General features: G+C 46.6%; 2 protein-coding genes and 2 long non-coding RNA genes across 9 annotated transcripts; 2 read left to right on the forward strand and 2 right to left on the reverse strand.

The window, feature by feature from the left end:
* Positions 1-793: 793 nt before the first annotated feature.
* LOC143266851 (doublesex- and mab-3-related transcription factor C1-like) lies at positions 794-18,359 on the reverse strand. 5 transcript variants are annotated; one of them, XM_076562453.1, is made up of 9 exons: positions 18,179-18,359; positions 16,206-16,314; positions 7,473-7,737; positions 5,014-5,170; positions 4,653-4,711; positions 3,879-4,015; positions 2,704-2,770; positions 2,286-2,541; positions 794-1,364 (listed from the first exon to the last, which is right to left on the reverse strand). In XM_076562453.1, exons 4-9 carry the CDS (start codon positions 5,075-5,077, stop codon positions 1,348-1,350), a joined length of 600 nt encoding a protein of 199 aa, XP_076418568.1. In that variant the 5' UTR covers positions 5,078-5,170; positions 7,473-7,737; positions 16,206-16,314; positions 18,179-18,359; the 3' UTR covers positions 794-1,347. The 5 variants fall into 5 exon arrangements, with proteins under 5 accessions (XP_076418568.1, XP_076418566.1, XP_076418567.1 ...); XM_076562451.1 differs by having other exon boundaries at positions 7,473-7,741; XM_076562452.1 differs by having other exon boundaries at positions 7,473-7,741; positions 16,206-18,359.
* A 3,266-nt stretch (positions 18,360-21,625) lies between these two features.
* LOC102918567 (doublesex- and mab-3-related transcription factor C1-like) lies at positions 21,626-32,997 on the reverse strand. 2 transcript variants are annotated; one of them, XM_042268752.2, is made up of 7 exons: positions 32,110-32,997; positions 25,865-26,022; positions 25,389-25,447; positions 24,948-25,084; positions 23,598-23,658; positions 23,268-23,415; positions 21,626-22,322 (listed from the first exon to the last, which is right to left on the reverse strand). In XM_042268752.2, the coding sequence occupies exons 1-7, from the start codon at positions 32,334-32,336 to the stop codon at positions 22,213-22,215; spliced, it is 900 nt and encodes a 299-aa protein (XP_042124686.1). In that variant the 5' UTR covers positions 32,337-32,997; the 3' UTR covers positions 21,626-22,212. The 2 variants fall into 2 exon arrangements, with proteins under 2 accessions (XP_042124686.1, XP_015846741.2); XM_015991255.3 differs by having other exon boundaries at positions 24,948-25,087.
* Positions 32,384-33,139, forward strand: LOC143271002 (uncharacterized). Its single transcript, XR_013048244.1, has 3 exons — positions 32,384-32,503; positions 32,685-32,845; positions 32,993-33,139. It is a non-coding gene; the product is annotated as an uncharacterized LOC143271002 (long non-coding RNA).
* A 17,384-nt stretch (positions 33,140-50,523) lies between these two features.
* Positions 50,524-51,318, forward strand: LOC143271001 (uncharacterized). Its single transcript, XR_013048243.1, has 3 exons — positions 50,524-50,680; positions 50,862-51,022; positions 51,170-51,318. It is a non-coding gene; the product is annotated as an uncharacterized LOC143271001 (long non-coding RNA).
* The last annotated feature ends 20,118 nt before the right edge of the window (positions 51,319-71,436 follow it).

The following is a 71,436-nucleotide window of genomic DNA, read 5'->3' on the forward strand; positions in this document are numbered from 1 at the left end:
CTTCTTAAAATGCTGTTGCCAGAGATCTTCTCTCTATGCACAGACTTGCAATTTTCCTGGTTCACAGAGAAGTCTGCAAATTGGAGCCATTTCTGGTCATGATGGAAAAAGGCTCTTGCAGTCACGTCTGCACTGCATTACCGTATCATGCCTTAAATATGCTCAGTTGCATTGAGTGTAAAGATTTGAATACAAAACCACAGTGCTAAATTACTTCTAAATCGTGGTCAAAAGGTGTATTGTTTTCACTCCAAAGTTGAAATACTTTTGAGTTTGATGGTGTGGAGCAGGGAAATCTAAAACCATAATCAGCGTGTAAGCTGAAAGAACAATGATATATGCGGGTTAATTACTAAGATGGGATTCTTGACACCACACAATTAGAGTCCTAGAGGACTAGATCCTGGGAGCAAAGGGAGGATGCAGTTGGAACTTTTGCGACAAACCTGACATGTGGCACTAACAGCTTTGCCTAGAGGTTTTACTAGTAATCTACACATCATAAGGTGGAATGAAGTGCTCTCTGCCCATGTCCCAATTCCCTCTGCTCACACAGTAAAGTCTGATAGGCCATGGGACAAGAGAAAGTCCTCTTTGGAGGTTTTGCTACACAGGCTCAAGTTGGTAAGTACCTCTTGCAAAACCTTTTCCCTGATGCCTGATGATGTGGGTGCCTTAATAAAACAAATAACAAACTGTTGGCTAGCTTAGTGCCTGAGCAAAGAAGGCAGTATTCACCAACATCTGGCTTAATTTTTTTTTTAAAAAAAAAAAAGTCAGCCTAAACTTCTCATTGCTTTACAACAATGAAACTTTATTTGTGTATACACAGAGATTACTAGACCCAGGTGATGCATCCTGACATATCTTAAGACATGGCTAGGTACAGGATTATTCAAGTATGCAAACAATGACGAGACAGAAAATGCTGCCATAGTTGCGGGCTCAGAACCGTGTGAACGGTCCGTTAACAGTCTGTTGTTCAGTGCAGCTTTGAGGACACACAGAAAGGTCCATGTCGTACAACCAAAAACAAACAAGAAGACAAGAAAACCAAAGAAAGGGGGGGTATGCAAGGTCCAGAATATACAACCACAGTTAAGTCATTACCCTACCTCAAGATAAGGTTTTAACAGCCCACACAATGCCTAAAGCTTAAGAAAAGGAAATAAGCAGTTTGGATGGGAACTATGTTGCAAACTCAGAAACAGAATTTGACAGGCAGTCTAGTGCTTGGCAGGCCACCTTTTCAGCTCTCCTAGGGTGCTCTCAAGATGTCCAGTTGTCATTCGGTGAAGCAGAGTGTGTAGGCTTAGGGGAATTCCAGAGGCAGGTCAGCTGTGGTCTTCACTCCCCATCAGCACCTGCACAAAGAAACGCAAATGCAAGGTCTGATCACAAATACGTTACCACCTGGCTCTCCAGTTGTAACGCCATGGACCAAACGGTCTAAGGTTTTCACTGGGACCAATGAACAGACCTGTTCCTACCTGAATTCCTTCTGTCTGGTAGAGGGGCCACCATCAGTCCCAGACATAGTTTCCTTTTGGTCAAGCCCAAGATGTCTGAATAAGATCCTGGTTCTGACGCCTGCATCTTTCACCACCGGCCCCAGAGTTTCTGGCACCCAGACAGACCTCTGTGAGAAGCAAGCCCTCGGGCTTCATTCAGCATCCTGGGTTTCAGGATATCCACCCATAGTGGCTTCACACTCTTCATTGGCCATTTTTACTCAGAAGCCTTCCTTTCCAGCCTCCCTGGAAGCTATGAAGTTCTCTCAATTCACAAACCCCTTCCTTGACGGACTTGAGATTTGCTGGCAAAATTCAGCCTGGGGAGGCATCCACGTGCCATGTCCATATGGAAAATGTCCCAAGTCAGCATGAAGCTCGCCCTCCGTTCCAGACCCTTATCCCCTGTGCATAGCCTCCCAGGCCTTCTCAGGCTGCTGCGGACTGGGACACAACTATGGGCTGGGGGTCATTCCACCCGGTCCCATTGCTTCCACGTCATATGCCGCCTGCCCTCCGGAAGAACTTGCCACTGGAAGGCCCCACAGTTTTCTTGACTTCAGGGTGCTGGCCCTCTACTGTTGAGCAAAACACTTGCTAAACCAAGATGCACTGAGTAGAACCCGGGTGCCACTTCTCAATCAGACCGAAGAGTTCGAGGCTCTGGCCTCCAGGCTGATGAAACCACCCACTCTAGCTACCAGTAACTTAGCAGAAGCCCTCCAGTTTCCTCACCCTATCCACCCCACGTTCCTCCTTCAAGGAGCCAGCTACCTGAAGTGCTGCAAGGGTCCTGCCAGGCCTGAGGGGAGTTATGCAGAATCAGGAGAGCCTCGGCAGCATCTAGTACCTTCTGTCTATCCACTTCAGCAGAGAGGGCACCCTGGTTGGAGACATCCGAGAGCTGGGTGGTGCCTTCAGGAACCGGGTTGTAGACTTCAGGGCCCTGGTTGGAGACGTTATTGATCTGGTTGGCGATGACAGGAGCCTGGTTGGCATTTGCAGGGCCCTGGAAAGAGATGCTGGAGACCTGCACAGGAAGAGATATGAGAGAGTGAATTCTGACAAGACACCCAACCACAGTGGACTCTTCGGCCTCCATTCCTTTCTACCAAACCCCCATCTCTATGAGCTTCTCCTCCGATATCCACAAAGCCCATCCCGTCCAAAGACCTCGACCCCACTCATTTACCAGGACCTGTGCCTGCGGTACAGGAGGGGCAGTGTTGATGCAGGGCTGCAAGAGCACGTTAGAGAACCTGAGAGCAAGCAGAGGAGAAGCCGGAGGTGAAACAGTCTGGATGACAACTACCGCAGGTACACATGGACAGCCAGGGCCTCTGCAAGAGCGGCTGGGGGGGGGGATGTGAATGACTGTGGACATGAGGACAAATGGCAATAGTCCACTGGGCCTGGGATTAATCCTCCTCCCACCTGACCTGTTTTCCTTCCAACCTCCTTCCGTCGATCTTCCTCTAGACACTACTTTTTGTGAACTCTTTCCTTCCCAGGCACACTGAAGATGACCAAGGGCCATTCTGGTCTGCCCAGCACCAGGGAAGATGTGAGCATGCTCCTTTTCAGAGACTGGAAAGGACTGGCTCTTGCCTCCATTTGGCCCACTCCCCACCGGTCATGAAGGATAAGCCAAGCTCATCGAGGAGACACATTCTCTGCTGGCCTGGAACATTTACCCAGGCCTTGCAATTAAGCCTCCAGATTTCAGCAGAAACTTCTCTCGTGTCTGTTCACTTCAGTGTGCGTGAATAGTCTCAACATTTAGACTGCCCCTGCCTGCTGCATGCAGTGTGCTTGTCCTCTTTAATGCTCCTGTGTGAGATATTTTCCAGACATGCCCAGAGGGAGTGAACGGCCAGAAAGCTCTTTCCCAAGCATGTCATACAGGAAATTCCAAATCAGGGAGGACCCTGTCTGCAAGTTAGGCTGAAATAGAGCTGTGTCATTCCCTATACTTTGTGGTCCCTTCCTTCCCCCCTTCTTTCCTTCCTTCCTCCCTTCCTTCCTTCCTTCCTTCCTCCCTTCCTTCCTTCTTTCCTTCCTTTCCTTCCTTGCTCCCCTTCTTTCCTTTCTTCCCTCCTTCGGTCCTTCCCTGCTTCTGTCCTTCCTTGCTTCCTATCTTCTGTCCTTCCTTCCTTCCTTCCTTCCTTCCTTCCTTCCTTCCTTCCTTCCTTCCTTCCTCCCCTCCCTCCCTCCCTCCTTCCTTCTCCTTTCGCTCCTCTCCTTTCCTCCCCCTCTTGGTCTTCCTTCTTGCTGCTCCTACCCCCACCCACACCGCATAGCACCAGACAGGAGTGTTAACACAGCACCCTAAGCCAGAGCTGGCTCCATGGTCTTTCTTGTACTCACAAGTAGGGTACAGTAATGGGCTGGCAGTGGTCACATGAGAACGAAATCAGCATCTGAGGACTCAAAGTCACCGAAGTACCATTCACAGGTAAAACTGCTGTGGGCCAGTTTAGCAGCACAGGCACCTGGGAGTTTTCCTGCAAGGACAGACATCCATGTTGAAGATCAGGTCTGACCACCAAGACAGAAGGATGGGAGTGTTTTAAAATGGTCACAGCCATGGGGAATGGCAGAGCTCCAAGACCCTGGTCACAGCCATGGGGAATGGCCGAGCTCTCAAGACCCTGGTCACAGCCATGGAGAATGGCCGAGCTCTCAAGACCCTTCCTGGTCACAGCCATGGAGAATGGCAGAGCTCCAAGACCCTGGTCACAGCCATGGGGAATGGCCGAGCTCTCAAGACCCTGGTCACAGCCATGGGGAATGGCCGAGCTCTCAAGACCCTTCCTGGTCACAGCCATGGAGAATGGCCGAGCTCTCAAGACCCTCCCTGGTCACAGCCATGGAGAATGGCAGAGCTCCAAGACCCTGGTCACAGCCATGGGGAATGGCAGAGCTCTCAAGACTTTGGTGACCAACTGCACAGTCTCACCATTTGGGTTTTTCCTGTGGGTGAGGATACTGAGGCCAAAAGGGAAGTTATTTTCCCAAGGTCGCAAGGCAAGTGCCAAACAGGACTGGAGCTAGAACCTCAGAGTTTAGGACAGAGTTGAAATTGTCTGGACAATGACTGCTGGCGTGGAGCGTCTCCCTGTAGCAACTTATTCTTCTTACCTGCTGGGGAACTGTGTGACGCAAGACTCCAGGCTGGTAAATGATACCCTGTTGCCCATCTGTAAAAGACCACACAGAGCTTGGCTGATCCTCCCTTCCCACCTACCCTGAAAAAGCACCTACCCTCCACCTGAGGACTCTGGTCACCATGAATTTTTTCAATACCCCACCCACAATGCCTCTCCTTTCTGTAAGCGCATGATACTCGGCACTAATAGGCACCCTTAAACCTGGACCGGTTAAGGTCTGGGGAGGGTTTGCCCAAGGTCAAGTGGAAATTCTGTAGCATGGCTGGTGGCAGAAGCAGTTAGGATTACTGATGCCAACCGGAGACCCCCCAACTCCCTGGACAGAGACTCACTCATGCCTGGTGATCTGGCGGGGCACTGCTTAGCATCCATATGAGAGTTGGGGTCAGCATCCATAGTTCTTCTCAGGCCTCAAGTGAGATGCCTCTTTCCCTGGGTACACTGTCCTTCTTTACAGAACTCACAGTAGGCAAGGCTCCACCAGACTCCCTGAAATAGGACATTGAAAGAGTCCTGTTAGTCACACATACAGGAGGCCCGACCTCTCCCCTAGAGAGTGTAGATCCCTGAGAAGGTGTACTTATAGGTCTGGAAGAGGCAGGAACATGTTCACCCCTGACTTGTTCTGATTCCATGGGCATGGCACAGTCAGAGCAAATTATGGGTTCTCTGGGACCCAGTTTGACCCCCCGCCCCTTTTAGTGATCCCATACTCAATGTTAAGTTCGGGTCGCAAGTCCACTAGAAAACAGACTGTCTTTCACGTTCTGTGTTCTGTGGCTCTAGGGTTGGGGAGGCCAGCAAAATGGCCACTGGAATTCCCACCCCCAGTGTACTTCCTCTACCACCAGATAACTCTATCTCTGGTGCCTAGAATCTTCCTGTCCTCCATCCTGCCATCGCTGGAACCAATTTCCCCGCCCCTGTTCCTCCTCCTCCTTCTTTTTTTTTTTGACCATGGTTTTTGTTTTAACCTTGATCTCACCTGATTACCCAGAATCTCCCTCACACAAGTCCCTCTCTCACATCACCTTCTCCTCACAACCTGCTCTCCTAAGCCTCGCAGAAGCCTGATCGTGCCTTTCCCTGCTCACCATCACTCACACACACAGAGTTACACACACAGAATCACACACACAGAGACACACACAAGTTACTCACATACACACACACAGAGTTACACATACAGAATCACACACACACAGTTACACACACAACACAAACACAAGTCACTCACATACACACACACAGTTACATACACAGAATCACACACACACACACACACACACACACACACACACACACACACACACACCTTCTGCAATCACCACTCCCTGATCTGATACTTCATACTGTGTCCTTCCAAAGCCAACGGCTAATCCTGACTTATGGGTCAACCTTGAACTGTCTCCCGAAGTCCTAACTTTAACTTGACTTCTGACCACCCACATGGAAGTGAGTGAACTTGCCCATTAGCTCAAGGGTGCCATATATTCCCTTCTCCCTGGTTTATGGTTTATCCGAAAGCCCCACTTCAATCTTAATAATAATTGCTTTGATCTCCTTGGAAATCACTGACCACGTGCTCCTCATGAAATCGTGTTCTACCCAAGCCAACTTGGCTGACTCCTGCCTAAAATCCCACTACACAGGAGGCTGAGGCAGGAGAATGGTGAGTTTGATGACAACTCATAAGACCGGGACAGTTTGTCTCCAGTCATAACCACAGTCAAGACAACAACAACAAGAATAAATAAATAATTATAGATATTTAATATCTATAATTTTAATAAATATATTTATTAGTATATAATATTTACATTATTTTAACAACCCATAAATAATTAATTAAAGATTGTTGTCCTCTAGAATCTTGGACCTCTGACATTTATCTTCCTGTAGCCTCCTTTTCCCCCAGCATTTTTCTGCCACCAAAAAAATTTTTTTAAATTAAAAAAAAAAAAATTTATGACCCAGCGTGAAATGCTATGCCCCGTTCAAGCCAGGAGCTAGTTCCTCAGCAGGCTGTTTTTCTCAGGACAACATACTCTCTGCTGTGACGGAAACTCATGCCTTCCGCCATAGCCTCTGGCCAACCTTCTAGATGCTTCTCCACATTTCACCAATGGCACCTAAGCACAGCTTCCCCTCTTCCTCGGCAGTACCCTCCTTGTGTCTGTCTGTCTATCATCCTCCAGCTGTTCAAAGAGCACAGATTCTGCCCAGGAAACGCAGTCAGCCTTTCCTGTCTAACCTGAGCCAAAGGTCGCCTCGTTGAGGGTCCCGAAGCTGGGAAGCCTTGCAGCCAGTGCTCCACGAGTGGGCAGGCTAGGCGGGGACTAGCCTCGCCTCTCTGGCCTCGCCTCTCTGGCCTCGCCTCTCTGGCCTCGCCTCTCTGGTAGACTTACATGAGGAGGCAGAAAGCTGAAGGAACTGGGTTCCCAGAGACACCAGAGAACGGGGAGAACAGGACAAGGAATGTGCAAATCTTATTTTTGATGCCAGCCTGTGGTTACCTCAGTGTCCAGCGGATCAGAAGCGAGGAGCTGAGTTCTGAGGCAAGATGCAGGTCCTTCCTCTGCCAACTCAGTTTCCTGCCAATGAGCTGCCCGCGCTTCTTTTTCCCTCCTCAGCACCTGTTGTTTCTGGACCAATGAGCTTTCAGAGTTCCTCCCCTCACACTGGCTTTGTCGCCACCTTATGGCTGCTCTGTGTTCTACACAGTTCTCCTCAGCACCCATGCATGTCTCTGGGGAGAGAAATGAGACTTCTGCTCTCTAGTGGTGTTTACCTGCGTTGCCTCCTTTTCGTGGGAAAAGTGACGTGCTGGCGTTTTCAGCATATCTGCTTGCAAAGCTCCTGTTCACATCTCCAAAGTTCAGCACGTGGGGGCTTAAGGCAGGCGTCGGGCGTCGGGCGTCGGGCGTCGGGCGTCGGGCGTCTCACATGTCTTTACTCCCAGCTCCGGAGAGGCAGAGGTAGGCCGATCTCTGAGTTCAACGCCAACATGGCCTACAGAGCGAATTCCAGGATAGCCAGTGCTGCACAGAGAAACCCTGTCTTGAAAAAACCAAACAAATAAAAATAAATGTCAGCCTGTGGGGGTCAGAACGATATCTCAGTCTGTACGTAGTAACCACGAGGACCCGCGTTTGAACCCCAGAACACATATAAAATGCTGATTGTGGAGGAAGGATCTTGCCATCCCAACACTGGGGAGGCAGAGACAAGAGGAGCCCTGGGGCTTGCTTGCCTGTCGAAGCAAATCGGTGAGATCCACTTTCAGTGAAACACAGTGTCTCAAGAAAGAAGGTGAAGAGGGATTGAGCGAGACAACCAAGTCCACCTCTGGCCTCAACAAGCCCACATACACAGGGGAGTGTGCAGCCACACACATGTAACCCACATTCCAACCATGTTTTGGTTGATTTCAGGCAAATATGAATAATTTGTACACAGCCCCTATATAGAACCTGAAGCTTCATTACTTTAGAGCAGTGATCCTGGAATATTGCCCAACTTCATGATGCTTGTAGCTTCTTGGGTTTCTATTTTTTCTTTCTCTTTTGCTCTGTTTTAAAATGTATTTAAAGATTTACCGATTTATTCTGTGTGTATGACTTTCGTGCATGCATGTCTGTGCACCACAAGAGTGCAGTGATCTCAGAAGCTGGAAGAGCTTGTTGGACCCTCTGGGACCCAATTTTGGGGCAAATGTTTGTGAGCTTTCACGTGGGTGCTGGGAATCCAACCCAGATCTTCCACGACAGCCCACCCACCTCTCCAGCCCCTAAAAATTCTTTTGAAAAATGGTCTCGCTGTGTAGCTCAGGATGGTCTTCAACTTGCTGTGTAGCCCAGGCTGTCCTCTAACTCGCCCCAGCCGTCTGTGGGCTGGGATTATGGACACGAGCCCCATGGCGAGCTCACAATGGTTCTTGAACACACCGTGTTCAGCACCATATTTGCAGTCTCAGACTAGAGCACCACGTGTGGGAAGCAGAGTTTGGTCTTGGACCACATTTCTGTTCTTCCTGCTGATGGTGGTGGCATTTGGGGCCGGGGACAACCTTCGAGAACCAGTGCAGGCAGAGAGGACAGCAATTACCCTTCTTCCACTGACACCGTTAATAACTCCCTGCAAATCTCCTTTCGTGTATGTCCTCTGATCTCCGTATTTCCCTGGTGATTTTCAAGCAAATCTCGTGCAACTCCACTATTGGGGGAACAATCCGTTTCCCCCACCTTTTTTAGCCCGAGAAGACACAGCTGAAGTCAAACAGAGCGAACCCTCTTTTATCTAAACCATGTACTCACATTGGCTCTTTTCACCGGCTTCTTGTAGGGATTGAAGCTTCGCCTTGCCACTTAAGCGATTCAAACCCTTCCCCTTAAATTATTTTGGCATGCATCTTCTGAGAACTGTGTTGTCTCCCCAGACGAGCACAGTAACAGTATCTCACCAAGAAAAATCGTTAAATGCAATTATTAGCCAGGTTGCCAGACAGTCCATATTTAAATTCTCCTACCTGCCCCACTACATTTAAAAATTTACCAGCTGGGCGGTGGTGGCGCAGGCCTTTAATCCCAGCCCTTGGGAGGCAGAGCCAGGCGGATCTTTATGAGTTCGAGGCCAGCCTGGTCTACAGAGCAAAGCTACACAGAGTAACCCTGTCTCAAAAAACAAAAAAGCAAGCAAGCAAACAAACAAACAAACAAAACAAAAACAAAAAAATTACCCTACTCCTTTTTGTTTTGTTTTAAAAGTGATTTTCATTTGATGTTGCAAAAGACTATGCTGTTTATGGAAGGTAATAACAGTTCTTTGATTACTCTTTTATAATGCTATACTTAGGAATTACTTTTGTTGCAGAAAATCAGTTAGGATTTTTGCATGTCCTCCAATCATGTTAGAAAGGAATTTCAGAGCATGAAGGTTCAGTGAACCAAGTACAAAAGGCCAGGGCTACATATGAACCATCTTTCTTTGGATTTCATTAAAATTTAGCTTCTGAAAATTCTGTCCTCATATCACACAAGTAAATATTTTTTCAGTACACTAAATTACTGGGTGAGAGAAGACAATTGCATGTAATGATAAATAACAGATACCTTGAAAACAAGGAATGAGAGTATGTATGTGTTGGCCTAATGGTAAAGGTCTATAATCCCACGTACTCAGGAGCCTGAGGCAGGCAAATTCAAGGCCTATGTGGGATACATTGAGTTCTTGGTTTGTATGGTTGACTTAGTAGTATGTATTACAGTGAAATGAAAATTGGTGTGGATCTTGCTCTGTGGTAGAGTACTTGTGTTGCATGAGCTACATCCAATTTTACCCACCAGTACTGAAAGAGATAAAAACAGTACACAGAAAAACACATCTAATACAGTTTCAACACAATTGGGGTATGACATGGGCTACAAATCAGTACTAAAGCATGCTGGATATTTGATCTTAGGTAGTAGAGGTAGGCCTTAACTGTACAGTACTCCAATAGACATGATGGAGATGCATGAGAAAAATATAACACATGCAGTTTCTGTGGTGTGGAAGCAAATTTGAGACTATCAACTTCTTTTCTACAAAACCATGATAGAACATGGTCTCTGAAGCATGGGCAATATTAGTAGGAATGCTTCTATTATGTTAAGGTGGTAGGTTTGGTTCAAATCCCGCCAAAGCCATACATATCTGCCTGGTGGGAATTATACTCACTTTGGCATATTCTTTCATCTGTATATGGTTTAGGGTAGGCTAAAGTCATTTTATTAGCATATAGGCAATCCCTAAGAGCAATGTCAATAGAAACTTGTTCAATATTAGGAATTGATAAATACAGCCTCCCATAATCTAATGCTTTGCATATCAATTGCATGGTTAGTGCCTTCGTAGCTTCTAAAAAACAATGACACTGATATGCCAGATGCATCAGAACAACAGATGAAAGCGAACTCGCAGATTGTGTGTTCATGTGGAGGGGGCATGCATGAGCGCACTTGTTATGTGTGTTCAAGTGCCTGTGGTGGCTAAAAGAAGCTATTGGTCCTTCTGGAGCTAGAGTCAGAAGAAGTTATGACCCTCCTGATGTGAGTGTAGTAACCACACTTGCATCCTTGGGAAGAGCAGTAAGCACTTTTATATGCTAAGCCATCTCTCCAGCCCATGATCTTACTTCTTATACAAGACACCGTGAAATGTATCTTCTATGAGTGCTTTATTATCACTTTCCACCTCAATATGCAGTGGATGGCATCTCAGACCATCATCCTGCACAAACTACATACAACATTTTCCTATTTGGGCTCCCTGTTCTATAGACACTCAAATATACAAAACCTGCAATTCTCTGTCCATCAGTCACTAGAAATTCCTGAACATCATTTTCTGGCCAGTTGATTTAACATGAGCTGTGTCTGAGATTGAAATACATAATCTCTTAGGTCTTCTAATGATATGTCCATCCCAGGAACAGGTGAGACCAACTGTTGGTGCATATACATTTTCTGTAGTGTTTTGTAGTATTTTATAAGTATTTTTCATTGACTTATTGTATTCTCATTATTTGTAATTTTTTTTTTACAAAAGCTACTCATGTTTTTCGTGCTAGTATGGACTTGAAAGGCTTGAGTATCTCATATCTCTATTTTCAGTTGTAAAAGCCCTTGAGGTCCAAGCATCCATTATTCCTGCAGTTTTGCCGCTGATGTTCTTGACTTCAACATGGGCACCTTGACTTTCTCTTTTCCATACAAAGGAGTATATGCTAAAGTACAAGGCATAGCAGCTGCTCTTGATGTGATAGTTAATTGTAATCATCAACCCGATTACATTAAGAAATGCCTAGGACATTAATAGGCACACCCACTGATGTGTCTGTGAGGATATTCCAGAAATGTTTCACTAAGGATGGACAATCCAACCTGAACATGGGTGGTCCCACCACATGAGCTGGGGTGACAGACTTTGAAAAAATGGAAGGGAGAGAGAAAGTCAGCTGAATGGTATTCTCTTTTCTCCAAGTTTTTCCCACTGCCAGGCATTAGGAGTGTACCCCTTCAAATTCTGAACCAAAAATAAACTGTTACTCCCTTCAATTATGTCTGTCAGGTATTCCATCACAACTAAAAATAAAGTATACACCAGAAAATGCCCCCTTTCTCCATAAGACTCCTGTGTCTCCACATTTGAGACTGTACACTGAGAGACCATGACTACTCAGCTCCCTTGCACAGCCACTGGGATGCCTTGATCATCTCTCCTCAGACCTCCTGAAATCTCGTTTCAACTCAGGCTCACACTGAGGGAGGAGGAGGATGCCACACATGGACTATTCAGTTATTCAGGAAAGACACACAAACACTTCCTTTAACTTACACCTTTGGTTAAGGGGCATATGCCAGATCAATAGGAGGCAAGGAGCTGGTGAGGGTGGGTTCTGTCCTCAGACATTGGTATTCTTCTGTCCAAGGGTTAGGATTTCTCTCACCTCCACAGCTGCTTCTGTACCTTCCTCTCAGTTCCTGGAGGTTAACTATTCTGAGACCTAACACTGCACTGTGTACAAGTGCCAACATGTGAACATCATCCAAAACACAGGAGTACACAGCTTTTTCCAGAGGAACAGCTCACAGATACCCTAGTTAATGAAAGAGCAGAGTATGATGTACCTCACACCTCTAGCACTGCCAAGGTGTACCATCTAATAATATTTTTGAAAGATTGTTTTAGGGATCAGCAAAATAATGAAGTAGCATATATCACATTCAATTTTGAGTTTAAAAAATGATGTTGAGTTAAAGATATTGCTTGATAATGAAAAAGTGAGGGAAATTACCATGGGCAGAACTTTCCTACAAGAAATACCAAAAGGAAATCTCTCAAAAGGCAATAGAGGGGCTGGAGATGTCTCAGAAGTTAGATGCACTGACTGCTCTTCCAGAGGACCCGGGTTCAATTCCCAGCATCCACGTGACATCTAACAACCATGTCAAACTCCAATTCCAGGGGATCTGACAGCTTCTTTTGCCTTCTGTGGACATACATGCAGGGGAAGCACCCACACATATAAAATAAAACAAGACAACAGATAGTAATTCAAATCTCCATGAAACAATTAGAGCACGATTAAAAGGAACCATACTGCCATTGACAAAAGGCTATGGGAATACAGGAATGTACTATGGTTTCTCTCTCTCTCTCTCTCTCTCTCTCTCTCTCTCTCTCTCTCTCTCTCTCTCTCTCTCTCTCTGTGTGTGTGTGTGTGTGTGTGTGTGTGTGTGTGTGTGTGTTATGATGCTTGTTTGTATATGTGTGTGGTGGTCTATATTGTCAACCTGACAAGATCTATAATCACCCATGAGATAAGCTTCTGAGGGATTTTCTTGATTAGGATATTTTCAGTGGGGAAATCCACCTTGAATGTGGGCATCACCTTCTACTAGATGCCCAGATATGAGGAAGTCCAGATATAAAGAAGGGGAAAGCTTTGGCTTTTTGTCTGCTTGCCTTTGTGTTCCTGGCAAGTTCATTCTGCTCCATCCGAGAGTCCCTTTAGTTACTAGTTACTGGCGCTGACATCGCTGCTGCCACCACTAATGTCACCCTCCTTCACTGACAACAGAACTCAGTTTCTTCTGCTTTACAAAGTAGACTGATAACCATTAGAGCTCCAGGGGTCCTCCAAGCTTTCAGCATCACATACTGGTGAGGTGCTGTATTAGTCAGGGTTCTCTAGAGTCACAGGACTTATGGAATGAATATATATATACACACACACACACACACACACACACACACACACACACACACACACATATATATATATATATATATATATATATATATATGAATTAATTGGAATGACTGACAGGCTGCAGTCCAACAGTGGCTAGTTGTAAATGGAAAGTCCAAGAATCTAGGAACTGCTCAGCCCCATGAGGCTGGCTGTCTCAGCTGGTGTGCCGGGATCCCAGAGAAGGAATGGATGTACTGACGGAGGTAAAGACAAGCAGAGAAAGAACACACTCTTCCTTCTTCCATTGTCCTTATATAGGCTTCCAGCAGAAGGTGTGGCCCAGATTAAAGGTGTGCCTTCTCACCTCAAGATCTGGATTAAAGATGTGTGTCTTCCAGCCTCGAGCTCTGGATCCCAGTTGTGCCCTCCATTTCTGGGTTATAGTTCATTCTAGTTATAGTTAAGTAGACAACCAAGAATAGCCATCACAGGTTCCTAGCCTCATGAACTGAACAGACAACTGTTCTCCGCCTCTCTAGTATAAAGACAGCCGTTGTCAGACTATCCCAGATGGAATTGCGTAAACCAATCCAATAAACCTCTTTTTAATACATACTTATTCAACTAGTTTTGTTCCTCTGGAGCAGTGGTTCTCAACCTGTGGGTCTCAACCCCCTTGGGCTCACATATCAGATATCCTGCATATCAGACATTTACATTACTATTCATAACAGTAACAAGACTACAGTTATGAAGTAGCAATAAAATAATTTTATGGTTGGGGTCACCACACCATGCGGAACTGTATTAAAGGGTCGCAGCATCAGGAAGGTTGAGAACCACTGTTCTATTCTAGGCTTTTATGTATAATATTGAAATTTAATTTCTATTAACCTGAGCTAAATTCTTTTAAGTTAAACTATTAATTGCCCCTGTGAGACAAACATTAATATAGTAATTCAAAAGAATAATGGAGAAATGTTACAGTTTGGATGTTTTAAATGTCTGCCAAGATCTCATGTATCGAATGAAGGCTTGGTCCTCAGGGCAGCTGAATTGAGAGCTAGAACCTTTGAGAGGTGAGTGACTTGTGAGGTCTCTGGATTTTTATGTTTATTATTACTGTGATTATTATGTTTATTGTGATGATGATGATGATGATGATGATGATGATTGTTCATACATGTGTGATGGCCAGTGTTATTAACTTGACAGAATCTAGAATCACCTAAGAAATGGCCTCTGGTCATGCTTGTGAGGGATTATCTTGATTACGTTAATAGAGACGGGAAGTCCTGCCAACTGTAGGCAGCACCTTTCCCTGTCCAGCACCCTGGACTGTATAAAGGGAAAAAAAGGTGTAACAGGACCCCAGACCTTAGTAGGCCCTGAGACCTAAGCACAACTGAATCCATAATGGAGGTACCATTCAGGCTGTAAAACTCAGCATGTGAACAGCATCACCTGCCAAAACTAAAACAAAGACCTAATCCACCAAAGTCCATAACTCTGGGAAAGTCTCTAAATGTACCAACCTTGCTTTTTGGCTTCTGTAGTTCTGCTTCTGGCTAACTTCTTCTTGTTAACTGAAGTATGTCAACCCAGAACATGGTTTTTGTGCATAAAAACTTACCCTGAGAAAGGCTCAGTGCTACACTGGAATCCCACCCACCAAATATAGTAGCTGGACAGCTAATAAAGACTTTCTATTGGCTTAAACGCGGTCTGAGCAGTCTTCTCTGGTGAATATCCCACAACAAAGGAAATAAGCAACAACCACCTCTTTATGCTTCCTAATTATGGATGTGGTGTGGCCAACTGTCTCAAGCTCCTGTTGCTTTGACTTCCCTGCCGTGATGGGCTGTATGTTGAGCTCTGGGCTGATATAAATCTTTTTCTTCCTTGAAGTTCTTTTGGTCAGGTTATTGTATCACAGCAACAGGGAAACAAACTAAGGCAATACTTCAATTGTCTATCGGGAGGTAGTAGAAAGGGTTAAGGACTAGTTGAAGGAAGTGGCCTTTTAAAGGGTACCCTTGGCAGATATGTTTGTCTTTGTAGCCACTCCTTTCTACTGACCATAAATGAGCCAGTTTGCTTCACTGTGTGCTCTTCACCATGATGTTCAAGTGTAGGCTACAAAATCTATTTTGAAAATTACTATAGACCAGTACCAAGGGCACAGAGCAGACCCCCGAGATCTCTGGGCACCTCTACCAGCAGTAATTGCCCACCTTAACAAAATGTCTGAAGCTCCAGCTGCTACAGCCAGCCTCAGCCATCATGATCTCAAATATGAGTAGCAAGACTGCGAAAGAAGAAATGCCCAGGCTCCTCCGTCCCTCTTTGCTGCTTCTATAGTCTTTGTACCATGGTCAGTGGTACAGGAAGAGGTGCCCAGATGGTATCCCATAGGCAACACAGAAGATGATCAGAGCAGGCACTGGCTAGATTGATCAGAGATTAAGAACACCTGCTGCTCTTGGAGTGGACCCAGTTTAATTCCCAGCACCAACATAGTAGCTCCCAACCATCTGTGACTCCAATTCCAGGGGTTCCGACTCCCTCTTCTGGTCTTTGCAGGAACCAGACATGCATGTGGTGCATGCGCGTGCGCACTCATGCGCGTGTATACACACACACACACACACACACACACACACACACACACCACACGCATGCATGCATGCACGCATGCACGCAAGCATGCACGGGCGTGCTCGCAGGCAAATAGTCATACATATAAAATAAAAAGAAATCTGAAAAGAAAAGAAGATCACAACAAACCTGGCATGGGAATGCATGCCTGTGATCCCAGCTGTTCTGAAGGTTCAAGTCAGGAAGATGGCAATTTTTAGACCCATGTAGGCCATATCAGGATTTGGTGAGATCCTTTCTTTAAAAAAAAAATCATATCACAGCAGAAAAAAACTTTAAGGAACAATAAAATAGTTAAACCCCAAAGCTATTATTATTGTGTTTTTTATAATCTGAATGAATGTAAAGGAACAGTTTTCCTTGTGGCCTTCCCATAAGTGTTTAGTTCTTTTTTACTCTTCCCCATCTCCTTGCCTCTCTCTCCACTTGTACATTAGTCCCAGTACTCCCTTCCCACTTTCATATCATGTGTGTTCTCATCTTTATCCACTTCCTTCATGCTTCAATCCCCCCTCTCATGGGTCCTTTATAGTTTCCTGATCTCTAACTACACTTAATCCAAAATATACATACATAAATTTAAAAAGTCAGGATCCACATATGAGAGTTACATAAGATACTGTATCTCTGTGCTGGATTTCCTCACCGAGTATAATATTTTCCAACTCTATCCACTTTCCCGTGCATTTTATTTTTCTTTATGGCTGAATAAAATCCAATTGTGTATGTACCATATTTTCATTCTCGATTAATCTGCTGATGGCGGTCTACACTGGTTCTATTTCCTCACTATTGTGTAAGAGAAGAGCAGTGAGCATAGATGTTCAAGTGTCTCAGTGATAGTGGGGACACACCCAGAAGTGATACAGTTGGGGTATACGAACTTTCACTTTTAGCTTTTTGAGAAACCCCCACACTGATTGCCATGGTGACAGCGGCAGTTTTCTACTCCCTCTAACAGCAAGGATCCCCTTCACCCACAGTCTCATCAGAATTTGTTGTTATTTTTTTCTTCATGATAACCATCCTCACTGAGATGAAATGGAAATTCAAAGTAGTTTTAATTTGTATTTCTCTGATGGCTGTGGATGTTGAACACTTTGAAGATATTTATTGGCCCCATGTTTCTTTTGAGAACTGTCTGTTCAGCTCATTGGCCCATGATATTGATGGTCAACGTTGAAAGTTAGATGTGTTGAAGAAGAGGAATGACCAATTTGTACACCACAAGCCCTAACCTAGGGCTGTGGAGATGGCTCAGAGGATGGAGAGCTTGCTGTACAAGCATGCAGACCTGAGTTCAGATTCCAAGTACAGGTGTAAAATCCAAAAACCATGGCATCTGTCTGTAACCCCAGGGCTGGTGGTGGAGACAGGTGAAGACTGGGAGCTTACTGGTCAACTAACTTGGCCTAGATGGCAAGCTTCAGGTTTAGTGCGAGTTTGTCTCAAAAAAAAGTGGAGGAGCTGGAGAGATGGCTCAGCAGTTAAGAGCACTGTCTGGTCTTGCAGAGGCCCCAGGTTATGTTTCTAGAACCCACACAGTAGCTCACAACTATCCAAAACATCAGTTCCAGAGATCCTACCTCCTCTTCTGACTTCCATGGGCACCAGGCACACATGTGGTGCATATATACATGCAGGCAAAACATTCATACACATAAAATACTTTTTTGTTTTTTTCCAAGACAGGGTTTTTTTATGTAGTCCTGGCCATCCTGGAACTCACTCTGTAGGCCAGGCTGGCCTCGAACTCACAGAGATCCACATGCCTCTACCTCCCAGTGCTGGGAATAAAGGTGTGTGCCACCACCACTCAGCAAAAATATCTTTTAAGATAGAGAATGACAGGACAAAACACTCAGTGTTGCTCTCTGACCTACACACACACACACACACACACACACACACACACACACTCATGCAAACATACACAGGTAAGAACACCCACACAGATGCATACAACACATAAAAAGGCAAGTATATTCACACATATGTATGTAACACACACACACACACACACACACACACACACACACACACACATGCAAACCAAAGCAGCACCTTCTTGGTGTAGAGTTGGAAAGACTATGAAGTCTTACATCACTGAAAGAACAGGATTTGGAAACAGCAGGTGTTTCAGCCTTTTGTGGAATTTCGTTTTAAGGCCTTCGTATGAATGAGACATCAAGCATCTCAGATGTTCTCTGCATCGTAGAGATACTCCACACAATCACCTGCAGAATTACTGAAATAGTGAGTGAAGAAAATAACAAGAGAACAGGCCCAACAATGTTATCCCCACCAAAGACAAAGGCTCACACTTACTGTGTGTGCTGACCCAATGAGTATCAACCATGGGATTCCAGCCCTCTGATGCAGTGGAAGGTGCCGACAAACAGGGTTCAAGACAACGAGGGAGACCAGGGAGACAGGATATACATCGGGCTTACAAACCATGGCTGCACAATCACATAGAGCCTGGAGATGGTAGTCATGGGGAGGAACAGGAAGCTGAGGAAATTCTGGGTTACCATCTCCACTTTTGTGTAGCTAGACATGAGTATGAAATTTCAGTGACAGGAAATGAACTACAGAACAGAGTTGAAGACCTGATGGGCATTTTTTTAAACCAATTTAGCAGGTATTTCAAACTATGTTCATCATCTATTCATCGTGAGCTTTTTATGCTTTTGGCGTAGAGGTATATCTTTTGTGTAATGAAAAATGCAGCTGTTATTAAGTCTAGTTTTTCTCAACATATCTTTACGGTTTCAAGATTGTTTTAGACCTGGGCAAGTTAAAATGTTTTAAATTGCATTTTTTTTAACTTGCAGTGAGAATTTATGTTATAGAGTTTTCCAAAGTGTCAACTGCAGAGAAGTTCTTGAGTGAGTAGTAGCAGAAGAAAACAGAACTCACTTGTAAACGTTATTAAAGTTGTGGCTGGCTTTTTCAATCCTCCCAGAGCAGCTGTTCAGCTGCCACTTCTCGCAGGTTTAAGGCAGCAGCCCTGCCCACAGTCACCTTAATGTCTCATCAGAGAGTAAGTTTTTAAGATCCCCTGAGATGCCCGGGAATGCTCCAGTGCTTGGGCCATGCCCCTCCCTGCTCCCCGCTGTACAGTAGAGACAGGCCATCACCCTTGGAAGGCGTGGGACCATTCCTTTGTTTGGTTGGCCTCAAAAGGGTGCCAGAAGCCCTGCCAGACATTCAGCTTCCTGGTACCGATTCTGGATGAAGAAGTCCAATTCAAACTTTTTCTGTTGCCTGTTTTCTTACATCCTATGGCTTGGGAACTGAACAGAAGCCCATTCTTGATCTGCTGCAGCACCCTCTGCATCTCGGCAAGGGCCCTCCCTCTGGTTACTCATTGATCTCCTATCATTGTCATTCTCCACTCGGGGATGTGCAAGTGTCTCAGGGACTTCATGTCTGTGATGCCATTTGTGTTTTTGTGAACTGTGCACTGTTGTGTGCAATATAGTTTTAATCCACATATTTTGCTGCCACCTATCTCAGTCTGCCTTATGCACCTCACTTTCACTGGGTAAACACTTACAAATCTTCATCTGTTTAGAAACCATGTGAAATTGATTTTGTCAGTTGGAGAGCAGGCAGGGATTGCTAGCAGATTTACCAAAACTACAAAATACATTAATATCACTGTGACACAAAAACAGTAGCATCTTGCCTCACAAAGATAGTATGGATGTTTGGTGAGTTACTGTGCCCATTATCCATCAACCCTGAAGTAGTTCTAAGCCAGTCTAAAATAAAGATGTTTATTTCTATTGTAACTAAGCACACAGCAACATTCGACTCTGTACCCTAACGTGTATTTCAACATAAATGACTTTGACTGTACATTCTGCTTAACATTTCCAAGAATCCTTTTGTTATTAAAATACTACCTTCCCAAAGGCTTTAATCTGTTCTTCACCTTTATAGCAATACAACATTAATTGGATCTACTTTGAATAGTCTTCTTGGACAAAGATGAAAAGCAGTGGGCTGCTGGGACTGGCTCTTCCTGGACTAGAACAGTTAATTGCTAAATTTTCAGGAGCTTGAGAGCCATTCCTAAATACAGGCAATTACTATTATACAAAATTTATAAGCTCACCACATCCATTATACTGTAAATGAAGAAATATGTGTAGTCAAATTCATCAGTCTCTAACTATTTTTCACTATCTCACTATTGTTCATGTTCAAATGGTAACTTAAAGTACTAGTTTAAAAAAAATCTCCAACTTGGGAGTTCATTGAGATTTTGGTACTGTGAATTCAGTAAATGAGACAACACAGAGAATTCCCCTTAAATCTCCCTTCCCCCTAGAAAGCCTGTACTTGGCCTGTATAACAGCATAGATTTTTTTTATCTTAACACTTCTTGTTCAAATTGACCCACTCTAGAGATGCTCTGAAATGATGGATATGTTCAGACATAACCAATGATGTCATATAACATACAAGAGTCAAAATATAGCAGAGGGGAGGTTTTTAAACTGTGAACTGTGACAGTACATGACAAAGAGAGACATACCTGAAAGCTTAACATTGAACATTTACACAGATATTCAAAGAGAACTAAAATATGCCATATAGAGAATCTTTAATTATAGAACACTGGAAGGGGAGAGTGTCATCAGGTCTGAAAACCTGATACAAAGACAATAGGCCTCAGAAAAATGATAGGGCCCAAGGAATTTAGTCTCTTTCCTTCCTCAAATATCTATTGTATTATTTCTGTTCTCTTCCCTCTTCTTGTGCCACATCCTTCAACCAAAATCTATTTCTCCCTTTACCCAACTCAACGGTAGAACCAAGGTGAGGCTTGGACCAAATAGTACTGCAGAAACATGGGGACATATTCATCTGTCACTGGAGGATAATGAACTTTGGGATCATGGGAAGAAAGAGGGTATGAGATGGACTTCAGCCCAGCTTAATTCCTCAAATCATTGTTGATTTCACGTGTTTATTTCTCGGCCTTTAGATGGAGAATATAAGAATCTTGACTTTTCAGAGCCTCAGAAGACAAAGGAATTGTGATGATTGGATATCATCATCATCAAACTTGTCGTTAAAAACAGAAGCAGGAAGCCAGACATGGTGAAGCATACTTATAATCTTAGCACTTGAGAGGCTGAGGCAGGAAGATCACAAGATCTTTGGAGGCCAACCTGAGGTACACAGTGAATTCAAGGCCAGCCTGCACGACATAGTAAGACCCTGATTTTTTAAACGAGGCACAGAAGAAAGGAAGTAAAAGTATAATAAAAAGTCTAGATCAAGCTGTCTGCCTGGCGAGGCCTGCAGTTCATGTGTTTGGACCATCAATCAAAGACTCAGAATATGCAGGCTTGAAAAATGCTCCTATCAATTACTCAATAAGGGCACTTTTGAGAAAGCCTTCCGAAGTCTGCTACACCAAGGTTTGGAATTTTCACTCAATCATTAATTTAAAAAAAATAAATGATTCATTAACTTGGGGCTTGGTGAAGGTAAACAATCCTCCTTGATATTTTAAAAAACAACTCATATTTTTCAGTGCCTACAACACATGTTTATTATTTGTTCACACACACACATGCCTTGATGCGGAGTGAAAAGTCTTCATGATTCCACATGGATGATTACATACAGGAGTGTGCCAGTGTATCTACAATCACAGAACAAATGAAAATACTGGCATACAAACCCACTCAGAATCCCATTGATTGATCACATTAGATCACACAATACTGTTTTTCTAAGAAGCATATAAAATAAAGCAATTATTCCAAAGGGATAATGAATAGAGGAGCAACATTGACCCTCAGTCAAGTATATGCCCTACATCATAAAAAGGATCTGAAAGCTTATAAAACTCCTGAACACTTAAAATAATACTAATAAAAAAAAGCCAGGCACGGTGCTAAATGCCTGTAATCCCAGCACTTGGGATGCGGAGGCAGAAAAATCAGGAGTTCAAAGTCATCGTCAGCTATATACTCAGTCCAAGTTCGGGCTGGCTACATGAGAACTTATTTCAAAAATAAAAAAAAAATTTAAAAAACGTTAGTCATTTTAGACATGAAACAGGATACCAAACAGGCAGTGTTCTAGTCAGGCCTCCCACTATGGGCTCTCAGGTCAGGAAGGACATGCACTCCAGATGTCCAGTAAGTGCGACAGAGCTGGCCGGCCGCGGTGGCAGGTAGGGACTAGGAGGCTGCAGTCCTCTGTCTCCAGCAGGACCTAAAGAGCAAAAGCCAGAGCCAGATTACATCCATGTCACCACCCAGCAAGCCCCTCAGACTTGGGTGTCCCACCCAATCGGAGATTTGTCACTGAAACCAGGAACAGACACACCCCCTTATTTGCCGCTCCAGTTTCTCAGCCACAGCCCCCAATCCTTTCAGTCACTCTAGGGGCTACACATCCCTGTGTCAGGGATGTGCTACATCTCCTTACACCCCTCCCCCAAGTTTGCTGGCCCAGCCTGCATCGCCCACTGTGCCAGACCTCTGTGAGAAGCAAGTCTCCAGCTTCATTCACCCCAAGTTGTTTCCCACTAACACACTTCATCAAGGTCTTTGTTTTGTTTTCTTATCAGGGCTCAGCCTTCCCTTCCAGACCCGCCCCCCACCCAACTATGTAATTCTCCTCTGAGTTCACGACTGGATGGAGCAGCGAGAGTGACTGGAAACATTCAGACTGGGGAGCAGCCAGGCTTCCCATCCACAAGGGAGGCTGACACTCTGAAGTTGTCAGCACGATCTCAGTTCCATTCCGGACCCTTATCCCCTGTCCAGAACCTCCTGGTAGTCCTCAGCCTACAGTGGCCTGGAGACATTGTCCTGGGCTGGGAGTCATATACTTGATTCTAGTCCTCCCACTTGATAAGATCCTGAACTCCAAGAAGACCTGGCCACCTCGGGGAAGCCTCAATCTACAGGGGTCTTTTGTCGTTGCTGTGCTGGTGGTGGCACTTTGTTTTGACTTCAGCTCCTGGCCATTTGCTGTTGAGCAGAAACCCTTGAAGAGTCACTGAGAAGCCCCTGAGGACCACCTAGCACATCAGACTGAGGAACTGAAGTGTCTGACCCAAAATCCAGCTTCCCAGGTACAACCAGTTTACCACAACCCTTCCAATTTCCCAACTCCCCCAACCCCATGTCCCATCTTAAAGAAGGCAGCTACCTGGCATGCTGGCACGCTGTTGCAGAGAGGCAGAATCAGGAGGAACCTGAGAAGAGTTTTTCAGGGCCAGCAGAGCCTCAGCAGCCTCCAGCTTCCTCTGCCACTCTAAGGCAGCAGCAACAGTGTCCTGCTTGGTGGCATCAGGGACCTGCAAAGGAAATGGCATTCGATAATGGCAGCCGGGAAACCACACCTCCTCCCGCCAGCACGGTGCCCCTTTAAAGTGCCCAGTTCCCTTGAGCACCCACCCCCACCCCAAGACCTTTTGCTCTTCCCATCCACTAAGCTCATTCCCTCCCGGGGACCTGGACCCCACTACTTTGCCAGGACCTGTGGCTGCAGTAGAAGAGGGCCAGGGGTGGCACGGGGTTGCAGGATCACACTTGAGAATCTGGAAACAAGGAGAGGAGAGGCCAGGGGATTAAACCCTCTGGTGGAAACCTACTACCAGAACACTTGGAGGACCAGGGGTTTGCAAACCAGGCTCGGGGGATCTGAATGACTCGAAAATGTTAGTCCTTTTCACCTAGGCACCTTCTTGGCCTGTTTCCTTTGAAAACGTCTATATTTTTCTTGAGACACTAATTTATACCAGATCTTTTTTCCCAGGGCTACAATGAAGATGACGAAGAATCCAAAGTGACTATCCTCTAATCTGCAAAGCAGCTGGCAAGATGTGAGTCCCTCCTTTGTCAGGGACTGGCTCTTGCTTCCATTTTGCTCAGTCCCCACTGGTTATGAAGTGAGGGGTCAGTCTCTGTTCAGATGGTATCACTAAAAGACAGGCAACGGGACCCACCAACACCTCCTGTGGCTGTTTGAGCAGGCCTGAGTCTCTGGAACACCAGATGACTCATAATGGAGTCCCAGCTAACTGGACACCTTCTAATTTGGCGTCAAAACCTAGGGCATTACCTGCTTCCTGTCCTTTGTCTGCAGATACACTGCCTGGACATACTGCCCCGCCCCCAGACCCTCACATAACACAGGCTGCGTGCCATTCGGACTGATTGGACAGTAACTCGATCTGACCTTAGCTGATTGTGTAATGTATGCATATATACCAGTGAACATTCACATTAAACCAGATCTGCCCCTCCATGCTGGTCTCCGGGAGTCTGCTTCCTGGGAAACTCATTGTGACTCTGTCTCCCTTCCCCCACCCCCACTGAGCCGCCAGTGAGAGGGAGAAAAACCCCACAGTGAAGGGACAAGCCAGGTTCTTCCCTAGGAAGTTTTCTCTGCTGCCTTTAGCATCCTTCCAGGCCTCTATGGCCCTCCCCATCATGACCCCAAATTCCACCAGAACCTTCTCTCACGTCCATCTATTGTAATATGGAGGAACAGCCCAGGCATATTGAAGGCTTACTATGGGGTACGTCTTCTTCTAGCTCTCTTGTCAATCTTGTAAGTGTAGACTGTTTTCCCAGAGTGGCTACTGGAAAACATATTCTTAGAAAGATGAAATCACTTATCCAAACCCTCAAGTTAGGAACTCTCAAGCCCGAGTGTCCTCTCTCCTCCACTCCTCCTTCTGAGGTACTGCCTTCCTTCTTCTTCCTCTCCTCCTCCTTTCTTCCTCTTTCTCCTTTCCTATTTGTCTACCTCCCGTGGCACTAACCAGCGTTGAACATGGAATAATAGGAGAGACAGCTGACTCTAGGTCCTTACTCAACTCACCTTTGGGGCCTGGCAGAGGGACCGCGAGGCTCCCGGGAAAAAGAAATCACTGGTTGCTGCTCCAAGGTCACTGGAGTATAGGACAGAACTGAATGTTCTCGAGGCTGGCTACGCATCAGAGTTCCTTGAAATTTTCCCTGCTGGAGTAGAGATGACAGTAGGAATTTGGACGCCAGCCAACCATGACAAGAGGAGAGATGAGCATGTTGTAGGATGAGCACAGCAACTTAGGACATCAGACCTTGGAGACCCTGAAGATCATCGAGGCTTACCTTTAATGCTCAGTACATACAAAAATTCAGGAAGATGCAGTGGATCTTAAGGTCACATGGTAAGTCATGGTAGATTTGGGGGTGGAACATATGTCATCAGGGCACAGTACAGGGGGTCTGGGAAGCAGCTTCTGGAAGCACCTCCCATAAAGCAACAGAGTCTCCTTACCTCCTGCAGTCGTTTGTGGGGCCTGGCCTCACTCCTGTGCACAGTGAACTCCTTGCCATCTGTAAAACACCAGGCTCAGCTTAGATAAGTCTCACTGGCACCGTCATTCCAAATATCCCGGCCCCATCTGGAGGCTTTATCGTCCTATGTACCTTTCCCAGCTCTGGGGTAAGCTTTCTTTTTCTAGTAAATCGCCACGGGGAGGGGGGATGATGCAGGAGGATTATGGGTATGAGAACACTTTGGGCTAACTACCACGACAGTGTCTCAAAACAACAAACTTACCACTCAACAACAAAAGTCTACCTAAATAAATTATAAGCAACGACCTTGGCCATTTCTCCAAAGCATTCAATTCCTAACATTGGTGTGATGAGTGATTACCAACAGTCACACTGCAATTTCAAGACAGGGATGCTGACAGAATTACTCATGCTCCCTCAACTATGGTTCCTTAGCCAGCCAAAGATACTCACTGCGGTTTTCTGCTTCAACAGCCACCTGCTTGCCATTCTTGTAGAATTTGGGGGCAGCAGACATATTCCTTATCAGTCCTCGATCCAGGTGCCTCTTCAGCCTTGTGCCCTGCTCCTTCTTTGAGGCACTCACAGCAGACAAGGGCCCATGATGTTCCCTAAAGTGAAGGATTGAAGGTCCGAGGGTAGCAATGCGTTAAAGGCCTGCTCCTTACCTTCCCAGACTCGATCCTCCCCAGAACGCAGTGCAACTGGGACATTTGCCAGCCTGGGGGAGGCAGAAAGGCTTTTAATCCCCGGGTTGGGTAGGGATGCAATGGCTGGAGAAGTTCTCAGAGTGGCCTATAGGGCTTCTGGAGGCAGATTCTTTCCCGGGGAGCTCCAGTCTCATGCCCGCTGTTCCATGTGCAGCGGGAAGAGCAGCAGGGTACAGCAGGTACCTGTGTTCTGTGTTCCACTGCTTTAGGGTCAGGAGTGGAGGTCAGAAGAGCACCTGGATCCCCCATCTCCAGGTTACTTCCCCTGAACCTATAAAACTACATCTTCAGTGACTGGGACTTTTCCCTCCTTTTTGCTCACTGCTGGAATAAGTTTTCACTCCCTCATTTCCCTGTGTTTTTCTCAAGTTTTACCTAGCCCTTCTTAAACCACCTCCTTCCCAGAAGTCCCACATGTACGAAGCTCTTCACAGTCCCATAGAAGTTCAACCTAATAATGGGTTTTTCTGCTTACCTTCACTCCCCACAATCCATTTTCAGGCACAGATAGCCAGCCCTGCATCTTCAAAAATCACTACTGTTGCATCATTAATTGTCTTCCTCATGGCCTTCATTCATTCACTGCCAGGATGGAATTTTATGCCCCATGCTCTCAGCCAGTAGTCTCATGAATTCCCTATTTCCCTTAAGTTTCCATTAAGGTTGTTCTCTCATTTAACCTTAATCTTGATTATCACCTTGATTCCCTCTTTATATTGACTACAATCTTGCTTCTCATAAAAAATCATGCTATTCTTCTGAATCAGAGGTGATATAAAGCCTTTGATCCCAGTACTCAAGAGGCTGAGGTAGGAGGATCAGAAGTTTGAGACCAAACTGGGTTAACTAGGAAGACAATATCTCAAAACAAACAAAAAAAAAAAGTACAACTCAACAGTACAAAAACCTACATGAAATTTAAGCAAAGGACAGAAACAGACATTTCTTTGAAGCATACAAATAGCAAAGTGAAAAGATTCTCAGAGGCAATAATCAGTGAAGAAATGAAAATCAAAGCCACACGGAGGGACCGATTTATTCCACTAGGGTAGCTGCTCTCTAAAAAATGTTAATAAGCCTTGAAGAAGATAAGGTTAATCAAAATGTAAAGTATGGATATCAAAATAAATTCTACAGACATTAACAGGAACTTAATGGAAATCAGGGAGACCTGTAGTCCCAGAAAATAAAAAGGCCGAGTCCTGAAGTTGTCTTGAGCACGGGAGCTAGAGGGCAGCCTAGGCAGGCAAGACAGCAAGAACTCATGGCTTACACACCCAGAGAGAACGGAAGCAGTAAGCAGAAATTAGTATACCCAGTATAGAAAACTGTAGGGAGAATCACCCGAAAAGTACAAATTTTAAAACTGCCCTATGATCCACGTCACTAGCCTGTCAGCAGGCTGCCCTTGGGGACGCCCTGCTTGACTCACTCAGATTCAGACAGAAAATAGAGGCACTGTCCGCATCCCACACTGGAAGTCATACAAAGCAGTTCAGGGTACACAAGGCCCAGTAAGATGCCAAGTGATTACAGACTGAGCTATACTTGAAGGCAAGAGGTCAAGGGCAGAATATCCATGACCCAAGAAAAAGCAGCAGTGCTCAGAGATTGTCAACAAAGGTATCAAAATCTGGATAGGTTTTAAATAACAGTCTTTTGGTTAACTGTATAATTAAATGATAATTGTTTCTAAAGACCACTTTAAAGTAAAGGGGGTCATTAATTTTTTTAAAGGGGCAGGACAGATGGCCTAGCAGTTAAGAGCACTTGCTGCTATTTCAGAGATCACAGGTTCAATTACAGCACCCACATGGTGTCTCATAACCTTCAGTTAACTCCTGTTCTAGGTGATCCAACATCCTCTTCTGGCCTCCATGAGCACCACATGCACATGGTACACAAAACACATCTTTTCTTTCTTTCTTTTTTTCTTTTCTTTTTCCGAGACAGGGTTTCTCTGTGTAGCTTTGCGCCTTTCCTGGAACTCACTCGGTAGCCCAGGCTGGCCTTGAACTCACAGAGATCTGCCTGCCTCTGCCTCCTGGGTGCTGGGATCAAAGGTGTGAGCCACCACTGCCCGCTTTTCTTTTCTTTTTTTCTTTTGGTTTTTCAAGACAGGGCTTCTCTGTGTAGTCCTGGCTGTTCTGGAACTCACTTTGTAGACCAGGCTGGCCTCGAACTCACAGAGATCCACCTGCCTCTGCCTCCTGAGTGCTGGGATTAAAGGTGTGCACCACCACTGCCTGGCCAAAATACATCTTTTAAATGTTTTAAGTTTTTAAAAACTGAGTTCAGAACTGAAAATATCCTCATAAAGCAAAAATCTCTCCCCTAAATGATTTCACTAGGGAATAATATCTGATAATTCAAGAAAAATTTGAGCAATATGTCAAGAATGTTTTCAGAAAATAAAGCAGAGCATACTTCTCCATTCATTTTATGACGTTAACATTACGTTTATGGTAAAGGGGGCAGGATAGCTCAGTGGGGAAAGGCCTCAAGTTCCAAGTTCATTCCCCAGATCTCAAAGAGGAAGGGAAGGACTGACTCCTGAAAGCTGTTCTTTGACCTCCACATGCATGCCCCGGCACATGCACACCCTTGTATGTATACACACACGCACAAATGCACGCACGCACGCACGCACGCACGCACATGTGCACGCTTACACACACTGTAGTAGTGGTGGTAGTAGTAGTAGTAATAATAATTTTAATATACTTTCAATTTTTAAATTTGGGCCCAGGAGATGGCTCATCAAGGAAAAATGCTTGCTAGTCAAGCCTGACAACCAGAGCTTGATCCTCTGGGCCCAAAGAAAGGCCTGCAAAGGAAATCCCAGATCACCTGTAGTGAGACGGGAAGCTGGCCTGTAATCTTCCTCTCTGCTTGCTAGCTCTAACCGTACTAGAAGGCAAGATGCAGGTTGCTGAGAGGAAAATGTGAATCCTGGGAACTGCAATAATGACCACCATGGCAAGAGAGGTCGCTGACTACAAGAGTGAAAAAATTTATGGGGGAGAAACTGCTGTCTAGTTGGATTTAAGGCCTGCAAATCTGGCCAAGAACTCATGGTTGGGGAACTCAAAGAAAGTCTCAGAGGTAAATCTACCATGATTATTTTACTAAATTGACAGTAGCACTTGCTCTCTAAATTTGCGCATTTCTACCCATAGATTAGTGCAGCTCCCAGACATCATCAGTGGAGTGTCTGTCACTGAGCAGTGAATGGTGGCTGCTAACTAAGAATCCCGTAACCAGCCACGGTGAAGAGAACAAGTGATTATGGAGTGCTAGGCCACAAATGGGACATCCATGTCACCCACCCACCCAAGGCTATCCTGGAGGAGGGGGAGAAAACATTGTAAGACCCCGCGCTGGTGATGGACAGGGATGAAACAATGTCATCAAGGCATGACAGGCCGCTGCACTCCTGAACTCACAGTAGCTGTGGCTGCCTGTTCAAGACCTGCACAAAAGAAAGTCAGCATTCTGCTATGAAGTGGGAAGGGGTTCAGGAGCCCCCAACCTGTAACTGACGACTTAGGGGCAGTTGATGGCTTCTGGGAAGGGGAGAGTCAGAATCTCTTTTAAGGGTGTGGCTACTGAAGGTTGAGCACACTCAAGTAGATGACCCTATACCCAGAAGTATGTGGAGAGCACGAATTGGAGTCAATGGGTTACTAATTTTTTTTTTTTTAAAGATAGCACTGGAGAGATGGCTCAGCAGTTAAGAATGCGCACTGCTTTTGCAGAGGACTCAAGTTCAGATTCCAGCATTCACAACGGGAAGTTGTTCATAACCCAGAACTCCAGCTGCAGGGGATCCAGCATCTTCTTTTGGCCTTCTTGAACACCAGCAGACACGGGCATAGAGCCCCACATACATATATATTAACAGTAAATCTAACAAAATAAAAGATAGAAAGTTAAGGAGGTAGGAGTGATTTTGGAAGGAGCTAACGGGAGGAGTCTGGGGTAAATGTGATCAAAATGCATTGCATGAAATTCTCAAAGAATTAATATAAATTATTAAAAATAGAAAACAGCACAGGAAGTATTACAGACAAGTATTTCTCATGAACTTGGATGCAAACCTCTCTGATGAAATTCTAGCAGTTTCAATCAGTGTATAAAAAATATTCATTCACAAGCACAGTTTACTCTAGTAATGCAAAACTATTTTAATATTAAATTTTCTTAGATTTATTTATTTATGTTCATGTGTGTGTATACTCTACCTGCCTGTGTGTATTGCACCATATGTTTGGTGCCTGCAGAGGTCAGAAGAGGACATCGGATTCCCTGGAACTGGAGTTACAGGTGGTTATAAACCACTATGTGGGTTCTGGGAATTGAACCTAGATTCTCTGCTAGAGCAGCAGGTTCTCATAACCAGGGAGCCGCCACCACCTTTACCCTCTGTTGTTCCCTGTCCATCCAGCCCCCTTCCTGCACATAAAAGGACCTTGTCTTTCACATCATGTACACACTTACACACATTTCCAGCTGAAGGTAGATTCTCCACATGCACAGAATACCCGACAAGCTAGATTCTTCTCCACATGCGTAGAATACCCGACAAGCTAGATTCTTCTCCACATGCACAGAATACCCGACACTTGTCTCTGTTTTCCTCCGTTACTTTCCCCTCCCCCCAAATGATCTCACTTGTACCCTCAAGTTCGGTCTAGGATGTATGTGTGACAGAAAGCACCTGATAATGGAGAGACAGAAATTTCCCGTGAGTATTTTAGAAATGTGGCAGAATGTGTCTCCAGATTCTCACCATATGCACACAGCATTACACTTGAGACCATAACTGCTTCAGTCAGGCAAAAAATGTAAACAAAGGCATGAAGAAGGGAAATGAGGAAGGGGGAATCTGGGGGGGGGAAATCTGAGAGGAGGTAGGGAAGGGAAAGAATATGATAGGTACATTGTATAAAATTTTCAAAGAATAATTTTTAATATTTTACATAGGAAATACTCCATATTCCAGAAAAAAGTCATCACCTAGTTTTCAGAAATGATTTGGGGAAAGTTAGAAGATAAGTTAGTGGGCAAAAAGCCACTCTATGCCAATAAACTAGAAACGAATATACAAATGGAGAAGTGTTTTAAATGACATCTTCGATAACATTGAAATAAAGGAAATATCTGTTAAGAATACTGGCACAATCACTGAAAGGTTTGTTTAGAGGAAACAATTAAAATCCTGCAAAGAGAAATTAAAATAAAAAAGTACACTGTGCTCACTGATCAAAACATTCAAAAGGTCAGGATTTCCACTCTGTAATCATCAATAAAAGGAAAAGTTATTGCTCAAAGTTCTCTAGCAATGCATACGACACAACATGGCTAACGACATTTGGATGAGGACAAGATGGAGGACTGAACTCTGGAAATTCGCCATCATCCCACAACATGGTGGTAAGCAGCAAGGCACGGAGTCACCTTAGGACAGGGCAGACACTGAAATCAAGGGAAGGCCACGAACAGCCCAACAGGGCTCTACGATAATTACATCAGGAAATGGCACAGAGAAAGAAGTGGATGCCCTTAAGGAAAAAAAGCAAACAAAGGTCAATGGCTCCAACAACTTGCAAGACATAACTCGTAACAATCACGATTCTAAGTGTAAAGTGCTAAATGGAAAAACCCATGTCTGGAGCCCTGACGACTGTCCTGCACACTGTAGAAGCTGTCCAGGCCGCCGAATACTTTCCATCGGTCACCAGAAGCACGCAGGAGCAGACATGCGGGTGACCTGTGCAGAGCAAGCCCTCACAGAGAAACACTAGGTCCAGGCCTTCTGGCCTCAGGGCGCCATGCCCAGCCCTTGTTCTCGGCTTTTATGAACCATCTGGACCGTGCACCTTGTGAGGGCCATGAGAAACATCTCAGTCCTAACTCAGTGCGGCTACCACAGACAGGCCTCGTGGGCTCTTTTGTCCGTGGAAACCCCACGGAAGGAGAACTCACCGTATAACCGAAGGCCTCTGCATTTTCAGTTCAGCCAGCACAACTTGCTTTCGGGCTGCTGAGCTGGCCAGAGTGAAGATAAAAAGCAAAGGAAGAAACAAAGAGAGTTCTGAGGGGCGGGAGTTGGGACGCAGGCCACACACCAGAAATGTATCCACTGGTTGAGCACCAGGTACTGAACTGAAGCAGGGCGGAACCAAGGAAGAAGCAATAGGGCTTAGGGCCATGGAGGGGCGGGGCTTAGGCCAACGCAGGGGGCAGGCCTCCACCTCTGCACCCAGCCTAGGGGGGAGCTCAGGTATGTGCAAAGAAGTCCTGGAGGGGGTGTCACTGGTGCATTACACACTCTCTTGGAAGCATGGTCTTCATGCCCTTCTTCCCACCTCCTGGGCAGGTGAGTTTCACTTCCATGTGGTCGGGAACATCCTCCGGGGGGCTGGGTGTGGTCAGGGCAGGTCTCCCCATTTCTCCATCCTCAGCACCTCAACCAGCAGTGCACATCACAGTAGCCCAATGGGGTGATAGACAGCACCCATGAGGGGCCGCAAAGATGAGGCCTCAACTCTCTTTTTCAGACTCTGAGAAGCCAACAATACTCCCCGGAAGGGGTGGCCTTTGCTCACACCATGGGGAACGTATTCTGTGACCCAAGAGGAGCCAGGGAGGCTGCTCCTCCCAGAAGGACCTGGAAGGGTGGGTTCCAGAGAGCCCTGGCTCGCGTGTCCAAGTTCTTCAGGTGAGGGCTCTGAGTCTGCCCCTGCCCCTCTCATCCCTCACAGCAGGCCAGGATGCCCCCTTCCTCTCCCCCAGAGAGCACCCCAGACCTTCCCTCAGTTCCCACAGGGCTCCTGAGCGTCCACTTGTCTCTCTCTTTCCTTCTTAGGAGAGGACACCGCTCATTCCATGGCTGAATCCACAGGAGTCTAAGACACGGGGCCACCACAGAGAGCAAGACCTTCTTCTGTCCAGGCCCCTCCTCTCCCAAGAATCTTGTTAATGAGGTTGAAATAAAGGCCGGTGTGCTTTACAATGTTTTGGCTTCCTGGTATTTTCTTCATACTCCATATTGGCATCAATTTAAGACTTACTGGGGATGATGTTTTGGTGACTGGGGCGGGGGATGGGGATATCTTGGAGGGGAGAGCAAGTATCTGAGTACTTCAAGTCCTTCATGTTCCCCCTTGAGGCAATGACGCCTGCTCCGTAGGGGGTCTTTGTTGCCATTCGGTTTCCAGTCAACAGTTTTTTTTCCTCACAGCTGGCAGCTCTGACCCCCACACTTCACACAGCCAGGAGGAGAGACTTGCTGGCCTCTCTCCCTGTAGTCCAGCAGCCCCCATAGCTGGGAGATCTTGAGCAGAGTTTCTGAAGAGGTGGGGGGGCACACAAAGAATCTGTGGAGCCTCTAAAGGGGCTTTAGACTTCGTGCTCACAAACAGTACGCAAGAATCCACAGCTCCTCCACACAAGAGAGCCACCAAGAGAAAACCTTGTTGCCACTACAAGGTTACTCTCCCTGTGAGGAGGGTTTCTTGGCTTCCGAGGGGGACTGTGAAAGGCATGGGAACAATTTTCCAGGGCCAGGCTGCAAGGGAGATGAAGCACAGCTCATCTCTTACCCTCAGGTGGAGGAGTCGCTGGGCAGTTTACCGAACTGTGAAATGCATATTGGCCGCAGGAGAGCATAAGCAAGATACAGAAAACCACAAACACCCCTCCCCTTTTAAATGACACACGCTCCTTCTGTGTGCTTCAGACTAATGGAGTGAAAAAATGCTTGGCCAGGGCCAGCGGTGAGAAACCATTGTCCTTCCTTGCTGAGAGAGGAAAGGTCTTCTCAGAGAGGCAGGCAGTGTACAGGCAGACAGCAGCATTTCAAGGCCCAAGGCCCTTTCCTCTATTTCTGAAGGAGAGCCAGGGTGGGAGCCACAGAGAGAATGGTTGGAATTTGTATTGCTTATGTTTTCGTTTCTTTCAAAAAATGACCCACAAAAGACTCTCTTTTGGCTCAGAGATTAAACGGGTCCAATCCATGCTGGAGGGGAAGGTGGAGGTGTTCATAGTGGCCGCAGCAGGCAGCTGAGACTCCACAGTGGGGAAACCAGAACTCATGCAGCAGGGACACCGGCCTTGGTATTTTCATTGTTATTCAACCCTGGAACCCAGTCCATGTAACGACACCTGTCCACACTCAAGGCCAGCCCTTCTCTCCTGGGGTAATTGTTTCTGGAAACTTCCTCCTAGACGCCCTGGAGATATGTCTCCCAGTGGATTCCAAATCCAGTCAGATGGACAGTGAAGATTAACCGTCTCCAAGTAGCTAATCCCAGTGTGATCAATGACTTCGACACGATCTTTCTGTGGCATGTCTGAGGGCCTGAGCATCATCCCTCCCCACCAGGCCTCTGTCTACTGACTTGGTCCCTGTGCTATTAACACCACGGACCTAGAGCAAGCTGGGGAGACAGGGCCTGTTTCATCCCACAGCTTAGGGTCCTATAATTGTTGAAGACAGACAGGAACTCAAGGCAGGAAGTGACGCAGAGGCAGAAAGAAATGTTGCTTACTGCCTAGCTCTCATGGCCTTCTCAGCCTACTGTCTTCTAGAACACAGGGCCACCTGCCCAGGGACGGCACCACCCCAGTGGGCTGGGTCCTCCGCCATCAATCTATCATCAACAAAACATGCACACCACTCTGATGGAAGGATTTCCTCCACTGAGGTTTCCTCTTCCCAGATGACCCTAGCTTGTGTCAAGTTGACAAAAAAGTAACTAACACAGGCCCGAGCTCAGCTGGGAAGGTGAGTTCCATGTCATCACTTCCCTGTTCCTAGTCCAACCTCACATGCAGGGCTTAGAAGTTTCAACTCCCAGGAGAAAGGCAGTCTGCCCAGTGGTTATGCCTTCTTAGTTTGTAAACTCCTGCGTGTGCCTGTGTGTGTGTGTGTGTGTGTGTGTGTGTGTGTGTGTGTGTGTGTGATTAAACAATGAATGTCTGTTGAAATATCTGGTGAAATTTGGTTCCACTCAGTAGCTGCACTAGAAATCCAGAAGCAGAGGTGGAGAACGGCCACTGGACTGAGTCATGAGGACCCTTCACATCAGCTCCTCTTTCCAGAAGACCCATTCTGACCAACACCTTCCAAGATGACGGTAACCATAGCCATAGAACTACCAGCCCACTGCCCACAAGGTGCTCACTGGTATTTTCAGGACTACATTTTGTTTTCCAAAGGATGTACTCTGCTGCTGATCTCAACTCTTGCTACAATCACCTATCACAGTCCTTCTAGGCCAGCAATTCTCAACCTGTGGGTCATGATTCCTTTGTGGTTGCATTTCAGATATCCTACATGTCACATATTTACGATTCATAACAGTAGTAAAATTAGAGTTATGAAGTGGCAACAGAATAATTTTATGTTGGGGTCACCACAACACAAGGAACTGTATTAAAAGTTTGCAGCATGAGGAAGGTTGCGAACCACTGTTGTATTCTAGGCTTTGGTGGCCCTGTCTCCTGCCTCCCAGTCTACAGAGCCACAGCGTCATGGCTCCACAGAAGACACTTTCCTCTGCCCCTCCCACTCCCACTCACAAGTGACTCCCTGTACTCTCACCAATAACACTGCTGTTCTCCTGGCCTGGGATCCAGAACATGGCCAGTGCAAGTGTGGGCTCTTCTTAGGACCCAGCACTTGAGGAGTTTGTCCAGGGGTTCCCACAGCTCTGTGGATATGTTCCCCCTAGCTTTCTAAAGGAAAACTCAAAATAAAATTGCATGCATTGAGTATGTGACACAGTGTGATGTGACTGCCTACTATCATCAACCTAAATAGCACATCAGTAACCCCGCAGAGTCACATTATTCTTCTGTGGTAAAAGCATTTAAGATCTTCCACCATGCACATTTCCAGTACGCCGTGAAGTCTTAAACACATATGTGCAGAACATATGTGTTTGATAGAGATTTAAATTTATAATTTTGTATCATATAGGAACCAAAATAGACAGTGTTGATGTGGGTAAATAAGTTCTATACAGCTAACACAACCTTATGATCTATTTCACACATCACATACAGCACACAGACAACGTATAACTAAACATGCTAACAAAGCAGGATCACCAAGGAATACATTATAGTCTTATAATAAAAAATAAGCTTGTGCCCTTAGGCTGTCATTTATATGGGCACCTTCCCACTTGCCATCCCTTCCCACCCCCACTTTGCTGGCATCCACTTCTAATGCATTCTTTCTCTTGTGAAAGCAGGTAACACATTCTTTTGTTTTGCTGTTCCCATGTTGTAAACAACAGTCAACTCTTAGACCTGCCAAGATTTCTGTCTGTCTGTGGCAAAATGATGTTTCATTTTCTATGTACATATGTCTATGCGCATAGAGAGGAGTGTTTTTTACAGATGCTGTGGATTGAACGTCAGTCTTTACACTTGCTAAGTAAGTGCTCTCTCAGTTGGCTCTATTCCCAGACCATTTTCAAGCTGAAAGAAATGTAACTGTATCTCACTAATTTGCACACCATTTGTGTTTCAGCTCTTTCTGTAGCCCAGGGAAGTCATCAACTTGTTATCCTTCTGGCTCAGCCTCCCAAGTGCCTGTAATTGTAGGGTTTGCCCTCGGATGCAGCTCTATTCCAGATCTATTTATGCACGAGCAGACATTTAGATTATATTCCTGGATCAGGTACTGTAGGTGATGCTTCAGTCAACGTGGCAATACAGACACTGCTTGGAGTGACTGGTCTGAGGTCTGTCCGCTATACTGCCAGTGCAGGTACAGTTAAGAGGCACGGTGGTTCTGATTTTGATGTTTGGAAACACAAGCAGTGTTTTCCATCGCTGCTGTTTGGACTCACACTTTAACAATTTTGGACAAGGGGTAACGTTGCTCCTTGTTGACACTCACTCCCGTAGTAAGCCCAATACAAAAAGGTGAGATGACCTCTCCCTGTGAATTTGATTCACATTCTCCAGACGATTATTATTGCCAAGCACCTTTATATATATATATATATATATATATATATATATATATATATATATATATATATATATATATATATATCTGGGGGCCATTTGGACATCTCCTTTCTAACAATGCCTACACAGGTCGTTAGTCCATTTGCAAACAGGGATATCCGTGGGTGTCCTTTGCTATTGAGTTCTGTACCTTTTCTATATTTTTGGATATTTATTGCTCCTCCACGCCTACATGAAGCCCTGATAAAAATGCGCAGCATCTAGAGGGAGAGACACAGCGCTGAGGAGGATTCTGTGCTGGCTAAATGGTTGCCTGGGGGACAGCACAACCTTTTCACCTCAGCTGAAATCACACAATTCTCCAGCCATCAACACTTGCTGCTGCAGTGAAAACACTGTTTAGAGAAACAGGCCTGGAGAGGCAGCTCCTAATGACCAGTCACAGTCAGTGGTGGATCTGGCCCTGGCCCCCATCTCTCTCTAGGCTCACACAATATTCTCCGTCCATCACATCCATCCTCAGGCCACTTCTGTGATGCTTTCTCTCGTGTGGTTTGGTGGGAGTCGGACACTTAGGAGGATGTGAGGACAGTAGATCTGGGTTTTTCTAACAGTGAGTTTGGTGGTCATGTTTGGGAAGATTTGGTGGGTTGGGCTTCCCTTGGTTGTCATGAGGGTTGGGAATGTTTTTGAGATATGTTCTCACTATATCAGCAAGGTGGCTGTGGCGGTGTGAATGAGTACAGGCTCGTATGTTTGAAGTTTCAAAGCTCACACCATTCCTGGGGGGTGGAGAAGGCGGCTCTGGCTCTCTCTCCATCCTGGTTGTTGTCTCAATATGTAAGCTTGAAGCACCATGCTCCAGCAACATGCCTGCCTGCCTGCTGCCTGCTGCCTGCTGCCTGCCGCCTGCCGCCTGCCGCCTGCTGCCTGCTGCCTGCTGCCTGTCTGCTGTCTGCTGTCTGCTGTCTGCTGCCTGCTGCCTGCCTGCCTGCCTGCCTGCTGACTGCCTGCTGTCTGCTGCCTGCCTGCCTGCTGCCTGCTGCCTGTCTGCTGTCTGCTGTCTGCTGCCTGCTGCCTGCTGCCTGCTGACTGTCTGCCTGCTGCCTGCTGCCTGCCTGCCTGCTGCCTGCTGCCTGCCTGCTGCCTGCTGCCTGCTGCCTGCCTGCTGCCTGCTGCCTGCTGCCTGCCTGCTGCCTGCTGCCTGCTGCCTGCCTGCTGCCTGCTGCCTGCCTGCTGCCTGCTGCCTGCCTGCTGCCTGCTGCCTGCCTGCTGCCTGCCTGCTGCCTGCTGCCTGCTGCCTGCCTGCTGCCTGCTGCCTGCCTGCTGCCTGCTGCCTGCCTGCTGCCTGCTGCCTGCTGCCTGCTGCCTGCCTGCCTGCTGCACGCTGCCTGCTGAGGACCATGTCTACCAGCCTGCTACCATGATCCCTGCTATGATGACAAGGACTCAACCTATGAAACTGAAAACAAACACCCAACAAAATGCTTCTTTCTTTCATAAGTTGCCTCTGTCATGATGTCTTCTCAAAACAATAGAGAAGGACCTAAGACAGTGATGTGAACCTCAGCATGTATCCCATGCTGACCTCAAACTTACAATACCCCAGACTCAGTCTCCTGTATTGGGGTGGCAGGCATGAGCCAACACTCCCAGTTTATGTGAATCAGTTACACTGTGTGCTTTCTTCCATCTTCGCCTGAGAGGAAGCAGCTGTGGAGCAGAGCTGCTAATGGGGACAGTCTGCCACGGGCCAGTCCCTTGCCACTTGGGGCCGGCAAACACTAATCAAGATACCTGGCTAGATTCTGAGGGGAAATCCCTGCAGCCTCGATGAGGCTTTATTTCCAGTAGAACATCCAGGTAAATCTTACCAGGCTCTTTGGCTGTTGTGAGCATAAAAGAAACTGCCAGTATGTCACTCAATTGAAAATCATCCAAAGAATCAGAAGAAATAGCAAACAGAAGCGTGAGGCTGAGAGCAACACAATCTTTAGTGAAACCACACAGAAGAAACACATTGGAGCACGCTGAGAACCCCGGGGGCAAAGTGAAGAAATGAACCAACAAATGAACAAAAAGGAACAAGCCACAGTGGAAGAGTTAACCAAGAGTTGGAGCATGCCAGAAATAGAAATGAAAAGGCCGTTTCACAAAGGAGTAGGAGTACCAAGCCACAGGTCGGGATGGAAACAACATAAATATCAGATGCCTGTGTCCTGTTAGAAACTATGCTACAAACAGAAATAATTCCACCTGGAACATACACTGCAGCCGGGTGGCCGGCCCTGAGCACTAGTTCTCATGTTCTTGGAAACAGCATCCAGCAGGGATTGCGCTACTTTAAAACCTTTACCTATGGTGAGTCTCCAAATTCTTTCTCCTCCTACTGCAGATCAGAATTGGCTGTGTTGGTATATGCTTGTATCCTCAGCAATAGGGAGGCTGAGGCAGAAGGATTATGAGTTCAAGACCAGCCTGGGTAAGATAGGGTGACACTCTCCACCAGACCTACAACAAAACAAACAGCTGCTTCTGACATCAATGTTCTGGGTTTCAGGTGTCATGACCGCATGGCCAATTATCGTGTTCTAACCAGCTTTTCTCCAGCTCTGCTACATGCTAGGCTCAGGCATCTTCAAGGTAAGGACCACGGAGAGTTCCTCAGGCATGCTGCCCTTTTTCAAGATTCACAGCTGGGTGTGGCTCTTCTGCCAGATGTGGTTAGTGAAGATTTTCTCCCATTCTGCATGATGTCTCTTCAGTGGATTAGAGGCTCTCTTTGCAGTTGGCCTCATTGGCTAACAAGCACAGGTCTTTTCAGGAACTCCTTGTCTGTGATGATGATATCTGCCTCTAGCATAGGCAGAGTTTCAGGTCTTACACCAAGACTAGTCATTCGCTTGCCATGGATTTCTCCACAGAGTGAGAGGTGGAGATTGAGCTTCAATCTTCTGCAATTGGAGTGCAGCATTCTAAGTGAATGTCAGACAAACAAATCTTGCATGTCAGACATAGACAAATCTTACATGTTTTCTCTCATTGGAGGATCCTACGTTGAATATAGATCATAAAATCATGGATATGTAAATGACATCCAAGTAGAAGCAAAACGGTCTAGAAAGAACTGAGGGGCTTGTCATAGTAGGAGGAGAACAGAAGGGAGAGGAGGGGGCCGTGGGGGGCTGCTCATATACTTGCATGACAGAGTCTGCATGAACTTCAGTTCTATGTACAGCACATACACACCGGTTATAAAACCAAATGCACAATAGCATGTTGAGTACATCAAAGAGAAAAAGATTTTCAGCTCAAGGCTACAGGGTCTCTGTGATGCAGTTCCTGCCTCTGTGTTTCCCTCTGGAACCTCTTGACTCCCCCCAATTCAGGGAAGAGAAAACTGGAGCTTGGATACAATCCTGATTGGCCCGGGCCTTACGTCATGGAGAGTTTTGGGGCCATTTCAGAGACCAGGAAGAGGCTCCCTGTCTGTCCACTGAAATTGTGCCCATGAGAAATGGGGCTGGAAATGAAAAAGTTGACTGTCTTTGCCTTTTAGTAAATAATGATGCTGACAATGCCAAACTCATCCTTTCCCTGAGTCTTATTCCTTACATAATCATCACCAGAGGGTTCTGAACAGTAGGGAACACCACTTTCAATAAGCCATTTGGTCGCTGGCCTTGGTGTCTCGTGTTGGGTACAAACTCTTGATTAGACTGTATTTTGAGGAGGAAGGAGGAAGGACAGGAAACAGATATACAAGTCAGTGAGGCATCCCACGGTTCAAAGGAGTGAGGGAAATGTATCAAGTGCTTGGGCAGGATGTACTTGTCTGCAGAAGGGGCCGTGGAAAACTGGGCCAGGGACACAGGGAGGGAGTTTCACAGTATGGACAGGAACCCAGCCTTCACAAACACAATGAGATTAAGGGGTTTGCGTGCCTCTACACTAACTCCTTTCCTACACCAGGTGCGCATCGCACTTCTGGGAGAATCTGAATGTCTCTGCACCCTCCTGTGGCTGAGACAGGACCTTCCTGTATGAGGAAACCTGTGTCTTGCTGGAGACCCTCCCCTGCAATGGAAAGGGTGGGATCCTAGCTTGGAGTGCAGGTGGCTGGAGCTTCCTTCCTTCCCCACGATGAGCAAACTCAAGAACACGTGGAGTCTTTTCCCTCCAGTGTGACTGATCGTTACCCACAAAGGCCAGTGACCCAGGTCTCTGGATGCCATTGTTGCATCAAATGAATATAGATCTAGGCTGGCTGTAGCCTGTACCTGTAGCATATGTTGAAGTCACAGAGTCTGAGGGATCACAAATATAGTCCTGGACCCACTGTATCCACATAAAGCTCCCAGTTAACACTTGGTGAAAGACAGCAAATGTCACGACCGGCCATGAAGGATCCCCTGAAGAGGGCTGGCTCTGCTGAAAACATTCTATTTCTATTCATCCTTTTACTCTCCCTCACTCTCCCTCTTCGCATCAATCCCTTTCCTCTCCATATCTTTGTTTCAAGACAGGGCCTTGAGCCCAGGCCGGCGTGGACATCACTATCATGTTCCTGAGCTTCTGACCCTCCTGCCACCACCTGCTGAGTCCTGGGATTATAGATGTTTGTGACCACAGTCTCTGCCTCTCTCACAGCAGCAAGCCTAGCTGTCTCCACTCCAGTCCCACCAAGAGATGCACAGCCCATGCCTCAATCCCTCTGGGTGCTCAAGGACCACTTGCCCCTATTTTCTCCTTCCCAACAGACAACTCAGAAGCAAGAGATCAACAGTGTCACAGACATGACTCGCAGATGGTGACCAGGTTCTGTCTGCTGCTCCCAGCCCTACTTTCCAAAGCTAAGCAGACTTCAGTGGTTTGGCTTTATAATATGTGTAGTTCCTCCCATCTCCTGTGTATATGGTTTGTGTGTTTTGGTGAGGGTCATAGTAAGTGACTCTGAGACATCAAGGATACATAGTACTGCTTTCACCTATTTCATTAGAGGCTGTCTCCATCAAGGACTGTGACCATGGTGTGCCCAGCAAGGGGGCTGTGGGGGGAAGGATGTGGAGCTGGGAGAAGGAGTCATAATGTCCCAGAAACCACAGTTAGGCCTTAGAGGGGAGTGATACCTCATATTCTGACAGCAACAGTACTCCAACCCAAGAGAGTTCCATCACCACAGGGCATCATTCGTCACCTCTGGTTGTTTATGTCACAATGTGTCACCCTGTCTGCTTCTGCCTTTAGGGAGAATTCCATAAAATTACAACAGATCAAGCCGGGCGGTGGTGGCGCACGCCTTTAATCCCAGCACTCGGGAGGCAGAGGCAGGTGGATCTCTGTGAGTTCGAGGCCAGCCTGGGCTACCAAGTGAGCTCCAGGAAAGGCGCAAAGCTACACAGAGAAACCCTGTCTCGAAAAACCAAAAAAAAAAAAAATTACAACAGATCATGATCCCCATCTGTGTCCAGGTGCTGAGAAAATACACAGCATCTGTGATGCTGGCACAAAGGTCCTTGGATCCTGCCTAAGGCTGGGATTAGGGGTTCTGGCTCCCTGGGGACTGGGAGTCATGCCAAATGAATCTGTTGGGCTCATGCGACTGCCCACAGTTCAGCATGCCGCTCACCATGATGCATTGGGCTCTGGAATGAAGCCACGGGAGCTCCACTTGGTCTCAGATTTTCCATTTTTATCATAGTTTCCAATGCAACCCCTCAAATCCTGCAAAAACCATAGGGAATAACATTGAAGCCCCCACTGTTTACGTGATACTGTCTTGCTGTGACTGCTTCTGCTTTCCCGCCACGAATTGTCACTTAAGTATCGGGGAGGCATTCAGTGTTCTCCAATCTATATTCAGTCCCTTCCTTCCTTCCTTGACAGGGTCCCCCCACCAGCCGTGTTGACTCCATATTCCAAGAAAGTGCAGCAACATGCTCGGTAAGCACACTTCTAGAACAGCCTCCAGTGACAACCTCCTTACAGGCACTCGCGTCCCAACCCAGTGCCATGCTTCTAGCCAACAGAATTTGAAAAACATAACACTATGTCACTTCTGCCCAAGGGCAGGCAAACGTTCCCCCTCCAGTGCTAACAGCACATGTTCCCGTAGAGATGGACAGCTGGTAAGGAGCTGGTGGCAGCAACATGTCTCACAGACAGAAACAGGCCAAGACCCACATGCTGAGCCCATTAGGAACCGGGTCCTGCCAACCACTGGTTCACCTTCAGTCAAGCCTGTGAGATAGACCACAGTTCCCGGGAGTCTGACACCTTGATTGCAACCTCTTGAGAAGTGGAGGGTCCAGAGAAGTCATGCAGAATCCCTGATCCATCACACTCTGGGACGAAAACTGCATATTCCGTTAAGTTGATATATTTGGTGTGATTTTCTACATATCTGTCACTAATGTTGAAGACAACAGGACTACCTGGGGGCTGGGACTGTGGCAAGTGACAGAAGGCCTGAGTCAAACCAGGAGAGTTTCTTGTGCCCCAGGAGGAACAGGGTGTGCACACCTTTAGTCAGACTCAGGGTCAGGTCCCAGCTTGGGTATGAGTCATCTGTGTGACTTTGAACAAATCACCTGATGCCCCTGGACTGAGGCAGTGCTTCAGTGAACTTGACTGACACTGACTTTGCAAGATTGGTTCAAATATGGACCAACTGAAGGAGCTGATGTGATATATCTGGGATCTTCCAGGCACTTAGGAAATAGTAGGCTCCACTATTAAGGTAGGTGACTGGTACCCACCATCCACTACTCAGGAATTCTCCCACTGACTCGGGACACTTCTGGTACAGAAAAAGTAAGTGCGGGCAAATGATCTCTCTAGGGTTGGGTATTTAGCTCAGTGGTAGAGCGCTTGCCTAGCAAGCACAAGGCCCTGGGTTCCGTCCTCAGCACCGGGAGGGAAAAAAGTTCTCTCCAACAGGTAGCACAAAAGCCTTTGTTCTCCTGGAATGGAGGCAGATCAGACAGGATACATTTGTCAGCAATTCTACCGTGAGGAAGAGACAAGGAGCCTTATCAGAACACAGAATGAGGCCATACGGCTTGGACAGGAGTCCAGATATTCTCCTTCCGCAGCCTCCATTCCCCTTGCCTCTCCTCCCTTTCATTCCCCCTGTGATCTCCCCAGCCTCCTTGACTTCCTGTCTCAGGGGCCTGACCCCATAATTCTGCCTCTTGTCTTGCATTTCATATGAGCTAGGAACCCCGACCTTCCTTCTGCAGCCAGGCTAGTGAACCCATTAGGTACTGTCATGTCCTAGTTATATGGCTCCTTCCAGGTTCCCCAGGACACAGAGCATATGATCTGGGCACTGCATTTTGGGTAGACACGCAGATGGGCATTACTTTGTCCTTTCCCTCATGACCTAGAGATGGTTCATTAAGAAAGCCCAACATTTACATGGCGGGATACATTGACAAGCAGGCTTGTGGAGGCTTCTCTATCCACCAGGCATTTCCAAATGAAGTGATTCTGTAAGAAACTTTGCCTTTCACTCCACACACATTGCATCTATCCTGCAGCCTTGGGATTCTCCATGGTGGTCTCGAGTTTGCCTTCACTCAACAAAGGGCTCCTCCAGGTCTCCCCTCCCTTGGGGCCTTTGCACTCATAGTTCCTTCTGGACCCACCATTCTCCTACAAGGGCTTTCATTTGCTTTCTGGGTCTTTGATGCTCAAATTAACTACAGGTCAATTCTCAGCACATAGCACAAAAGCCATTGTTCTGCCGGAAGGGGAGCAGATCACAATGGATACTTGGCAAGGAATTCCGGGCTGGATAGAGGAGCGTTATCAAAAGCAGAATGAGGCCATGATGCTGATACAGTGGGCAAAACGTTTCTCTATCTCCCCCTGGAAGCCTCTCTTCTTCCCTCCCTTCCCTTGCTGCTTGCTCTCCCACTCCTTCCCAATCCCGTGCCCACCCCCTTCTTTCTTCCCACAGCACCCCAGATTTGAGGACATTTTCTGCTTCTGCTCTGCGTGTGAGTGCACGCAAATGTGTGCAGGCCCACGCACAGACAATGTACTCTTCTCCACCATAGCTTTTGCTCACTGAACTGTGACCTCTGGTAGGGACGCTCCCATAATTGCCCATATTCAGACTCCACTCCAGGGAAGAGCTTTGCTTGCTGATTTGGGAACAAGCAGTCCCTGTCTTGGGGTACCTTGCACTGACCAAATGAGGTGGTAATTATGCATCCACTGAACTCTGCAGCTCCTAGATTCTTCCCTGGATTAATGGTGCACATTCTCCCTTTTACTGCCCCAACACAAAGCCCAGACTCCCGCAGAGTAGATGCTGGACACTTTGAGTGTGCACGTGGAGAGCAAATTCTTATACGGCCTTTGAGCATTCTAGAAATGAATCTGGGCTGACCAAATGGGGAGAGAGGGGGGGAGAGATTGCCACTGCTGCTTTAGAGACATAGACCCAAGGAATAAGGTTCCAAAGCTTCCCGTTCCTTTCAGCCCTTCAGGACACTGCCACTCTCGACTATAAGATGGCTAAGGAGGGCTATGACTGGACACAGCAAAATCCCAATAGGCAAGGAGGGGATGAATGGAGTGGGGCTTCATAATAAGCAGCCCCCATCTCTCTATCCCTGCCCAGCACACAGAAAAAGTCTCAGAATCCTCATTCTCCACCCAGCAGAGCTCGATGTCCCAACTCCACCCTTCCTGGTTGACTTGGAAGAAGGTCACTGCTTTTTGTGCCATACCCGGCGAAAGAACCCTCCTGGATTCTCCTTTTGATGATGGTTGCATCACACAGTTCCTTAGTTTAGGGACTCAGTTTCTAGGAGACATGATTCATATATGTCAGTGCTCGTCACAATCATGGTGTGCTCATTTGACTCTCTTGTCAGTGACACCTTCCGTCTCTGTGACCTTGAACAAGCTGGTATGGTTTCCAGAGCTGACATTCCCTATTATGTCCACAGTGAAATCTTTCATTCAGAGATCTCTGACATTCTGCACACCTGCACATTCTCTGATCTCAAAACTTAGGGGTCTAGGACAGTGCAGCCCAGCTGCAAGGTTCCTGAGGCCACTGCTGTCATGAGGGTCTCTCTCTGGTGGTCCTTCCTCTGTGAGTCCATATGCTAAGACACTATCTGTCCCCCTGACCTGCTCCTCACATCATGCCAAAAATGGTCAGTTTCTGAAGCTCAGAGCTACAGTGTGGGTGGACTGAGCAGACTGGCCAGACCAGGGCCTTAGGACATCATCACCCCTGAGGTCAAAAGACAGACCTCACAAACTCCAGACCATCCCTGATCATGTCCTGCAATTTCTCACGGGCCAAACACTGCAGCAGCTAGTTGTGGACCAGGCACCCTCCTTCTGAACACCCAGAACCTCAGAGACCAGTGTGTTTATGAGGCAGGAGGCTGTGCCCTGCTGCCTACTGGTAGCTGTGTTTAAATTCCGCAGACACTCTGTAGAGAAAAAGGCAGCTGCCTGCCTGCAGTTTCAAAGTCATTGTATCTGTCTGGTCTTGTTCCTACAGAGTTCTTCCTTCTCCTCTTCCCCACTGAACCTTATCCTCACCCTTACCAGAGAGATACTCCTCTGGACAACGTCCCTGACTCCATGACAATCGCCAAGGCTGAAGAGTTTCCTGACAGCTAGCAATCCCATGGTCCCTGATGTCTTCCATCCCTCTCTGCTGTCCTTGTGACTTTTCTGATCTCACCCAGCACGGGACCTGGAAGCCAGCTCTGAGTACTGCCTGCCTGGGATGACCAACCCGCCCTGGGACTTAGGTGTACCTAGGAGGCATTTTCTCAAAGCCCCTCAATGTGTCACCCATCAGACTGGCAAAGTTTAATCAGGTAACAATTGCACAAAGAAGGTTGAAGACAATGAATAGCAACCTGGGCTTCACAGATGCACAAGTCCTCCTTGGAGATAGACTCGCCAACGGTGGTTTAAATGTACATTTAGCATGGCCTCCAAACTCTGTTTCCCTATTTCTCTTCTAGGGAAATGATCTCTGGAACAAGGGTACTTAAGAAGCACATGAACAGTTGAAAACTGTAAAGAGCCGGGACAAGGTCTTTACATCTGGACATAAAGAAGGCTGGCACAAAGCATGTTACAGACACCATGCCATGGTGCATAGCTTTCTACGAGATACGTAAATTCACCTAGCCCTCAAGGACAATGATAAAAACCAAATGTTTTACTCTGTGCAATATGAGCCTATTTTTATGTCAAGAAAAACAGAACTGTGTGTATCCATGGGGGCACAAGGATGTATGTAAATGCACGGTTGCAGGAGTCTTCAAGACACATACCTACTGATAGTACGAGGGCTGGTAAGGTGGAAGTTACATGGAGGGACTATTCTTTACTCTGACACCGCTCCGATAGTCTTTGGTGAGGATATACACACGGATGATGTATGTAAGCAAGCAAGATTTAAAACAGGAGACACTGCCCTGTGTCCTAAGAAAGGGATCTGTTATCGCTGGAACAATCAAAGAGCTTCCCACCCTTTAAGAGACTAGGAGAAGATACTGGAAGGCACCTGTGTACGTAGTGCTTCCCACAAATAATTACCTGTAATTTATCCAGGGGGGACTCAGGGCTGACCAGATCCTACTGACCTGCCTTCTGTTGGACAGGCCAACTGAAAATGTCAGCACACGCTCTCTCTCTTCCCTATACCCTTGTCCATCTCTGCACCTGATAAAGCCGAGGCCGCCATGAAAAACACTCTCTTCTTCTCATATGTAATGCTTCCATTCGGTGAAATTTCAGACATACAGTAAGCACTTCTTGATATGAATCAATTCCACGATGGGAGGCTCTTTAACATGGCCGACCACCTCCTACCCACTCGCACACCTGAAGAACTATGGTACCCTTCAAAGCAGGTGCATGTTGACAGCTTTTGTTTTCCAAGAGGTTTCAAAGGAGAAACTAAACGCCCATGCTGGTCAGGATTATCATCCTCACCCTGTGCCGGTTTCTCAAGGAGGAAGCTGCCTAGTTATCCATATGAACCCCAGATTCATTTTTCAGAGAAACCCCAAGATGGCCGCATTATTCTGCTTCGTTGACCGACATAAGAAAATACCAGAGACAAGATGATTGGAACATCAGATATTTATTTTTTCATGGTCCTGCAGACTGGCCAGTCAAAGTTCAAAGTGTTTCCCAGCTTGGTTTCTGCCCAGAGTTTCATGCTTGGTCGCCTTCTCTCCAAGTCGTCACATGGTATCTCCATCAGGCATTCAGGCACATTTAAAGCAAGTCCTCTGGGGTGTCTTCACACGAGGACACCCTCTTAAGTCAGCTTCCCACCTAAGGCTAACTTCTTCCTTAATTCCACACTAAAGGCTCCAATTCCAGTCAGCTCAAGTAGGACTTCAACAACGACCAAAAAGTTGTGAGGGGTATAGTCCAGACCAAGGCAGACAGAAGAGTGTCCTGTGGCTGACACTGACCTGCTCGTTCTGATCCATGCTGTCAAACGACAGACACATGTATATTGTCTTGAGACAGTGTCAGATACTCCTGCCCCGCATCCTGCCTAAGCAGTCAACTGGCCCGCTCCAGTGCTGGTGAGGGAGTGGGTCCCCAGCCCTTCCGACAGCTGTCAGTCCATCCAGCATCACTGCAGATGTCAAAGCCTCCCAACCAGGCCTAGGCACATCCTAAAGCAACTTACAGGACAAAATCTTTCATGGGCCCTTAGCTTAGGCCTGAACCCTGGCTCCTGGGAAACCTCATTCAGAAGCGGAATCATAAAGGGCTCAGGGCCTCTGCCTGAGACAGTTCTCCTGTCTCCTTCTGCCCCCAGGTGGTAGCTCAGGAGAGCAACAAGTGCAGGAAGGAAACCAGGAGTTCTATTATGAACTCAGGACCAAAAGGCAGGCCTTCTCCTTATTAGCATAGGGGTCTTTGCTGGAGTACGGAAGAAGCCCCTGCTTATCATCCACCTTCCTTACATGAAGAAGGAAGTTGGCAAACTGACACATAGTTATGAGGCCTTTGTTTCTATTCCTCACCAGTGAGGTCAGCGAATTATCCCAGATTTTTACTTACATGTATATGCACATACGAACCCCATATTGTATTCACACAGCTAGGTATAAATAGAAATGAGAAGAATCACTGCACTCTTCATGGGCTCACATGGCACCAACTCTAAGTTCCCATGGAGCACTGTGAGGGGAAACGTCTTTGAATGCATGGGCAAGGAAAGGCAGACAGTGAGGACAAAGAAACCTATTCATTTCTGAGAAGGTAGGTGGTACATGACCGTTCAGAGCTTTAGTCAACATGTACCTGGCAATTCCTATAATTCTACTGGGGAGCTCGGATAAATCATGCAACGGCACACATGAAAACTGTGGGCTCTTTTACCTCTGATTTGCACAGGGACCACCGATACCCTACTCTTAGGGCCTGGCACAGGGGTGAAACACCTGCTTGCACATCTCCAGGGCTGCTAATCATCACCTCAGGTAACAGAGATGGCTTGTGTGGAGAAAAAGACTTTGTCCGACAAATTTCACCTCCAGTGTTTGCTCCGTGGCAACCCCACCCCCAGTGCCTTCCCATAATGTCTCTCCCAGCCGGGGTCCACCTCGAACTCTGGAGTGATGTCCGTGGAGACAGCACAGAGGTAATGGCTGAAGGCCAACAGTAGCTTTATACAGGACACGTACACAAAGGCCTAAGAGACTCTTCTCCATTTACCAACACACTTAGAAGCTACAGAGGCGCATCAGTAGCCACCCGTCCCTCACAAATGCCACCTCTTCATCACAAGCATCACTCGGGATTTCACACGTCAATGTGTGAAAACCGATCAAGAGGTTATATGATGACAGTGTCTGCTTGGAGCAGAGTATAAAACACCCCCTCTTGAGTGACACGAAAGCATTTCTCAGGACTCAGGAATAAATGGAAGAAACCACAGGGGTGCACACCATGACCAGGAGAGTCCACCAAAGGAAAGGATCAAATACTGTCACCCCAAATGAGGTATGGCTAAAATATCAGCATGGTTTCTTCTCAGAGTGAGGCCCCTGAGTGCTTCTCTGCTCAGGAAGCTGAACCGTGCCTTGAGCCGACTGGGCCCAGAGGGAAGTTGAAGAACAGAAGGAGACAGAGAGAAGGACCGTACACATGAGGACGAAGAGGTGGAAGGGAGGGAGGGAGGGAAGAATAAGGAGCAGAGAAAGCGACGTGGGAACAGAAGGGAGGAGGGAGATTGGAGATGGGGGAGGGAGAGGCACAGGAACAGAGAAGTCCCATATCAGCAATGTATCCCCTGCTTGGGTTGGACGTCCTGGACCAAAGCAGGGAGGGACCAAGGACATGGGCAGAGTGGGCAGGCGCTGTGCAGGGGCGTGCTTCGCGTTTGCCCTAGCCACGTGAGCAGCTCAGCAGATCTCGATAAAGTCCTGGACGGGGTGTCGTTTGGGCCATTCCACACGCTCTTGGAAGGAAGTCCTGACTCGCTCCGGCTGGATCACACCCTGCTGGAAGGATGGTCTTCATGCCATTCTTCCCACCTCCTGGGCAGGTGAGTTTCACTTCCATGTGGTCGGGAACATCCCCCGGGGGGCTGGGTGTGGTCAGGGCAGGTCTCCCCACTTCTCCATCCTCAGCATCTCAACCAGCATTGCACATCACAGTAGCCGAATGGGGTGATAGACGGCACCCATGAGGGGCCGCAAAGATGAGGCCTCAACTCTCTTTTTCAGACTCTGAGAAGCCAACAATACTCCCCGGAAAGTGTGGCCTTTGCTCACACCATGGGGAACGTATTCTGTGACCCAAGAGGAACCAGGGAGGCTGCTCCTCCCAGAAGGACCTGGAAGGGGCGGTTCCAGAGAGCCCTGGCTCGCGTGTCCAAGTTCTTCAGGTGAGGGCTCTGAGTCTGCCCCTGCCCTTCTCATCCCTCACAGCAGGCCAGGATGCCCCCTTCCTCTCCCCCAGAGAGCACCCCAGACCTTCCCTCAGTTCCCACAGGGCTCCTGAGCATCTACTTGTCTCTCTTTTTCCTTCCTAGGAGAGGACGCCGCTCATTCCGTGGCTGAATCCACAGGAGTCCAAGACATGGGGCCACCACAGAGAGCAAGACCTTCTTCTGTCCAGGCCCCTCCTCTCCCAAGGATCTTGGTAATGAGGTTGAAATAAAGGCTGGTGTGCTTTACAATGTTTTGGCTTCGTGGCATTTTCTTCACTTTCATATGGACACCCACCTCGGATGAGATGATCTGGGTGTCCGACTTGCTGGCCTGGGGGTGGGGTGGTGTGAGTGGCAGGAACTAGTGTCTTTCTGAGTCCTACTGAACCATCCACTCACTTTCCAAAGGTGCTTGCTGCTTGGTGGTGCTGGTGGAGTCCTTGTTCAATGCACAGTGAGTTTCCCACAGCTCTCAACTCCTACCCCAAGGGGCACTTGCACGCACCAAAAATCCCAGAGGAGGGAATAGCATGTCTCTCTACCGGCTTTCATTGCAAACAATCCTTATATGGAGAAATCCTTTGCCTCGTTTATGAATGGGTAGTGGAGGAGTAGATGAGGGGTTACATGGAGGAGGGTGCTTAATGGGGGCTGGCGATTGTAGGGAGACTCTCTCCATCCTGCAAAAGGGCTTTCAACTTCGGTGCTCACAAAGAGTTCCCAGACAACCCACTGCTCATCAAAACAGACACCCTCCAAGGGACAACCTTCTCTCTAACTACATATGGTTCTTTTTCCCATGTGGGCCTTTCTTGCCTTTCCTTGGTGACCTTGAAAGGTAATGAAACATAGTTTGCTCAGGGCAAGGCTCCAATGGAAGATGGAGCACAGCTGAACCATTAATCTAACATGGAGAGGCCTTGTTAGAAATGGCAACAGTTGAACTGGAGATATGGCTCAGTGGTTGAGGTCCTGCTGCTACTGTAGAGGACCTGGGATCGATTCCCACCACCCACACCATGGCTCACAACTGAGTATAAATCCAATTCCAGGAGATCTAGCTGGCCCACTCTTTTGACCTCTATGGGCACCTGGTACCCACATGGTACACAGATGTGTGCAAAACAACCATGCACATGACATAAGAATAATTAAAAACAAAGAAATTGGCAACACCAGGTATCAGAGACAGAGGCAACAACATCCTGGACTTCAGAAACAACACAGATTTGAACATCATGGGGGACCCTCAAATACTTTCTTTTCTGTCTAAATGGGGACCCAGATCCCACAGTGCCTCCCAGAGTGGAGCTCAGCCTTGTAGAAACTGGGAAATTATTGTCTCCACTTGTTGATGGGAGCAGCACTCTGGGGGAGTCCCTCCTTCTGTAGGCTCATCCTTCTCCATTCTGCCACATCTGGCTTTCTCATGCTTCTTTCCCATCTAGGTGGAAACAAGTCTTGATACATCTGTTGAATTCTGTACCAATATTGCTCCTGCACCTCTTGCAAAACAAGAAAAATTAATTTAGGTGGGCTGATCTTGGCATTTGGATACTGGGGACATTTTAAGAAGTAAGCAAGAGGGGGGCTGGAGAGATGCCTCAGAGGTTAAGAGCAGTGGCTGCTCTTCCAGAGGTTCCTGAGTTCAATTCCCAGCAACCACATGGTGGCTCACAAAAATAATGAGATCTGGTGCCCTCTTCTGGCATGCAGGGACATATGCAGGCAGAACACCGTATACATAATAAATAAATGTTTTTGTGTTGGTTTTTTTTTAAATAGATGTAATCAAGAGAATAGGCCACATCCTTAGTACTTTTGATGGGAAAGTAGAACTTGCTGAGGTACCTGTTAGGACTGTGGGCTATAGACATTGAATCCTGCATGGTCATTTTTGAGAAAAACTGACTGTAAGAACTGCAAAAATATATACCATCCAATATGCAGCATTCACCACTGACAATGGCCTGTGGGCAGCAAGGGAAAGGAAGTGTTTTGGCATCCCAAGGAAGGGTTTAGACTGACATCCACACATTCGCCCCAAGAACCCTATTCCAGAGAAAACAGAACATTCCCACAACACCCAGTGCAGTTCACCTCAGATTCCCATATCGTCACCCCCACCCCACCAGCAGACACCTCTCCTTGCTTTTCTCACAGAAGGGAAAAACTGAGGGGGTTTAGATGCAGTTTTCTCTGGACCCCACATATCCCAGGGGAGTCCCCAAGATTGCTGTTACCAGATCCCATGGGATTTGCATCTGGAGGACAAGATGTTTCCAAGACACACCAGCACAGGCATGGAATGTGACCAGCAGCCTGTAAGGGCCGAAGGCACTCACAGGCCAGCTACTATGCTCCTGATGTCCACTGGAAGCTATCCTAAGTCAGCACAGGAAACGGTGGTTCTTCAAAAGCCACGCTGTATATACAGGCCTTCGCACTGGGTAGAGCTACACTTCCATCAGATCATACTCTACTCATAAAAACCTCTACAGCCCAACTAAATTGCACTGGAGTCTCGGTCTGGCCAGCAAGGCTTATGCTGCCTCTGCTTAGACACACTTCTCTCACTTCCGTCAACAGTGTTCCACAAGCCCAGCAGAATCCTTTACAGCTGCTCACACACAGGCCTTTGTTTTTCTTTTCTAATTTATGGAAGCCCACTGTAATCCTAGCACTGCCCTCCTAACACACTCAGCCCTGGCTCTCACAGCCCTCAGGAGACAACCTCTGCTTTGAGCCCTTGCCTCAGGGACAATCGCTGTTCCGGTGAATGGACACTTGTTCCTCTCCTGCCACTCCTTAGAAATGATGGATTAAGGACCCAGAGTGTGCAGGGCCAAGCTGCATGGGTGCCAGAGTCCAGAGCACCTACCACAGCTGCTGCTGGTTGGCCTTCCCTCTGGCAAACCTCAGAGGCAAGAGTGCCTAGTCCCAGTCATTTCTCATCCCTCTCTAAGCCACAACTAAAGAGTGTGTCTCCTGCACACATGTTCTTGCTCCGTCACCATCCCCGCAGGATCCACTAATTCTAGCCTTCCAGGTCCATGAAGCATGGAGTCCTCCAGGTACCCACAACAACCCAACAGGGCATCATTTACAGTTTTTACATCTCCAGTGTTGCATCGCTGACAGGATACTGCTACCTGTCAGCAGTGAAGCCTGCTGCCTCCCAGACGCTCCCTCCCAGGGGTCCCTGCCTCTCCTCTGGGCTCCCTGACCACCTGGATGGTATGACCATCCCGGTCAAAACTGCCTGCCCCATCTACCTCAGTTATTTACCCCGAGAGTCCAAACTAGACTCTCAGATGTGGGGCAGAGATTGAGTCTGGTGCAGCCTTGAATCTCGGCACAGTGTCTCACAAAGGTAAATGGTCACTAGACACAAGTTAAATAAATGAGTCCATGAGCAAGGTGTCTGATTCAATTTTATTTCCCCTACATCCGGAGCTCTAGGTGAATACAAGTAAACATCAGCTGCTTGTGCTGTGTGTCAGATTTTGGCCAAGCTTGTGTTTTACCTCTTAATATATGGAGGGGGAATCACGGCGCTATAAATTCCTTCAACATCTCAAAGAACTGCTGTCTCTAGTATGTTTCAGACATAAAATGACAGTGTCACAATTGTTTTGAGTAAACGAACAAATCTCTCCTAATAAGGAACAATGAAACACTAGATGTACACCAAGCATAAACCTAGATGCTATACTTGATCATCTGTCTATAACAGCAAGGATTTGGAAAATAGTTTAGTGCACCTTTACCTCCACTCTGATTTGACCCTGGTCATGTGGAGTCGCTTTTGATTTATTTTATGGTTCTGGGGATGGAACCTACGGCCTTACCCATGTGAGGAAAGTCTTGTACCACTCAGGCACATCCTCAGCCTTCATCACTTAGTTCTCCTCACTTGATGCCTCGCAACTGTTTTTCATCAGGAAAGAGGGGAGCTGCAAAGCAAACACGACTTTGCGAGGTGCAGACTAGGTGCTAAGTCACCAGGAAGCACAGAGAACTGGACCCAAGGCGGTGTGTCCTTCCTGACCCTTCCCCAGCCCTGCACTCTTCCTCCATCAGGGCCCCGTGCCTACTGCTCCATTGACCACCCACCACAAAAGCAAGGAAGCCTTGGCCTCAGCCATCCCTGGTGGCTGCAGAAGCCCTGACCCTGGCCTGAGACTGTGACTGGTACCGGCACTGTCCCCGGTACTGATCATCACTCCGGCATGGCTCTAGCCCTGGCCCTGGCCCTCGCATTGGCGCTGGCGCGGATGCTTGCTTCAGGCATGGCACGGGCCCTGGAACTGGAACTCGCACTAACACTCGCACTTGTCACATCATCACCAGCAGCTGCTTCTCGGCCGCCACTGCACAGCACCGGGTATTTCCTCCTCTTCTTTCAACGCCTCATTTACTGCCACAGCCAAGGCTCTGGGCTGGGTGTCATTCACTTGGGCCACAAACTCCAGGACTTCCATCTGTCTTGTTTCCTTTGAGGACCCCACAAGAATACCGAGAGCTCGGGACTGCTGGTGGACACCTACTCGTGCACCAGATACTCGTGGGGCACACACGCTCTGATGATGCGCTTTGATGATGGCTCCCCGAGGATGGGGTGCTTTTTAGGCGAACATACCTCCAACACCCTCCACACCTCCCCGAACACCTCCTCTGGGACACATCTGGCCTGCACGAAGATCGAGTCCGGGATACTCAGCAGAAAGCCCAGTCTTTGGCTTGAGTGCCCTGGTCGCCTGTCAGGCCCCTAAGGCAGGGCAGGATGGATTTTATTTTTCCTGTTTGGGACACAGGCGTACTCTTCAGGGCCAAGTTCCTTCACCTAGACCCAAAGACTAACTCGGGGAGGTCAGAGGCTGTCTTCTATCTCGGGGCAGAAGCTCCTGCACCTTTAGGATGACACACTTCAGCTTGTCTGCCCTTTTGATCCACACAGTCTTCGCGTCCTTAGCCAGCAGGTACTGCGCCAGCAGCTCAGCTACTTTCTAGCTCCCAGGGCCTCTGGGCATGCGCGCCAGGGGTGGTGGGACCCGCGGGGTGCTCGTCGGGGGATCCCCTAGGGGCTTGTGGGGTCCACAAAGGAGCTTGCAGAAGCACCTGGGCGGGGGAGGGGGCTACGTGCCTCGGAAGAAGTGCTCTCTCTCTCTCGGGGCTCGGGGAGCACTTAGCGTCCCCGCTGCAGGCGGCCCCGCGGGGTTTCCTGGGCAAGGAGGAGAGAAGAAGGAGGCCGGGGACCTCTGAGACCCGCAGGCCCTGGGTGCCACCTCTACCGCGGACGTTCTCACCTGCGGCTCTGGCTGGCCCAGGAAGCAGGAACTCGGGGAGGAGATGCGCGTCCACGGGCATTCGGCGGCCGGCCCGAGCGCTGGCTGCCAGGCCGCGAGGACCGTGACGTCGCCGCGGACGCTGCGGCGGCCGCCGAGAACACCCGCAGCCCCTGGGTCTGGAGTCCCAGGCCGCGGCGCTCAGACCCCGAGGACCAGGAAGCGGGCAGGGGAGGGGGCGCAGCCTCCGCCTCCCGGCCCCGCCGCGAGCTGTGGGAACGCGCTGGCGCCGCCCCGCAGTGCCTCTGCCGGCCGGGGACGGTACTGCAGCCCGGGGCCGGAAGGATGCGGGGGCACTGCTCCCAGAGGTGGGGGCCACTGATGCCAGCCTTCCAAGAGACCAGAAGACCCTGGACCACACGCAAAGCAAACCTTCCTCCCTATTGGCTGTTTCTGGGAAGAATCCGGTCGCTAGAGATTTTCCGTGTCTCCCTCTCCCTTCCCCTCTAGGAAGAGGCTCCCTAGGAGGTAGATGCTTCTGCCCCCGGGTGGAAGCCCTTCTCCAGCAACAGGCCCTCTTGCTTCCTCTATGCATGCTCCACTTGGGAAGGCAGCGGTGGTAGCATGCCCTTTTTGTATGTTACTTCTCCACTAGACAGCCAGAGAGGCATTAAGTATAGTCTAACTTTGCAGAGTTCACAGCATCTTTGTTTACTTAGGTCTCTGCCTCCCGCCCCACTGGAACTCCTTGTACCCCACCCAGTACTTTTTTTCCTCGTGTCTCTCATCTGCCATTCAGGGACCTTCAATAAACCTTGGGCTCAGAGGTCAACTCCTGGGGAGCCCACAAGGAGCCAGGAGAGGGCTCCACGCCAGCAAGTGCTCTTTTTGTTGCAGCGTGTCCAACAGGTTGGAATTCCATTTTCAGCCTACCCTTTCTAGGCGAAAAGCAACCAGCCCCTTGGCCTTAACGCCTATGGCCAGCTCTCTATCCCTATACAATGGTTCCACTTTCCACGTGATTTTGATGCTTCTAGGTTATATAAAATGTCCCACTGCTGGCATTTTGTTGTTGCCCTTGCTGTTATGGAGGCTTGAACGTCATTTTTTACCATCTGAGTAAAACAGTTTCCCCTCATTATCCTGTGTCTTCAAATCTTTTGAAAAATATTTTCCTCTATATGAACATCAGGGTCAAAATTTGCCAATACCAAGACATATTTGGCTCGATTTGCATGAGTGTTACCTGGCATGTAGAGCTCAGCACCAAGGATGGTTGGCATCTGTAAAACGTGGAGGGTTCCCAACCAGGAGAACGTATGTTCTTCCCTTGATTCTGGCTTCTATTCAGAGTACTTCACTTGTCTTTATAACTTGCCTTCTGTGCCTATTGCGTGTTTCTGACGTTTGTCAATGCCCCTTTTTGTCTTACCGTTCCGTTGCTCTGAGTTGGAGAACTCCCCAGTGTATGTTCTAATTATTTTTGACATGTGAGATGCCCAGTTTTCTCATACATTTGATTGAACTGCTATAAAGCCGCCTGAACAACAACTGTCCTTGATTGGAACTTGCTGTCAGTGGGTATTTGTGAAATGCTGCAGATCTTGTACCCGATTTCCTCTTTCTTATCACCCTGACTAGGACTGTGGTACTCTGTTAGCTAATGTTCCTCCTGTGAAATTTCTGTTGTTGCTTTTAATGGGATGGACCCTAGTGCGATTGAGCTAAATGCAGTATGTTGGGGGGTTCTGATGTCCACTGAGCTCATTATCTATTGTTGGTCCAGGTCCAAATCACTTTTCCTTTGTCCTGCCTCTTGGCTGAAGAGCTGATGACAGTTACCCTTTCTCCTGCCCCAGCTAAGTGAGTGCTAGGTGTTGTAGGGGTCAAACACAGGAGTGGCCCTGCAAGTCCCAGCAGGAAATTGCTTCCCTTCCCTTCCAGCATCCAGGTTAGGGTGTTCACTGCGGGAGGTCAGAGGCCAGCCCAGATAAACTCCAGCTGCCCCCAGGCCTTGCTCTCCTTCCTGTGGTCCCCTGTCTTAGCTAGTGTCGCTATTGCTGTGAAGAGACACCATGACCAAGGCAACTCTTATAAAGGAAAACATTTCATTGGGGCTGGCTTACAGTTCAGAGATATAGTCCATTATCACCATGGCAGGACATGGTGGCATGAAGGCAGACACGATACTCTGAGAAGGAGCTGAGAAATCTACATCTTGATCCACAGGCAGCAGAAGGAGGCTGCATCACTGGATGTAGCTTCAGCATGAGACCTCAAAGCCTGCCCTGCACTTTCTCCAATAAGGCCATTCCTCCTCCAACACATCCACAATTCCTAATAGTGCCATTCTCTATAGGTCAAGTATTCAAACACAAGAGTCTTGGGGGGGGCATACCTATTCAAACCACTGTACTGCCCTTGGGCATCTCACCCCCCAATGGACCACCACACTTCCCACCTCTATGATGAAGGTCTCTTCTATAGAGCCAAACAGACCCTTACTCTCTGGCAAGTTTCTCCTTCCCTAGACAAGAAGATCTTTTCACATCCAAGCTGTCTCTAAGAGGTCTAGTTGCAGCCAGGGAGAGAGAGTGTCTTCTCTTACTGCCTCAACCTCTGTCCTTTCTCTTCCCACAGGAAGGAACTGCTCTTTTGCTCTTTTCCATAACTTTTGAACTCTTAAAAGTGCCCATTCACTCTTTTGACTGTTCAGGCAATCTCTATACTTCTTGGTCCAATTAACAGCATCGGTGCTGCCTCCAGACTCGACCCTCACCCACAAGATAGTCATCAACAGAGAAATTTTCCATTAAATCAAACCCTGTAGAGTTTTATTTGGACATGCATTTTAAATTCCACTCAAAGGTGTTTCATTATCAATGATTCACATCGTTTCTCTCTTCGGGTGGCTCTTAACTGTTAAAAGCAAGAAAGGAAAGAAGAATGCAAACCAAGGGAACATGCCAGAACCTCTGGCTGCGCACTCTCTTTAAAATTCTGCCAGCAGTACACAGTCTTCTCTGCACTGGCCACTAAACACAGGCAGTTGGACACTGTTGATGGGTTCCACCTGTGTTCAGGATTCGATACTGGCTGCCTCCACCATAAAGCTTGTGCCAGATCTTCTCTGATCCCCCACCCCCTACAAAGCCAACCATCATCCCAGAGAGATGTCTGCAACCTACCTCTGTCCACAACCACATGAAACCGAGCTCTGTATTCCAAGAAAAGGCGAAAGGCCAAGGCCAAATCACTTTGCACTGAGGGAGAAGAGCCACCATATAGGGACCTAGGTTGCCAGCAGCCAGATGTTAGGTGTACTCCTAGGGGAGGGAAGGAGTTCCAGGTCTGACTTGCTCTCTGCATCAATCTATATGCTGTAGCTGAGAGCTAGGCACTCCAACCCTACACCATTGCCACATACTGCTCATGGTGACCTGCTCTAGAAAAATAAAGAGGTTAGAGATGGCAACAACAACAACCAAAACAGCAGCAGCTGCAGCAGCAAAAACAAAAACAAAATGTCAACATCCTCTCCTCAGTCAGGAATTCAAAGTGGTGAAAATTCTTTTCTCTTTTTGGTTTTTTCAAGACAGGGTTTCTCTGTAGTTTTGGTGCCTGTCCTGGAACTCTTTCTGTAGACCAGGCTGGCCTCAAACTCACAGAGATCCGCCTGGCTCTGCCTCTTGAGTGCTGGGGTTAAAGGCGTGTGCCGCCGCCGCCGCCGCCGCCGCCGCCGCCGCCGCCACCACCACCACGACCACCACCACCACCCAGCTATATCTAGGATTGGTAGCCAACATACTGTCCAAAGGCAATGACATAATATGGCTCATATAAGCCCTCACATAACATGACCATTATAAGTAGAATTCTAGTCAATTAAATTCAGCAATTAAAAGAGAAACTTTGGTTGCATTTTAGGAACATATAGTTAACATGTGCAAACCTTAGGTTCAACTAACACCATCAAAACAGAAAAAATAAAATCAAGAAACACGGAGAGACTGAGAATTTGAGTGGAAATGTAAATAAAAAATAAAGCTTGCAAACAAATTTGTGTGAGGGCAGTTTTGTACTGAGATGATTCAAATTCAAGTGTCAGTTACATCCTCTCAAATACACAAGTCCAGGTGGTAAGTCTAGAGGTAGCTGATTATTGCAAAATGCACTGGACCTTGTAGCTAAAGCACAGATCAGACTAGAGATAACGTCAATCAGTGCCAGAAAGTCCCCTGTGTTCTTTCTAATCGTACCACTGCTTTCCCAGGGTGTAGCTACCTTTCTTCTTTGTATCAGCATAAATTAGTTTTGCCCATTCTGTACCTATTTACTTATTGAACCATCAGATGTTCTTTTACCTGACTTCTTTCTCAGTATAATAATTTTAACATTCATCAGTGTCATACAGAGCCATAATACTTCCCTGTTTCTGCATGATATTCAATTTATAGGTGAATATATTCCACCCCTACAACAGATGGGATATTCCGTCCAGCTGCCAGGTCTGTGACTCCCTGTCCCTAGGAGATGTGTATCAGGGCTGGAGAGATGGCTCAGCCATTAAAGGCTGGGCTCACAACCAAAAATATAGGAGATCTGTATCAAAGTCAAGACAATTCACGCACTAGATCTCTCACTAGGTTAAATAATATGAATATATACTCCCTCCAGGCTCATTCAACATGAGGTTAGCCCCTGAAGGAGACCAGAGTATGGCAAGAACTGGAAAAACATTTGAGACAGGAAAAGCCCGAGAGATGTTTGAACAGTGCTGAAGGAACTATCAGTTTCCTGCAGCACATTAGAGTGGGAAAATGGAGGAGGAAAGGCCAGAATTGCAGATTGTGGGTGAAGTTGCTAAGAGAGTCTGACAAGGTGGGATATGGGGCATGGGTTGTCGGGGGCAGGGCATCTGAGCCAGTTCCTGTTCGAATATTCTATTGCTCAGATTCCTTTCATATGTGGGGAAGAGGAGTATGTTGCAGCATGGAAGCATGAGAAACCAAACAGCCATGTGCTTTTAAGTGGTGCCCAACCCATACTCAGGGCAAAGAAGGTGGCATGGTCATGAGAGCAGGTAAGAGGTCTGACATCAGGAGATGCAGCTTCAGTGATGTTTACATGTTGATTAGCACAGGGCTAGCCCTGAGCAGCAGCTTCTTCTCCACGGGAGGTCCAAGGGACAAGCTGTAGCCCTATGTTAATGGCGTTTGCTTTCCTAAGGTGGGATTATGTATGTAAACCACGGGAGGTGTGCTTTACTGCTTGTGATGTGGTGAACAGAGGAGAAGGCTGTGACCCAGGAGCATAGAATATGGGTGTTGTCTGAGCCATAGTCAGTCATCCTTTGGGATTTAGGATTGGCTGGCTGTGACCATGGGCTCTGAAGGCCAATACAACTCTTGGGCCAGATGCAAGACATGGTTAAGGCCAAAAAGTCAGTCATCAAAACTAATATGAAGGTAAGTCGGAGGAGGACTACAAATACCAGACCACATTATTTCTTGTCCAACCTGATGACTGTTCAGCCTGATAGTGCAACATGCCCTGCCTTGGGAGGTAGTAGGTACACTTTGACAGGGCTACTGTGGGTGCAGTATTGTCTAGGTGGGCTAGCAATTAGTCAAGAAAAGCATGTCTTAGATACACAGCCCTAGATACTTAAGTGCCCATAAGTCAGTGGGCACAACCAGGCCTGTGCTAGCTGAAAAGATCCACAGGAATCTTTTCAAGATTTTAGAGAGTTCTCTGAATATTGGGGGTCTGCCTGTAGTGGTAGTGGCCTCCCATGTTCTAGGGCTCTGAGAGTCAGCCCAGATTTAGGAACGAGGGTGGTGAATAAGTAGCATCAGGCATCTTATTATAAAATATTGACATCAGGGCCACCTTGGGGTCTTTTCTACATTTCTGCAAGACATGCATGGTGTTAGACATTGGTCTATATACAAGTATCTCTATTTCCTGGCAGGAAGGACTTGACATCAGGCAACCTTTAAACCCATCATAACTGGTGAAAGCTTTAGAATAGTAGCACCTGCTTTCTAGAAAAATACTGCCAGGTGTTGCCCTGTTCCATGCAGGGTCAGGTAGACCTAGTGTCCTATGTGGACTGGGTATGGGTGTCATTCCTTTGTGTATCAGGCAAGGACTGAAACAGAATACACACTGGAATAGTTAAATTCTAGTATGGTGGGGGCACCAGTGAGGTTCCATGGCATGGAGCCCCAAAATGTTGCTACTGGACATTCAAATTCTGAGAATGTAAGAAATCCCACTGAGATTCATTTGGTTTGCCCAGTATTTAGCAGGGTCTTTTTATTTACCATAGCTTTCTTTTTGAGTCAGGACATCAATACCAGATGTTACCAATAGCCACTTTCAGGGGACTCTGATCATCGTGAAGCCACCCCAGAGTCGTGGTAGTGATGGTGTATTCTGGAATGATCTATTGCGTTTGCATTTCAGCTTACAATTTCCTTGCAGAGCATATTATCAGAGGAGGGAATTCCTTTGACTCACAGTTTCAGAGGGTTCAGTTGATCATGGACAGCTCTGTTTTCTGGGTCCAGGCTAAAGCACAGCATTGTGACAGCAGGATTAGGAGGCAGAGGAAATAATACCTCATGACAGATGGGAAGTAGTGCCAATATGAGAGAAAGGGAGCCAAGGATAATGTCTCTCCAATAACCCACCCCAGTAACATGGTTCCTACAGCTAGATCTCTCCCAAAGTTCCCAGGACCTCTTTACATGGCAACATCACTGCTTACCAGTCTTTCAGTACTAGAACCTATAGGCAGGGGGGTGGGCGTCATGCCTAATCCATAACGGGGATTGCTGTACACTCTTACTTACATGGCCTTGAATCACATGGTGCAAAAGGCATCCTTTGCTTCAATTTGGATAGATCCACACAAATGCATGTAATCTGAGGACCTTTAAAAATGAAGGCTAAAAACTGTTGGGCATTATTAATGAACCTGTGGACCACCAAAGTTGCAAAACCCAAGTGACCCTGGGTGGCAGCTGGATTACCATGGCCCTGTTCTTCGTGTAGAGTTGATATCATTGAGAAATCTGGGTAAGCTAGATCACTATGTGGAGGAAGACTATTTTGGAATTAATGTTCCCATGTTTGTCCCAGAAAATAGGACTGGTGGATCATGGAATAGCCCAATCATGGGTGTACTCCAGGTCTGAAACAGGTTTTCCTGGATTTAAGAGACTGGAACAGCCTAAATGCAGGACATTCTAGTGCCAGAGGTTTTGTTTGGGATCTATGGTGATGTGAATTCCAAGGGCCTTTATACTTACCTTTTCAGAAACTCTTTTGTTTAAAGGGGTTCATTTTGTGTTTGAGATCAGCATGCAGTTGAGTTCGGGGTGGCCACATAGCTGGCCAGCAAATACATCCATCCAGGTATTTCCTCCCTTATAGTGGTAGTGATACTCTGAACTTTGAGGACTGGTCTTAAGAAATAGGTGCTTTATCTCTGCAGCTTAGCAGGCTTGCCTAAGGTTAAAAGGTCATTTATTTTGGATGTTTGCCAAAGTAGGAGATTTCTTGGAACTATCGGTGTTTTGCAAATTGCAATCTGTGTTCTTCAAACCAGGCTCAGCCACCACGAACCCAAACATTGACACAGTGATCTGCTCACAAGCACATAAAACCCAAATGTAGGAGTGAAAATTGGGTGCTTGTCTGCGGAATATAGTGTTCTAGAAGAACCATTACAAGAGGTCAAAAGGGACAGTCATCAGGTCATTAACCAAGAGATCACATGAAATACAGTCTGATCCATTTTAGAATGGGACAACTGTCATGCAAAATTAGTCCTGAATGGAATAATAGCTTATCAGACCCTTTCAAATCACTGACAGAATGGAATATTTCATCAACATTCCAATTTTGAATTGAGACAATTATGGATTCCATCTCTTTCCATTTTTAAAAATAAACATTTATAATAAAAATACTTTCAAATAAACAACACCACATACCAAAATTAACCAGCCCCAAGACCTATACAATTTACTGAACTTACATACAATGACATTTTGCATCCAAAAGGGAAGCTGTGAAGCATGACATTAAATCTTACAATTTCAGTATCAAATATATTTTATCCACTCTACCACACAAACACACACACACACACACACACACACACAAAAAAAAAAAAAAAAAAAAAAAAAAAAAACCTCACATGCACTGGCCAGTTTGATGTCAACTTGACACAAGCTAAAGCCATTTTTAATAGGGAAACTCAATGGAGAAAATGTCCCCATTGGTTTGGCCTGTGGTGCATTTCCTTGATTGATGGTTAATGTGGGAGAGCCCAGCTTATTGTGGACAGTGCCATCCCTGGGATGGTGGTCCTGGGTGGTATAAGAAGGCAAACCAGTAAGAAGCACCCCTCCATGGCCTCTGTATTAGCTCCTTCCTCCAGTTTCCTTCCCTGTTTAAGTTCCTGCCCTAATTTTTTTGATGATGGACAGAGATGTGGAAATGGAAGTAAAATAAACCATTTCCTCTCTAGGTTGCTTATGGTCATGGTGTTTTATCACAGCAATATAAACCCTAACTAAGATTCTAGGACAGAATTAGAACTGGAAAAATAATTATCTTTATATCCTCTTTCAAATTTGTGTCCATTACCTGAATTCACTCCTTCCTCTTCCCTTTATATTAAGCCATTCTTTTCCTCTTTTCTTCATGTTTTACTGCACTGTACATGTATACTTTGCTACAAGAGGCTTTATGTTCTCTCCAGTTTTTTATACACCTTTTGAAATGGATGTGTAATAACTATACTCTTTATGGCATACAATGTAATAAATTGTCGTATTATATACTTTATGATGATCAAATCACAGAAAAACTAAAGTTTCCATCTCCTTCAACACCTAACTTTTTAGGGTGGGAAACTATAAACTTTGCTCTTCCAGTTGCTGGTAAGGGATGAACTGCATTCACACTAGTGTGTAGTTGAGGGGCAAAGCCTCTCCTAAGCAACTGTGTGTAAGTACCAGTTGTCTAGCCTCCTCCATCCTCCTCCACTCCTGCTCTTGAATCATAGCTTCGTGTATGAATGTGACACAAATCAGTGAACATCGTACATCCAATGGACAAACCAAAAACGAAAATCAAATTGTCTGTGTCCGATGATGCAGTATGTGCCTCTGCTGGAACTCATGTACAAGTTACATTACATAGCCTGAGCAGATTGTATTTAGGAGCTTATTTGTGTGTGTGTGTGTGTGTGTGTGTGTGTGTGTGTGTGTGTGTGTGTGTGCATGTAACAACAATTAATGAAAAAAGAGGCTACGAATTTGGAAGAAGGCAAGGAGCGATATCTGGGAGGGTTTGGAGGCAGGAAAGGAAAAGGGGGAAAACTAAGCATGTGTATATGAATCAAACACTCAAATTGCCGTAACTCTGCTTAAGAGCACTGGCTGCAAGCCGGGCGGTGGTGGCGCACGCCTTTAATCCCAGCACTCGGGAGGCAGAGCCAGGCGGATCTCTGTGAGTTCGAGGCCAGCCTGGGCTACCAAGTGAGTTCCAGGAAAGGCGCAAAGCTACACAGAGAAACCCTGTCTCGAAAAACCAAAAAAAAAAAAAAAAAAGAGCACTGGCTGCTCTTTCCCAGGACGCAGGTTCAATATTCAGCACCCACATGGCTGCTTACAACCTTCTATAGCCCCAGTCCCAATGGATCGGCACCTTTTCTGGCCTCCACAGACACTGCATGCAAGTGAAACATAGACACCCATTCGGGCACAACACACACACACACACACACACACACACACACACACACACACACACCAAATGAACAAAAATCTCAAAAATAACCACTGTGCAACTTAAGCATATCTTTCATCCTGCTAAAGAGTGACTTCAAAAAGCCAGAGGAGGCCGGGCAGTGGTGGCACACACCTTTAATCCCAGCACTTAGGAGGCAGAGCCAGGTGGACCTCTGTGAGTTCGATGCCAGCCTGGGCTACCAAGTGAGTTTCAGGAAAAGGCACAAAGCTACACAGAGAAACCCTGTCTCGACAAACCAAAAAAAAAAAAAAAAAAAAAAAAAAGCCAGAGGAAATATCTCACTTAAAAAGTGAAAAATTGATTCAGGCCCGGCGGCCGCTGGCAGAGACATTCAGGCCCACAGAGGTAGACAGGCCCAGCGGTGGCAGAGACAAGCAGATGCAGGTAGGCCTGTAGCAGCGGCCCGCGGAGGTAGACGGGCCCAGCGGCGGCGGCCAACAGGGACATTCAGGCCCGGCTGCAGCCGGCAGAGACATTCAGGCCCAGCGGCGGCCCGCGGAGGTGGACAGGCCCGTCAGGCCCGGCAGCAGCTGGCAGAGACATACAGGCCCAGCGGTGGCCCACAGAGGTAGACAGGCCCAGCGGCGGAGACAAGCAGACACAGGTAGGCCTGCGGCGGCGGCCCGCAGAGGTAGACTGGCCCAGCTGCGGTCTGCAGAGGTAGACAGGCCTGGCGGCTGCGGCGGCTGACAGGGACATTCAGGCCCGGCGGCGGCCCACAGAGGTAGACGGCCCGACAGCAGTGACAAGCAGAGGTAGGTAGGCCCACCGCGGAGACAATCAGGCCCGGTGGCGGCCCCCAGAGGCAGAAAGACCCAGCGGCAGCTGACAGGGACATATAGTCCCGGCGGTGGCCCGCAGAGGCAGACAGACTCAGCGGCAGCTGACAGGGACATACAGGCCCGGCGGCAGACCGCAGAGGTAGACAGGCCCAGGGACAGAGACAAGCAGACGCAGCTTGGAACAGGGACGCCCCTAACCCCAACACCTGGGAAAGAAGCTATCTCTGTGGGTCGGAACCAGAACGAATCTGAACACTCTGTCTGAGGACAACCCAGGGCCCAGGTGCTGATCCTGTGAAACCCAACAACTTGGAGGTGTTGGTGAGACTACCCTGCTCAGCTGAAATCCATCTGGGAGAGGATTCAGATGCCTACAGTTTGAAGTCTGAAGAAACAAGATCAGCTGAGGAGTTGACAAATGAACAAAACGTGACCCGGGACCACAGAAGAAGGCGCTACCCAGCCACCAAACCAGATCACCAGAATCATAAATATATACTTCACTGACTGAAATCAGCTGCCCCTGAAGAAATAGCCCAATAGCACCAATTTAACCAAGAACCCCTACTAAACCAAGACTAAAAGTTAGAACAAGAGAGGCACTCTCAGACACAGACACCACCTGCACCGCACAGAGGAAGAGATGAGTAGACGCCAGTGCAAAAATACAGACAACAACATAAAGACCTATATGACAACATCAGAACCTAGTGATTCTACACCTGCAAGACCTAAACATACCATGACAGAAGAAACAGAAGAAATCAACCCTAAAAATGACTTTAAGAAGATGATAGAGGCCCTTAAAGAAGAAATAAAACATTCCCTCAAAGAGGAAATAAAAACTTTCCTTAAAAAGGAAATGAAAAACTCCCTTAAAGAGGAAATAAAACTTCCCTTAAGAGGAAATGAAAAACTCCATTAAAGAGGAAATAAAAAACTCCCTTAAAGAAATGGAAGAAAAAAACGAACAAAAAATGGGAAGAAATCAAATCAAGCCAAGAAAAAGCAATTAAACAGATGAAAGAAACATTTCAAGATCTGAAAAATGAATTGGAGACAATAAAGAAAACACATGCTGAGGGAATGCTGAAAATAGAAATCCTGACTAAATGAACAGGAACTACAGAAACAAGCATAACCAACCGATTGCAAGAGATGGAACAGAGAATCTCTGACACTGAAGACACGATAGAGAAAATAGATTTGTCAGTCAAAGAAAACACTAAAGACAAAAAAGTCATAACACAAAACGTCCAGGAAATTTGGGACACCATGAAAAGACCAAACCTAAGAATAATAGGAATAGAAGAAGGAGAAGAATACCAACTCAAAGGCACAGAAAATCATAGAAGAAAACTTTCCTAACCTAAAGAAAGAAATATCTATGAAGATACAAGAAGCTTACAGAACACCGAATAGGCTGGATCCAAAAACAAAAAAAAAAGTCCCCTCACCACATAATAATCAAAACACTAAACACACAGAACAAAGAAAAAATATTAAGATCCGAAAAGGAAAAAGAACAAGTAACATATAAAGGCAAACCCATCAGAATAATACCAGACTACTCAATAGAGACTATGAAAGCTAGAAGATCATGGACAAATTTCATGCAGACACTAAGAGACCACGGATGCCAACCCAGACTATTATACCTAGCAAAACTCTCAATCACCATAGGCAGAGTAAACAAAATATTCCAGGATAAAACCAGATTTAATCAATACCTGTCCACAAACCCAGCCCTACAGAAAGCATTAACAGGGAAAATCCAACCCAAAGAAGCTAAACACATCCATGAAAAATCAAGCAATAGATAATCCCACACCAACATACACCACAGAAGGACAACACAACACAACCACAAAAAATAACAGGAATTAACAATCACTGGTCATTAATATCCATCAATATCAACGGTCTCAACTCACCTATAAAAAGACACAGGCTAACAGAATGGATAAGAAAACAGGACCCATCCATCTGCTGCATACAAGAAACACACCTTAACTTCAAAGACAGACACTACCTCAGAGTAAAGGGCTGGGAAAAGGCTTTCCAAGCAAATGGACCTAAGAAACAAGCTGGTGTAGCTATCCTAATATCTAATAAAATAGACTTCAAACTAAAATCAATCAAAAGAGACCAGGATGGACATTACATATTTATCACGGGAAAAATCCACCAAGATGAAGTCTCGATTCTAAGCATTTATGCTCCAAATACAAAAGCACCCACATTCATAAAAGAAACACTACTAAAGTTTAAAATGCACATCAAACCCCAAACATTAGTAGTGGGAGATTTTAACACACCACTCTCACCAAAAGATAGATCTACCAGACTGAAACTTAACAAAGAAATAAAGGACCTAACAGATGTTATGACTCAAATGGACCTAATAGATATCTACAGAATATTCCATCCTAATACAAAAGGATATACCTTCTTCTCAGCACCTCATGGAACCTTCTCAAAAATTGACCACATGCTTGGACACAAAACAAATCTCAACAGATACAAAAAAATTGGAATAACCTCCTGTATCTTATCAGACCACCATGCCTTATAGTTAGACCTCAACAACAACAAAAATTATAGAAAACACACAAACTCATGGAAACTGAATAATGCCCACCTGAAACATCAATGGGTCAAGGAAGAAATAAAGAAATAAATTAAAGAGTTCCTAGAATTCAATGAAAATGAAAGTACAACATACCCAAACTTATGGGACACTATGAAAGCAGTGCTAAGAGGAAAATTCATAGCTCTAAATGCACACATAAAGAAGATAGAGCAATCCCATACCAATGAATTAACAGCACAACTGAAAGCTCTAGAACAAAAAGAAACAAACTCACCCAGGAGAAATAGATGCCAGGAAATAATCAAATTGAGGGCTGAAATCAACGAAATAGAAAACAAGAGAACAATACAAAAAAATCAATGAAACAAAGAGTTGGTTCTTTGAAAAAATCAACAAGATAGACAAACCCCTAGCCAAATTAACCAAAAGGCAAAGAGAGAGCACCCAAATTCACAAAACCAGAAATGAAAAGGGAGACATAACAACAGACAATGAGGAAATCCAGAGAATCATCAGATCATACTTCAAAAACCTGTACTCCACAAAAATGGAAAACCAGGAAGAAATGGACAATTTTCTGGATAAATACCACATACCAAAATTAAATCAAGACCAGATAAACCATTTAAATAGACCAAAAACCCCTAAAGAAATAGAAACAGTCATCAAAAGTCTCCCAACCAAAAAAAGCCCAGGACCAGATGGTTTCAGTGCAGAATTCTACCAGACTTTCAAAGAAGAACTAATACCAATCCTCTTCAAAGTGTTCCACACAATAGAAACAGAAGGAACACTACCAAACTCTTTTTATGAGGCTACAATTACCCTGATACCCAAACCACACAAAGATGCAACAAAGAAAGAGAACTACAGACCAATCTCCCTCATGAACATTGATGCAAAAATACTCAACAAAATATTGGCAAACCGAATCCAAGAATACATCAAAACAATCATCCATCACGACCAAGTAGGATTCATCCCAGGGATACAAGGATGGTTCAACATATGGAAATCAGTCAATGTAATACACCATATAAACAAACTGAAAGAAAAAAAACACATGATCATCTCCTTAGATGCTGAAAAAGCCTTTGACAAAATCCAACACCCCTTCATGATAAAGGTCTCAGAAAGATCAGGAATACAAGAAACATTTCTAAACATAATAAAAGCAATTTATAGCAAGCCAACAGCAAACATCAAATTAAATGGAGAGAAACTCAAAGCGATACCACTAAATTCAGGAACAAGACAAGGCTGTCCACTCTCCCCATATTTATTCAATATAGTACTAGAAGTTTTAGCTAGAGCAATAAGACAACAAAAGGAGATCAAAGGGATACAAATTGGCAAGGAAGAAGTCAAACTTTCACTATTTGCAGATGATATGATAGTATACATAAGTGACCCCAAAAAACTCTACCAGGGAACTCCTACAGCTGATAAACTCCTTCAGTAAAGTGGCAGGATATAAGATCAACTCAAAAAAATCAGTAGCCCTCCTATACACAAATGATAAAAGGGCTGAGAAAGAAGTCAGAGAAACATCACCCTTTACAATAGCCACAAATAATATAAAATACCTTGGGATAACACTAACTAAACAAGTGAAGGACCTTTTTGATAAGAACTTTAAATCTCTAAAGAAAGAAATTGAAGAAGATATCAGAAAATGGAAGGATCTCCCATGCTCATGGATAGGTAGGATTAACATAGTAAAAATGGCAATCTTACCAAAAGCAATCTACAGATTCAATGCAATCCCCATCAAAATCCCAACACAATTCTTCACAGACTTGGAAAAAAAATACTCAACTTTATATGGAAAAACAAAAGACCCAGGATAGCTAAAAGAATTCTATATGATAA

Source organism: Peromyscus maniculatus, chromosome X (assembly GCF_049852395.1).
Source record: "Peromyscus maniculatus bairdii isolate BWxNUB_F1_BW_parent chromosome X, HU_Pman_BW_mat_3.1, whole genome shotgun sequence".
In the NCBI taxonomy this organism is placed as follows: domain Eukaryota; kingdom Metazoa; phylum Chordata; class Mammalia; order Rodentia; family Cricetidae; genus Peromyscus; species Peromyscus maniculatus.

Coding starts and splice junctions, on each gene's coding strand:
- LOC143266851 (XM_076562450.1), bottom strand. CDS start 3,048: ATGGCCCTTGGTCATCTTCAGTGTGCCTGGGAAGGAAAGAGTTCACAA. Junction 2,542..2,703: donor TACCGCAGGCACAGGTCCTG/GTAAATGAGTGG, acceptor CTTCCTGTGCAG/GTCTCCAGCATCTCTTTCCA.
- LOC102918567 (XM_015991255.3), bottom strand. CDS start 32,336: ATGGCCCTAAGCCCTATTGCTTCTTCCTTGGTTCCGCCCTGCTTCAGT. Junction 25,448..25,864: donor TGTTGAAGCAGAAAACCGCA/GTGAGTATCTTT, acceptor GGTGTTTTACAG/ATGGCAAGGAGTTCACTGTG. Junction 23,659..24,947: donor CCCTCTGCCAGGCCCCAAAG/GTGAGTTGAGTA, acceptor CCTTGTTTCCAG/ATTCTCAAGTGTGATCCTGC.